The 70,441-nt window shown below is 49.0% G+C and overlaps 2 protein-coding genes and 1 long non-coding RNA gene across 5 annotated transcripts; 1 reads left to right on the plus strand and 2 right to left on the minus strand.

The window, feature by feature from the left end:
• Positions 1 to 10,574: 10,574 nt before the first annotated feature.
• Positions 10,575 to 33,759, minus strand: SAMM50 (SAMM50 sorting and assembly machinery component). Its single transcript, XM_084749776.1, has 15 exons — positions 33,601 to 33,759; positions 29,878 to 29,988; positions 28,717 to 28,818; positions 26,742 to 26,829; positions 24,540 to 24,646; positions 23,982 to 24,112; positions 23,683 to 23,770; positions 21,869 to 21,997; positions 21,415 to 21,486; positions 19,815 to 19,901; positions 18,552 to 18,622; positions 16,309 to 16,376; positions 14,313 to 14,459; positions 13,758 to 13,899; positions 10,575 to 10,754 (listed from the first exon to the last, which is right to left on the minus strand). The coding sequence occupies exons 1-15, from the start codon at positions 33,619 to 33,621 to the stop codon at positions 10,709 to 10,711; spliced, it is 1,410 nt and encodes a 469-aa protein (XP_084605902.1). The 5' UTR covers positions 33,622 to 33,759; the 3' UTR covers positions 10,575 to 10,708.
• A 929-nt stretch (positions 33,760 to 34,688) lies between these two features.
• Positions 34,689 to 37,017, plus strand: LOC311579344. Of its 2 annotated transcripts, XR_014773124.1 has the most exons (3): positions 34,689 to 34,739; positions 35,444 to 35,614; positions 36,362 to 37,017. It is a non-coding gene; the product is annotated as an uncharacterized lncRNA (long non-coding RNA). The 2 variants fall into 2 exon arrangements; XR_014773125.1 differs by lacking the exon at positions 34,689 to 34,739 and having other exon boundaries at positions 34,757 to 35,614.
• A 1,764-nt stretch (positions 37,018 to 38,781) lies between these two features.
• PNPLA3 (patatin like domain 3, 1-acylglycerol-3-phosphate O-acyltransferase) lies at positions 38,782 to 57,069 on the minus strand. Of its 2 annotated transcripts, XM_084749783.1 has the most exons (9): positions 56,795 to 57,067; positions 53,862 to 54,094; positions 52,633 to 52,698; positions 51,110 to 51,319; positions 49,348 to 49,408; positions 46,670 to 46,852; positions 44,708 to 44,840; positions 41,111 to 41,215; positions 38,782 to 39,741 (listed from the first exon to the last, which is right to left on the minus strand). In XM_084749783.1, the coding sequence occupies exons 1-9, from the start codon at positions 56,979 to 56,981 to the stop codon at positions 39,651 to 39,653; spliced, it is 1,269 nt and encodes a 422-aa protein (XP_084605909.1). In that variant the 5' UTR covers positions 56,982 to 57,067; the 3' UTR covers positions 38,782 to 39,650. The 2 variants fall into 2 exon arrangements, with proteins under 2 accessions (XP_084605909.1, XP_084605910.1); XM_084749784.1 differs by lacking the exon at positions 52,633 to 52,698 and having other exon boundaries at positions 56,795 to 57,069.
• Positions 57,070 to 70,441: the final 13,372 nt, after the last annotated feature.

A 70,441-nucleotide genomic window follows, 5' to 3' on the forward strand; every position in this document is an offset into this window, starting at 1 on the left:
TCACTGAGGGCTCCAGGCCAGCTGGAGCTGCAGAATGAGACCCTACTGAGAGACAGATAGACAGACAGACAGATATTCTCTCTCTCTCTCTCTCTCTCTCTCTCTCTCTCTCTCTCTCTCTCTCTCACACACACACACACACACACACTCAGAGAGAGAGAGAGAGAGAAAGAAGAGAGAGACACACGGAGAGATAAGAGCTTGCTGTGGAGTTCACCGTGACAGCAAGGAAAGTAAGTTTCAACTAAAGAACCTACGTGCTTGTTTGCAAAAGCCTTCCATCTGTATGTGTTCAGACACATTCGGTTTATACACAGTAGCAAGATGGCTCAGCAGGTAAAGGCTGACCCCAGAACCCAGAAAAGTTGGGTTACCCCTTAACCTCTACAGGCTGACTGTAGCCTGTAGCACATGTGCACCCCAATAATAATAATTGTTTAAAGACTTATTTATACGTAAGGGTGTTTTGTCTGCATGCATGGCTGTGTGTCACATGTGTGCCTAATGTCCTCAGAAGAAGGCATCCAGTCCCTGGATGGAGAGTTATGGAGGTTGTGAGCTGCTAATGCGGGTGCTGGAGATCAAACCCAGGTCCTTCGACAGAGCACTGCCGCTGAGCCACCTCTCCAGCCTTTAGCAATATTAAGTGTACCTGTGTTTATCTTGATGGAGGGGTGTGTGGTCTGGGGGGCCCGGCATGCCGAATTCCCCCTGGGTCTGAAAACTCTACGCTTAACCTTGAAACAGTTTGTCTATATGACACAGCTGGTTTGAGCCTTTTTCATCTGCTGATGCAAAAAAGAATGCGAAGAAACACATTTATGGGGAGTAAACAGGCCTGATTTCAAAACCAATTAGGAGGCGTCTTGATTGAGAAAATGAATGCTCAGACAAGCACAGCACGACCACAGCTAAAAGCACAGCCCGACACGGAGGGATGCGGCTTCATTGCTGGTGTCAGCTTCTCCTCCACAGTGACACACACACACACACACACACACACACACACACACACGCTGGACCATCAGCAGAGACCAGAGCGTGGAGCAGCTGTGAGCTTGAATCAGAAGTGTGTGACACAGCTCGACTTGATGCCAGGAATTCTCCCAGTACTGTCAACATTTGTGATTCACAAGGCAATCAGTAAGATGCAAGGTCCGGAAAGACTATTCGAACATCAACGATTTTTGAATATTTATTATCTACAGCGTAACACATGCAGCTAAGTATTTTCTTCAAGGAATACTGCACAGGGTGGCTTTAGAGCAGCAGGCCATGCAAATCTCAGCAGTATCGTCCCCAATTGTGTGGTTAAAGATGACCAAAGTGTGCCACAGCCCAGACCACCTCATGATAGAAGGTTCTAGTTCCTGGTGGCCTGGAGGAAGAATGCCAAGGAAAGAGTGCTTCTCAGAGCTTTATGCTTCAGTGACCATAGGGATGCAAATGCACCAGATCATAAAAGTTGTCTGTGAGGTACAGCTGACCCAAACACCCTGGCACATGGAGGGACAAAGCCGATGTGGCATCCACATCTGTGTATAAGAGGTTCTGACCCATGTATGGCTTGGGGTCTGTTTTTTGTTTGTTTGTTTTGTTTTTCTTTTTTAAAGATTTATTTATTTATTTATTTATTATGTATACAGTCTTCTGCCTGCTTGTACACTTGCACACCAGAAGAGGACACCAGATCTCATTATAGACGGCTGTGAGCTACCATGTGGTTGCTGGGAATTGAAGTCATGACCTTTGGAAGAGTAGCCAGTGCTCTTAATCTCTCTGACCCATCTCTCCAGCCCTTGTTTTGTTTTTTTAATATTAAAAAAACATTATGTGCCAGCACTTGGGTGGCAGAGGCAGGACAGCCAGGGCTGCACAGAGAAACCCTGTCTTAAAAAAACAAGTGTGTGTGTGTTTCCTCGGATATATCTGTACTATGTGCTTGCAGTACTCACTGAAGCCAGAAGAGGGCATCAGATCTCTGGGGACTGGAGCTACAGGTGGTTGTAAGATGTCATGTGGGTGCTAGGAATCAAACTAAGGTCCTCTGGAAAAATAGCTAGTGCTCTTTTTGTGTAGAGGGAACTGGGGGTGGTCAAGACAGGTTTTCTCTGTATAACCCTGGCTGTCTTGGAACTTGCTCTGTATATCAGGCTGGCCTTGAAATCAGAGATCTGCCTGCCTCTGCCTCCCAAGTAAAGGATTAAGGGTGTGTGCTACCACACTCAACCCCAGTGTTCTTAACCATAGAGTTGGGCCCAGTTTTGTTGTTGTTGTTTTGCTGTTTTGCTTTGTTCGAGACAGGGTTTCATTGTGCAACCCTGGCTGCCGTGGAACTCACACCTGCCTCTCCCTCCTGAATGCTAAGATTAAAGGCATGCACCACCACTGCCAGGTGAATTTGTAAAAACAAGAGCAAAAAGGTTGTCACAGAAGGACAAACTGCTCCTATCACATAACAGGAAAGAGAGGTAGAAAGCGGGAGTGGCCTGGGCTGTTGTCCAGTGAGTGTGGACTGCAGTTCTGGAGGTGAGGGCTGGAGAGATGGCTCAGTGGCTAAAAGCACTTGCTGTTCTTCCAGAGGCCCTGAGTTCAGTACCTACCTCTGTGTCAGGTAGTTCACAACTTCCTGTAAATGCAGCCCTAGGGAACCTGACTTCCAGCTCTGGACTCCTGAAGGCACCTGCACACACACGCAGACCCCAAATGGAAGGCTACTGAGTGAACCCCGAGAAGCACCCACTAGTATGTCAGCAAAGAGGGCTGAGGAAGATGGAAGAAAGCACAGTCATCATCCAGGGTCCACATCCTCAGATTCGAACATCACTAGACCAAAAGCCATCTTTTTAATCCAGTCTTGGTGGCATAGCCTATAAATCCTAGATGTCAGAAACAGACAGGTAGGACCTTTCTACACCTCAGATTTTATTAAATAACAATAAATCCCACAGCCACACCAGTAGCAATTTACTAACTAGTCCCAACTTCCCTCGACAGTTGGCCATCAGCAGAGTCTAGTGACGCTGGCTGTGCACACATTACACACTGCACAGTAATGCACGTATGTGACAGAATGACAACAAGGGTTAAAAAAGACCCGGAGAGGGAGCTGCTACTCACACAGGGAGCCTTGAAGCTGGCAGATAAGACACTAAGAACCCAGATGGAGAACTGCTGCCTGTGCTCACAGCTGCTGTGGGGTCACAGGGTCAAGCTGGACTGCAGAAGTTCACGACCATTGAGATGAGGTGAAGGACTGGGTCCAGACAAATGGATGGACGATGAATGGATAGATAAATGGCCCATGGATAATGGATGAATGATGAATGGATCATAAATAGGTGGATGATAGGTGGATAAAGGATGGATGGATGGATGGATGGATGCACCATGGATAAATGGATGGGCGGCAATTGGAGTTAGTGGTATCAACAGATCTTACCATGCTTAACTGAAGCCCCCGGGACAGGTGGGAGCTCCCTGCCTGTCAGTCCCTTAAAACACTGCAGGTGGTGAGAGATGGCAGGCTGGTGGGAAAATCACTATCTCAGTGTTCAGTGTCTTCATTAGGGAAGGCTGGGGATGTAACTGAGTTGACAGTGTTTGTCAAGCATGCATGCATGCAGCCTTGGGTATGACTCTCACCACCACAAAAAACAGGAATGGGTGATATACACCTGTAGTCCCAGCACTCTGGAGGGGGAGGCTGAAGGCTTAAAATCTCAATCTCAAGGCATCCTTAGCTACACAGTGAGTTGGAGACCAGCCTGAGTTGCATGAGACCTTGTCTTACACACGCACGCATGCCTTAAAATAACAAAACAAAAAACACTAAGGAAATTGGAATAGACTGATGTCTTCAGTTAATACTAATGTTCTCAGGATTATAAATATAAACTAACTCTTTTCAGACCTGGGGCTTGGATGCAGGCCTCGTTTATAGCAGGCAAATTCTGTATCCCCAGGGTGCACCCCAACTGCCTCATTAGGAGTGTCTGCAGAGAGGGGAACTGGGTTAAGCAAAGATGTGCACAGGGCCTTTGTGCCACAGGAGTCCCCTCTGCTTTGGAACTAGGGAGGAAGCCCCCTGCACACCCTCCACTGGGCCAGTGTCTGGCCTGTGTGGAAGTGTTAGCAGGCAGAGGGTGGCCAGGCCATTCACGCTCTCCTTCCACATGGCTTCCATTTCCTGCTCCGGAAGAGCTGTAAGAGAGCTTTTGCAGACAGACAGGAAACACGGAGGGCCCTGGCTGAGGACTGTGGAAATTGGCAGGAAGGGTCAACTTCACGGTAGCAGAGCTCTGGTGTGGCTTCAAAATTTGGCTGCTAAAAGTCTCTGTTCTAACATCAGGTGGCAATCACAGTCCCCCTAACCAGGCAGGTGCCATGTTGCAGGTATCCTGCCCCATTTGGTTTCACTTCTTCCCCGTGAGGCAACACATCTATTTTCACTCCCAAGTCTGATATTAAGGCCGCAGCGCCATTTCACTGTGTTCTATTATGTCCAGCCGTCGCTCTGCTGGCTCGGTATTTCAGGGAAACCAGGTTCAGAGCAGTAATTTCTGGCTATGATAATGAGCGGCAGAGATTGCTTTCAGGGCTCTGACTCAATATTCGGGAGGTCACTTTCCAGTCCGCGGTGATGGATGGGTCCAGGCCTGCTATTATCTCCACTAGACGACGCAGACTACTTTAATTGACCAGCCCATCTCCACCGTGACAAACACAGGAAGGCTTCCTCCATTAGGGGCTGATGGATCGAAGGAGGGTGGGGGAGGGGGGGTAGGGAAAAGCTGTAATTTTCTCAGTGGGTCAAATTCATCGAATGTACTTTCTTTTCATAAACGATTGCTATTTATTTTTTCTAGAAGATGATGCAGCAGCTCCTTTTGCCCGCTCATTCTTTGTTCTTAAAAGTTATCTAATGATTTGGCGAGGAATCCTGCAATTTACTTGTCAGGAAAAGTGCCACGTTTGAAGCCACACTCTGGCATCGAGACAAAGTTGCCAGCAATCGCCATCAGCCCCTGCTCCTCTCCAGGGCAGAGCATTGCTCTCCTCTGACCACAGCTTCCACCTGAGGGAGGCAGTGCTGAGGCAAGCCTCCCATGGCTTCTTCTCAATCCGAAATCTGCACTGGAAACATAACATGCCAATGCTTAACTCAAAATTGAGTCTTTGGGGTTTACCGGAGTAGGAAAGGCTTGCCCCCCTCCCTCTCGTGTCTTCCACTCCCACCCCAGATGCCTGCTTCTGCCTCCTGTCAATTCTGTGTCTCTGCAACCTACTGCCGTGGCTTCTGTGCTCCCACTGGGTGCCACCCCACTCCACAGCCCTGTTTCTTGCTATAAACATACCTACTTCTCCCTACTTCACAGGACTGGGAGGTAAGAAGAATGTGTACTCTTTGCTGATATAAAATAATAATAAATAAAAGGCTTTTGGTTTTTTTTTTTTTTTTTTTTTTTTGAGACAAGGTTTCTCTGTGTAGCCTTGGCTGTCCTAGACTCGCTTTGTAGACCAGGCTGGCCTCGAACTCACAGCGATCCGCCTGCCTCTGCCTCCCGAGTGCTGGGATTAAAGGCGTGCGCCACCACGCCCGGCCTAAATAAAAGGCTTTTGCTTTGTCGTGGTGCTGGGAATCAAACTCAGAGCTTCCTACAAGGTAGACAAGAAGGGGTTTCTTAGTCCATTCTTCTACTGAGGGACACTAAGGCTGTTTCCATGTTCTGGCTATTATGAATAAAGCAGCTATGAACATGGTTGAGCATATGTCCCTGTCTTGTGGTAGGGCATTTTCTGGGTATGTTCCAAGGAGTGGGATAGCTGGGTCTTGAGGAAGCCCTATTCCCATTTTTCTGAGAAAGTGCCAGATAGCTTTTCAAAGTGGTTGTACTAGTTTGCATTCCCACCAGCAATGAAGGAGTGTTCCTCTCTCTCCACATCCTCGCCAACATGTGGTGTCACTTGAGTTTTTGATCTTAGCCATTCTGATGGGTGTAAGATGGAATCTCAGTGTCGTTTTGATTTGCATTTCTCTGATGACCAACAAGGAATACTACTCAGCTATTCAAAACAAGGAATTCCCGAAATTTGCGGACAAATGCATTGAACTAGAAATTATCATAATGAGTGGGTCCACCCAGAAGCAAAAAGAGACTAACAGTATATACTCACTGATATCAAGACACTAGTCCAAGGGATACGTCCCATGAAAAACTTTACTTACCAGGAAAGTGGGTCAGAGGAGAGGACATCCTATTGAGACTTTAGGTGAGAGTAGCATGGAAGAATGGGGAAATAGAAGGATCCACAGGGTCCTGGAAACCTACAAGAACTTTATGACAGGTGGATCTGGGTCCTGGGGTCCTCCTCAAACTAAGGCACCAGCCAAGGAGAATATAGGCAGTAAACTTTGAACCCCTACCCAGACCTAACCGACGAACAGGATATTCTCCAGCGTTGAGTGGAGAGTGAGATCTGACTCTCACAGGAACTCTGGTGCCCCTTTTCTGATCACGTCCCCTGGATGGGGAGGCCTGGCAGCACTCAGAGGAGGGATAGCAAGTTACCAAGAAGAGACTTGATATTCTAAGAGCATATATAGGGGGAGGAGGTCTCCCTCAATCACAGACATAGGGGAGGGGAGAAGAGGGTAAGTGGGAGGGAGGGAGGAATAGGAGGAAACAAGGGAAGGGCTAACAATCTAGATGTAATATGAATAAATTAATAAAAAATGAAAAAAAAAAAGAAAAGAAGGGGTTGTTTCTTTTGCTTTTTTATTTTATTTTTTGAGACAAAGAGTCTCACTACGGAGGGCAGGGTGGCCTTGAACTCACAGAGATCCCCCTGCCTCTATCTATGCCTCCCAAGTGCTGGGATTAAAGGTTTGTGCTTCTGCACTGGGCTGGAAAAGGCGACATCTAATTCACAGTTTAGCTCTTGGCAAGACTCCTGTGTTTTGAACACTCTTGACAATTACTCTACTGCAAATAAGCGGTCTACCTAGCACCCAGCATCCCTTGCTGACAGGACCCCCACAGCCTTGGAGCTGTAACTGCAGTACTTGGGATCTGGGCAGGCAAGGGGATCAAGTTCAGCCTGGTCTTCATGGTGAGATTCTTTCTCAAATACAAAATGTAAAACACTTTGTGATACCTGAACTCTCTCAGGGGGCCCAGGACATTGAAACTTTTGAGGCATTTCCCAGACATTTCTGGTCTGGCAGGGAGGGGGTGGCCTGAGGCAAGTGACTGGTAGTTATAAGTCACTCAAGAGAGGAGACCCTGGCCCAAATCCTCCTGCACACAGGTCAGTGGAACCCCTCCCCTCACCAGTACCCTAAGTCTCTGCCCTCTTGCGCCTGTGTTTCGGGGAAGCTGAGCCTCACTGGCTCTTCCAAGGAAGTGTAGCCAGCACTGGGGTTATGGGACCTGGGGATCTGGCCGACATTTCCTTGAAAACGGGAACAGTGAGCATCAAGGAAAGTGGATGACTGCGTTTGGTGCCACCAGAAACGTGAGCTTTCAGGTGAAACTGGGTTGGGGCATTTGTACCTATCACACGGATTTGTAGGCCCCCAGTTCCCCCAGAGCTTCATGACATGATTGTACTAGTGGCATCTTTTTCTTTTGGGCAAGTGTGACAGGTCAGTGTGGAAAGATTGGGATCACTCAGGAACCTCTGTTCCCCCAATGACCATTGTGCTTGGGAGACCGGAGTCTCAAGAAGGGCTTTCTGTGGAGAACAGAAATCAGATCAGGCAAGCTCAGGGCTGAAAGCTTAGAGTGAAGGCCTTGGCCCAGACACTGGGGGGGGATGGGCACCATCACCACAGGCTCTTACCTCAGCATCAAGAGAAGGTTTGGGACACAGATGACTGAGCCAGCACACTCCAAGCAAGGCATTCAGTGTCCTTGTGGGAACAGGCAAGCTGGCTCTGAGACCGATCCCTTACAGAGTGGAGCAAAGGTTAATTAAACACATCTCAAGCGCTGTCCCCCGCCTAGATCCTTCCGCATGCTGAGGAGAAATGAAGCATTAAGCTGAAAAGAATCTGGGCCAAGGCCGACTCAGGAGCTGCCTGGGCCTCCTTAGCTTTCTAGCTGAGCTCCGAAAGCCTTTTGAGGCTCTGGCAGCCGGCTCTGTCTGTACTCCACACCCCTCTGAGAAAGGACAGAATTCACCTTTCTACCCTAGGCCTCTGGCTTTCACCTTGGCCCACCTCCCTTCACCCAAGAGCAGCCTGCAGGGTAGTCTGCAAATCAAACAGGTCGGGCCACAGCTGAAGGCAGCCAGGCCGCTTTCATTAAGGAGCCAGAGGCAGCTCCTGCGGCAGCCCAGTCTTGATTAAAACCAGACTCTCAGAAGAGCTTTTCCTGAGTTCTCAAAGGTCACAGGGTCTGCGAATCTGTGTCAGTTTCTGCAGCTCCCAATTCATATTTGGAAGATATCAGGGTCCTAAGTGGTTTCCTTCTTTTGCTAAAATCATCAGTAAGAAACTGCGAGCTGACAACATTTCCAAGCACGGAAAGGAACAACTTTATTCTCAGCAAACACCAGCTCCCACTGAAAGTGGTAAGGGAAGGAAAGTTCTCAGAGGCCTAGGAGCCTGGCACGGGTGCGAGTGTCTGAGTGCAGGCTGATCCCCAAGCCCCAAAGTCATTTAGTAAAGATATAAACAAAAGGCCACAGGGAGGACAGTAGTTTATGTGAAATGAGACCATGGCGATGGAGGAGGCAGCAGACACCTGGAGCTGAGGTCCCAGGCACATCCTGTTTTCAAAGACTTCAGAGGCAGCTTTAACTCCAAAATACATACACTGATTTTGCTTTTGGTCTGTCAAGACAGGGTTTCTCTGTGTAGTTCTGACTGTCCTGGAACTCGCTCCATAGACCAGGCTGGCCTCAAACTTCACACAGATCTGCCTCTGTGTGAACTCACAGAACACTGTGCTGGTACCAAAGGCATGCACCACTGCCCGGCTTCACTAATTAATTATATGAATTTTTTAATGCTAAGAACATCCCCAAGGGGCTGCAGTGGTTAAGCACACTGGCTGCTTTTGCAGAGGAACTGGGTTCACTTCCCAGCATCCACAGGGTGGCCCACAAACATTTTTAATTCCAATTCTGGGGGATTCAACACCCTCTTTCTGACCTACACAGGCACAAGGCACTCATGTGATACACAGATATACATGAAGGCAAAAATACCCATACACATTAAATAAATTGTATAAATAAACAGAAAAGTGTCCCCCAAATAAGACTTACAGAGACCTTAACCAGAGTAGACAGATACTTATGTCCCAACCTTGAACTCAGCACATAGCTGGCCAACATACCCTTGGGCTCTGCCTCCCAGCTTTCAGCCAGTGACAGTGACAACACTCAGGAGCTGCTAGGGATGCGCCTCACTCTGGAGTGCTTGCCCAGCAGGCACAAAACTCTGGCCTCAGCCCCCAGCGTTGGATAAATCCATTGTGGTGGAACACACCTGTAATACCATCACTTGGGGGAGGCAGGAGGACCAGAAGTCATCCTTGGCTATACAGTAAAACTCACGAAAACTCTGGCTATCCTAAACACGTCCAGAGTCTAAACATTATCCCTAAATCAGTACAACTATTTAGTCTGTTTTTTGAGATGGGGCCTTATGTAGAGCAAGCTGGCCTTGAACTCATGGTGATCCTCTTGCCTTGGGTTCCTGAGTGCTGGAATCACAGATGTGCTGGAGCCTTTGCCTTGTAACGTCTAGGTAATGCACAGCCTGGGCCAGCTGTGTGCAGTCGGTGTGTATACGCTGTGGCATTACCTGGAGGTGGTGTGCACACAGGTGATCCCAGCACTCGAGGGGCTGGGGACCCCTGAAGTTCAAGGCCAGCCTGGGCTACAGTGAGACCCTGTCTCCCATCCCTAACAACTCCTGTAACATTTTATATGACAGCCCTGACTGTCCAAGCAGAGGAAGGGGTGGCTTCCAACTAAACTCCCCTTTTAAGACTAGGGAATAACAACAAAGTGAAGCCAGCGCAGACTGAGTGTGCTCATCAGCTGGCCTTGGGGGCCCAATGCCATCAAGAATCCTTACAAGAGAGCAGAGGCACACGTCAGGCCTGCTGGCTTTGAAGAGGGAACATGGGCGTCTTTAGAAGTCAGTCCTGCCCAGCGGCTCTTGGTCCCACGGACCCTCTGGACATCTCAGCTTCCTGCTAGGGGATGGCAGTGCAGCCTGAGTCACAGGCATGACAAGCAGGAGCAGCCATGGTCATCAGCAGGCAGTGTATTTCCCTTCTGCCTCGGTATCCTAGCATCACACCAGCACTGGGAGGCCATGCTGCTCTGAGGTGGCCTCCTGTAATAGCAGGGCCAGTGTCCTCTGGGGCCACCCCACAGCTCAACACTATTTCTCAACAGAGGACTCTAGGAGTCTATGAGGAAAAAGCACTTGGGGGAGGTCACCTGAAAGCCCTTAGGCCCAGGACCCTAAGGCCAGACTGTCAGGTCCTCAGGAAAAGCAGGTGTCCAAAAAGACGCATGGCCTGAAAAACAGACCACATCCAGGACATAGCTGAGTGTTTAAAATTTATTGACGTGATTTCCCATAAGGATTACGGGCCAGAAGCACTCAACTGTGTCATCGCCTAATAGGCACGTGGCCTGGGAGACTCCTGTTGCTCATCCAAGCTGCCCCTGGGTACTCAAGTTACAGGAACCGAATCCCAGCTCCAAACTGGACACCATCACAAATCCTAAAAAGAGAGAGAGAGGTCAAACACAGGCTCCTTACATCACCGAGAGGCCCTGCTAGCCCCCACAGCCCTGCCTAGGCTACAAGAATCAGCCTTTGGAGAGAGGAGAAAAGACAGAGAGACAGAGCCTATGGTCCTCTGTTGCTCCACCCCACACGCTTGGTGTCAGGACAGGAAGGAGCAGAAGAGGAGGCCCACATGTTGGGGCTGGCCCAGAATAATAACCCAGCAAGCCAGCCTCAGAGAGCCCAGCCATCAGCCAGACCTGTTCCTGATCTAGGAAGGAAGACACATGGGTCAGCACAGGTGTGCTCTCTGGCGAGGTCAGCTCGGGGGTGTCCTGTGTGGACTTTCTCTGGCCAGGACAGGATGCAGACACCAAACACCCAGTTCTGTATACTAGAGAACAGGTTCCTGAGGGCTGAGCCACACTGAAATGTCACAGCAATCACACTTACTCCCTTGCTGAGGAGCCTCCTAACTGGAGGAAAGTTGCGCCCCTGGAAGTTGAGAATCCAAGCCCAAGCTACACTGTGTACCTGTGCCCTCAGCTGTGGGCCCAGCTACTACTAGAACCGTAAACAAATCAAAGGGTGTTCATGCTGTGACACACACACCACAGGGCAATGCCCATAACAGGTACTCAAGGTGGCACGCAGAGCCGCAAGGTCAGGGATCACCAGTCCTCTGCAGACCCTGTTGGCCTCCTCAGCCTCCACCTCTAGGCTGCCTTCCTGCCCCATGGTGGCAGTGCTCACCCTCATACCAGCCCCAGCAGGGGTCATCAAGAAAGCCCACTGCTACCCACTGTTAACCTTTCCCAAAGCTCTCCATTCTGGGTGGTGTGCTAGGTGTGGGGAATAGCACTCACAGGCCCTGGACAGGAGCCCCTGGCAGACCTGGGGGCGGACATCAGTGTACCTGGAGGGACACTGACATACTGACAGCCATTCCACCGAGTCTTCTGCAAGCCCACATACTCTGTCCACCATACTACACCCTTTCCAAGAGAGAGCACACCTGTGGGGACCCTTCGTGTCTTCTTCCCCAGATCAGGAACAGGTCTGGCTGATGCCCTCCCCACCCTGTGTCCTCTCAGAAAGTCCAGCAAGGTCCCATCTTGGAGCCTCTTGCCCTCCCCAGCTGCAATGGTAGGGTCCTTCCGGCGGCATCACTGGGTCTCCAGAGACCTAGCCTGAGGAGTTGTGGTATGACAGAACACTCAGGTCCCAGAGAAGCCAGCACCGTAAATCACTCAGTATGGAAGTCAGCACACTTCCAACGGTCTCTCTTTTGTAAAGGCCACAATTGCCAATTACAGAGCACCTGGCTTAAACCTGGGGGCGGGGCTACAAATGTCCACCTGCCAACTGCCTAATTTTAGAAACAAGGTAAACTGAGGTCATTTCCCCCAAATGTTATCCAATTGCACTCTTACTAACAAAGATGCAAGCCAAGGCACACTGGGGAAGGGTATTCCTATGTTCAAGACTGACCCCACAAACACCTGCTCCCTGACCCCCCCCCCCAACCCTCCCAATGGCCAAGAGCTGCAGAACCTGGGCCAGGGCCTTCCCCCACTTCAGCACAGGCAGACAGCTTCTTTCTAAAAGCTATATTCTCAATCTCTGAAACATGCTTCTCAGGTTTAACTAAGAGAAAGGCTGACAGGTCCTGAGCTGTAAAGAACACAAGTTAAAGGGCCAATTAGCAAGCTGCTCAAAAGCAAAGCAACTGCTTGGTGCACAATGCCACCCTGTGGCTCCTGTCAGTATTACAGAGGCATGGGCCACACTAGCTGAAGTGCTTAGAACTGGAGAAGGCCCCACCACACTCCCAGAACAGGTGAACCAGGCCCAGCACAGACTGAGAAGCAGCTTCTGGGTTCTCACAATGCTTCCTGGGGACATGGGCCGCTCAAGCAGTTGGTCACAGCTCCGCTCCAGCTCCACCTGCACACAGAAGGCTGCACAGAGCTAATACCCAGGCTAAAGGCTCAGGCAGGGGCTGAGAAGCTACCCACTGCGCGCCAAGGACCTAGGAACATAAGCCCGTCTGCCACACTGCACTCTCTGAAATCATCGACTGTGACACATCACACTGCAGGCAGTAGCATGGTGTGGACAGAGGACACCACTAAGAGACAAGAAGAGCAGGCCAGTACACCAGCGGCCCAGGGAGTAGCAAACAGCACACCCAGACCACAGAACAGCAGAGCGGAAACATTTACCCTGGATGCTTTGAACACTGCCTTTATCACCTTTTATTCTAGGAAACCAGACCCAGAGTGGCTAAGTAATATTCCAGGCCCTACAACAAGGCAAGGTGGTATCTAGCCATGTGATCTAGCTTGGGTAAAGTCACAAGGGTGGGGCTGTGAGGGGATATGAGCCTGTGTGACACACCCAAGTGCTTGTACTGCCTCTCTGAGTCTGCTTGTCTAAAAGGTGGCCCTGTGCAAGCCAGGCACAGTGCCCTAGCAGCAGCTTCCCTCCAGCGTGTCTTGATTTTTGATGCCCAGAGCCTTGTCACTTAAGCTCCTGTCTAGAATAATCCCTGTGTCTCCAGACACTTGCATGGTGCCTACAAGGTAACGTAAGAGATGGGCTATCTTCTACAATCCTGAATGGCTCTTGGCCATATTCACTGGTATAACACGGCCACTGCTGTGTCCATGGGTGGAGCCCTTCAGCCCAGAGTGAGGCTGTGGCCTGCCCAGGCCCATGGTGGATGCTCTCTTCACCGCATTACACTACCAACAAGCAGGCCAATCCTCCCCACTGGTTAACTCCTCAGAGTGGCATGGGCCCCACCGTCCTGGAGCAGCAGTGTCCAGGGAAGAGGTGGCCATCTCCCTTTACCCTTCCAGCTAAAAGCAGCAGAGGGCCCCCACATTTTCATTCTCAAATCTCTCTTCAAGTCCCGAACCTAAAACTCACTGAAGTGACCAGCCAAGAGCAAACTGCAACAGAAGCACCACAGAGCTGACAATGCCCCACACACCTGTCGCCCCGCTGCACGCCCATAGGAATGCAGTAGTTCAGCTCCAACCGAGCGATGTTGCCAAGCCGGAGGACGATGCCTGCACCATAGGACCAGCGGATACATTCAGCCAGCTTCCGGATGTGGGCTCTGGGGCCCTCACCTGAAACAGCAAAGCTAGTGAGCAGAGATGTGTGGCTCCCTCGCGGGCAGAGCCCCTTACAGCTGGGTCTAGCTGGTGGAGACAGGTATAGGGCTGGGTGTCTGCATCCCACTCTCCCAGACCCAGCCGAGCATCTCAGCTCTCTGGATCTAGGTATCCTGTCCCCTCTACCTAGAAAGGTCTTCTAACAGAGCAGTGTAGCCCCATGACACACCCCAGAGAGCGCCCAAGGCTCCCAAACTGCTCAGCTGGACATGTGCCCTTTGAGCATGCTCTGGACAGAGTCCTGCTGAGCTCTGGGCCCTAATGACACCCGTAAGTATGTGAACCTTGTCTGGAGAATAAACAGCAGCCTCCCCATTAGAGGACGGCATCGTCAGGGATGGAAACACGCATGGCCGGGGCAGACTCACCATAGTTGAGGTTGCACAGGTTGCCCGCATTGAGGAAAAAGTGTGTTCTGAAAAGCTCTCCGAAGCCACCCTGGCCTGGCCGGAAGGGCAGTGGGGTGTAGAGGTGCAGGCCCCCGGCCCAGTATGCCTCCCCGCCCAGGTAGTCTCCTAAGGAAGGAAGACAGACTCTGCTGACTCAGTCAGCGCTGTGGCTCCTGCGTTGAGTTCTGGTCCACAAGCCCAGCTGCCCCCCTTTTCAGGGTCCTTCCACACTGACACGGCTGAGGAGCCAGGGTACCGCAAAAGAACGAGGCTGCCTGCCATATGTCCTGCCTGCAGTGCCAGGAGTGAAAGACCAACCTGCCCTCCTCCTGGAGGGGCCACACTGAGCCTCCCTGTCTTTCACCACCACTGCTCTATCTGGCGTGTTGGGACAGTGTCCGAGCACAGTCTGTTGTGGCGGCCAGAGCTCATGCCTTTGCCCCAAAACTCCTAGTTTCAACAATAAGGAGCAGACCTGGAGAAAAGCTCCTTTTTGGAGTCAGTCACTGTCTAAAGTTACCCAGGAGAGGAAAACTGCTAGAGTGACTTCTTTATCCTAGCGCCACAGCCCACACAAACTTCTACTACAGCCAGGGAAGCATCTGGCCTCTGTGGGCCCTGGAGCCGAAGCCTTGGTAAGTTCTCCCCATTTGTGTGCCTCAGCCTTGTCACTGTCCTCCCCTTCTCTTGCCACTCTCCAGGCTTCTGAGCTGTCTGTGTTCCTCACTTCTGGGGCTCCTGCTGCTGTGGCAGGAAAGCTTCAGTTCTGGTGTTGGTGGCCAGCAGGGAGGGGTGTCTGGGAGTTCAGTGTGTGGAGCCGCGGGCAGTGCTAGGTCTGTGAGACCAGCTGACCAGCCCTCTCTAACATGGCCATGAGACTAACAGTGTATTCCAATTGCATGCTGTTGTCATGTGTCTATTTTGAAAATGTGTATGAGGGCTGGAAAAATAGCTCACCTGTTAAAGGCTAGGCTCACAACCAAAAATAAAAAGATGTGTATGACAGCCAGGCCATGGTGGCGCACACCTTTAATCCCAGCAGTCAGGAAGCAGAGGATTTTTGTGAGTTCGAGACTAGCCTGGTCTAGTGAGTTCCAGGGCAGCCAGAGCACAGTGACACTTTGTCTCTAAACACCTGGGAGGGGAAGTATGTCTTTGTCAGCCTGTTTGTCTCAGTACCACATGAGTGCAGTACCTGAAAAGACCAGAAGAGGGCAGCAGACTCCCAGAACTGGAGTTACACATGGTTCTGAGTCCCAGGGGTGGGTGCTAGAAACCCAGGTCCTCTGGAAGAACAGACCTCCTAACTGCTGAGCTGTCTCTCCGGACCCATATGTGTCATTTTTGCATCTAAAACAAAACCGGGCCTAATTCAATTTACCTCTACAATGCCTGAAAGTACCTGAGAAGTAAATCTGTGGTGCTTCATTTCTTTATTGTTTGTTTGAACTCACTGACTGCTAAAGTTATACTTGGCATACCTGATGTGAAACAAACATGCACGTGAGTAAAAGCACATGTTTTCAGGATAGCGTCTGAACTTGGAATTACAGTAGTAGTGAATACAGCTACTGTCTGTTTAAAACAAACAAAGAAATCTCACGAAGATCACACTAGACAGTCACAGATCTACATTGCTTCTACCTGGTTAAGTAACACATCATCCCGCAAACCTTCAGTCTCTGGGAGCAAGGCACGGGGGATGAGGCCGCTGAGTCTTCAGAGAGGGCTGTGTCCTAGGGCTCAGGGCTACTTGGATTGCTGGGTTTTGAGCAAAGGTTGCCTGTGAGGAACAGGAGCTGGCACGGCTGCTGGAAATGCTACTATTCTTATACTCAACAAATGGGACACTACAGCCACAGGAAGTCCTGATGCTTGCACCGCAAGCCACTACTCCCACTGCCTCGGCCCCCTTGCAAATAGCAGCCCACAGAGAAGGAAAGCACTGCGTGTCTCCAAGTCTAAGCTCACTGACCTTCGCTCTGGGGTCCAATGCTGTGCATGCTAAATCCTCGGACGCTTGTGGGGCCTCCCAGGTAAAACCTGTAGCAAAGTGACAGGTGTCATGTCATTAGGTGAAAATCCACAAGGCCCACAGCAAGTGAGACAGAAGCAGGGTCACAGCTGGCTCTGTATAACACTGTCTCCACACAGCAGAACATTAGGAGAGGGTGGGAAAGACACGAGTGAGCATGGATCATTTATCAAAATCTACCTGAAACCCAATAGCAGCTCATTCTGAAAATATGAGCAATAAGACCCAAAAAAGACAGTTGGGGAAGGTGAATGAGAAGGACCAACCCTTAAAAAGGGTCGGCAGCTGTCTAAGAGACCCGCATGGAGTTCCTGCCCAACCAGACATCCTACAGCCTCCACAGCTACAACGGGTGGAGAAGGCAGGGCCCATGTCAAACATCGGTATAGCATACCAAAAGAAGGGCCAGATACCAGAAGGAACAGCCCACATAGTGTTGCTCTGGTTTTCTACAGTGACTCCTACTGCACTCTAACTGCTGAGGGTAGAACCAGGGCCTCCCCAAACTTAGTCAAGTTCTTTATTGCCTGCGTTGCCTGCAATGCCTTTTAGCTGGGGGAGGGTGCTCTAATTTTTTAGGTGTATCTACATCTACCTATCTATATAGATATGTTTTAGAAAAGGTCTTACTGGCTGGCCTCAAACTCAGAGATGTACCTGCCTCCCCCAAGTGCTGAGATAAAAAGCGTGCAACATTACACCTAGCTAGGTTTAATCTGCAGTGCTCAACCATGTGCAAAGCTGTTCCGTGCCCTGGGAAGAACAGTCCAAGAGACTGGACAGTGCATGGGGAGCAGGGCACTAGTGTGTCTGCCCCATAGACGGCTCTCTGATGTGTCCATATGAACTGGGGAGCTCAGAGTCCACACATGCTTTTACTGTCTCACTGCTAAGCAAAGCTTTCCCAAACTGTCTGCTGACATTAATAATGCAGGCAACTGGCAAGCTCTGGTCTTGGGTGCTTATTAAAGATTTATGTATTTTTATTTTATGTGTATGGGTGTTTTGCCAGTATGTCTGCCTGTGGCCCATGTGTATGGCTGGTGCCGGAGGAGACCGGAAGAGGGCTTTTGATGCCCTGAAATGAAGTTACAGATGTTGTGATCTCCTATGTGGGTGCTAGACAGATCCCTGGAACCCACATGAAGATAGACACATAATGTACAACTGCAGTCCCAGCACTCCTACGGCAAGATGGGGGAGGGACAGAGTCACTGGACATTCAGGCCAGCCAGGCTGGGGTTTGCAGCACAGCAGCAAAATCAAGAGACCCTGAATCAGAACAAGGTGGAAGGTGAGAGCCAACTCTTCCAACTCCACACATGTGCACGGCATACGTGAAGCTGCACATGCATGCACGCACCCAGGACCCACACTCGCATGCAGACACAAAAATTTTACTTATAAAGACTTTCTCATGACTCACTCACTGAACAATCACTGTGAACTCTTCATAACACTTAGCAAATGAAAACACAAGTTGTATATAAAATGCAGCGTCTTCACTGCTCACTCTCTGTCTATGCACACACAAACACACTCCTCACTGAGCAAAAGGAGCTGGACCATGGTTAGGTAGGCTTCTCCTCCTAAGACTAAGCATCCTTCTTCCTCCCTTTCCTTCTTTTTTTTGGTTTTCCGAGACAGGGTTTCTCTGTGTAGCTGTAGCTATCCTGGAACTTGCTCTGTAAACCAGGCTCACAGAGATCTGCCTGCCTCTGCCTCCCTGAGTGCTGGTAATAAAGGTGTGCACCATCATGCCTGGCTGAGAAAAGGTTTAATACAAAAAGTGAGCCGAGGCCAAATGCAGTAGCCCACGCCTGTAATCCCAGCACTTGGGAGGCAGAGGCAGGCAGATCTCTGTGAGTTCAAGGCCAGCCTGGTCTACAAAGAGAGTCCAGGACAGGACAGCCAAGGATACACACAGAATCTCTGTCTCACACACACACACACACACACACACACACACACACACACACTCACACACACACACACACACACACACAGAGCAGATATGAAGTATTAATACTGAATACTTTAAAATCTGTCTCCATATAAAAATCAAGAACAATTTGAAAATTGCTGTAGTCTGTTAAAAAACAACAACAACAACAAAAAACCAACCAAAACAACAAGAAAACCAAAGTCCCAGAGAAAGGTAGAGGAGCCTCTGCCACACTGACCTGTCAGCAATGCTGGATGGCTTGTCACCAATGGGCACCAACATTCCACCCCAGAGAGACGTGGAAAAAACCTGTGCGAAGGCAAATAATGTTTCTTTCCATTCTGTGAGTACCAGCAAGAAGCTGGCTCTCCTCTGAATGCCCTTGGCATGCAGAATAGAGCAACAGTGGGGCCAGGGGAGGGCAGGGGCTGCTGTGAAGGTGAAGAACTCAGAGGCCACTTTAAATTCCAACAGAGTCACACAGAAGAGCAGCAGGGGCTGAGCTTGTCTTCCAGCCAGGACCCTGGATATGAGACCTTGCATCTGCTTGGACCTCCAAATGTGAGGGACTGAGGCACTCAGGTGAAGGTTCCATATAGGCTGATGGTCTATATGGGCACTCCTGTAGTCCCCCAGTCCAGAGACGTGTCTAGCTCCTCCACAGGGGCAGCACCACCCAGTTAGGGGGCTCAGTGACATCCTCATCAGAGGATGTCAACCCCCAGGCCTACTGAACACCACTGCCAAGCTGGAGGCCCTCAGGTGTCAGACTGGCCGAGCCCCTGCTCATCCTGGGTCCTTTGCCTACCAGTCCTTGTGAACCCTACAACTGCTCAGATGGTCTTTTTCTAGATGCTTCAGTGGGAAGAGCTATAGAGTGAAAGAGTATGCAGAGCCACAAGCACACAGGACAGTGCCCACATAGCAATGATGGGACAGAATCTCCCAACGTCATCATCTGCTGGCACACTCATGTGCCCATCTGTCTGTATGGCATTCTAGAAGCCACACTACACTTCACTACAGTCTACTTTGTGGTAGACTTTGGAAGGTCATGAGAAGGGCTCCAGTCTAAGGAAGGCTGGCCAGGCTACTCAGCAGGCTATCATTCCTGGGACATTTTCAACCTAACTGGGAAATGACTCTGTCAGGAAGCAGTGAAAATGAAGGTGCTCCTGGCACCTCTCTAGAGCACAAACCCACAGGAAAGCTGCAGGTAAAGTGTGCATCCAGGGGAGCTGCTGGGGGATGGGAGGGAAGGGAGTTCAGGGGACTCAGAGGATGGCTGTACACCACAGGCCCGAGCAGCAGAGCCCAAGCAGAGCCTGGAGGAGAGGAAAGGATGGTGGAGCTCTGTAGTAGCTAAGAGTGAGAGCCCGGTGCAGCCCAGTGGGCCACACATGCTGACTTAAGCCCTGTGGGTTAAAGCATCCCAGGACTGGGCTAGCACCAGTGCTCCAGGCTCAAGGTCCCACAGGCACAGTGCAGGCCGCAAACTCACCGAATCCAACGCGAGCGGCTTATTCAGCTGAAGCTCAAAGTCTTCCTTGATGAAGCTCACATCCCCTCCAGTGTAGCCTGCCAGCTCCTGAGGAAAGAAGGCACAGGTCGGAGGGACACAGGGGCTACTAAGGCCTACCTATGCAATGACACCAAGCTTGGCTATTTGTGCCTTTCAGGGGGCCCTGGCCTGCTCGGCATCTAGAAAGAGTGAGCCATTTTCATGACAGGACCATTTTACATAGACACCTCCCCACCAGTTGCTCCCCTGAAAATAAACTCTGGGCATTCCAGGGTCCTATCTGTACCATGAGTACCAAGAGCAGCAGGGTGAGACTGGGTGGACCACCCCAGCTACAATGTGTCACCCAATCCTGCAAGGCAGCTGACCACACTACCTTTAAGGCACAACACTACTCCCGATAGGCACTGGCCCCAGCACTGCCTTCAATTGGCCTGTGCATGACAGTGCTGCCTACAGCGGTTCCTTCAACTCTGTGCCTGGCTATTATGTGACACCACCAGCTGCCACGTTAATCACTGTGACCTTGGACGAAGACACAAGTGTTGGAGGTTGGTCTGATGTATTTTGATGCTAATTACTGCTTGCTATCTTTGTGCCCCAAGTATTGTTACATAACCTTGCCTAAAAACTTATTCCTATTTGACCAATAAAAAACTGACACACCTGGGAAGGCAAATGGGATAGGTATGGCTAAGGTTCATGGGCTTTTGAAGACAGACAGAATCTTGCGGGGAGGAGAGAGGGGACAGAAGAAGGAGGAGGAAACTTGCTATGGGACAGGAAAAGAGCCATGTGGGCCCAGAGGAGGAATTCTGAAGTTCCTCATAGAAAGAGATGGAGAAGAACATTAGCCAATATTTTGGGATTATGGATGGGAGGCAGCCCAAATAGAAACTATTAGAAGCAAATGAAAAGGGATGGAGCCTGGGAGGATAGCTAATAGTTATAGTCAATAGAGGACAGCTTAGGATGTAATATCCATCTTGCCCTGGGTAAAGGCTTATTCTAAAATACATCAGGTGTCTGTTTTTGCTGGTTGCTAGTGGGTTAGAAAATACCTCTGTAATAAGTAGCCTAATAATAAATATTTATAAGGCCATACTTCTCAATTAACCACAACACACAAGACAAACTTGGAAGGAACAAGGGCAGACTTGAGGCCAGGAACCCTAAGAGTGGAGTCAATGGGTGGGAGAGATGGCTCAGAGGTTAAGAGCACTGTCTGTTCTTCCAAAGGTCCTGAGTTCAATTCCCAGCAACCACATGGTGGCTCACAACCATCTGTAATGAGATATCTGGTGCCCTCTTCTGGCCTGCAGGCAGAATACTGTATTTAAAAAAACAAACAAACTTTTAAAAAAGGAAAGAAACAAAGAGTGGAGCCAAAAGCCCTGGCAGGCAATTCTATAGTGGTTTTTCCTATCTGTGGTGCTGGGACAGACCCCAGGGCTGTCCCTAGGCAGGCTGATCAGACAAGTGCTCTACTGAGTCCCACAGCCAGCCTTGGATAACTTTGCCAACCACAAGCAGAACTTCCTGTTAAGCCTGTGCACACGTCACTGGCTCCCCAACCTACCTGGTTGACTTTAAGCAGGGCCCCTCTTCTTGGCAAGATAGATGAGTTCCGAGAGTCAATGACCATGGCGTGCTGAAAGACATGAGTGCGGGCATTTTTACTTGAAGCAGCTCCAAGGACAACAAAACCTGCTGTGCACTAAGGACTGGGTTGTGCAGAGCACACCCACAGTGCTTCACCTTTCCTGCCCTCCCAGGACGGCTCAAAGTTCCGAGATGGTGTGCCTAGAGTCCCCAGGGAGTGTCCCACGCGGACTGACCAGCTTTGTTCCCTCAGCGAGCCCAGCACCCACCCTGAGTCACTCACTGCATTTCTTTTCATTTGTTTCCACTGAGGCAGTGGACATGGAGCTGGAGGCCACTGTCCCAGCCACCCAGTCTCAGGGGCACCTCAGCCAGCCCCACATCAGCCGAGACTATCAGTACACGTCTCCACCCAGACAGCCAAGTCCTACCGAGAGAGACGACTTCAATGAGTGGCCACTTTCCTTCCGCACAGCGAATGATGCTGTCCTTGAGAGGCAGCCCAGCTCCCGCCATACTCCCTCCCACTTGAGGGTGTGACTGGTCTTCCATATGGGAAACTGTAAAGGCAGAGAAGAAGTCTTGTTCTGCACTGCTCACACTGGAACAAGCTGCTGCAAACCATCTTGTGGCCTGAGGCATCACTGAGCTACACACTTGATCATTTCTCAGCACCAGGGACAGATCAGGCCCTTGCTGGCAAGCGACCTTCCCCAGCCACAGCCCAACCCCAGGATAAACTGATTTAAATGAGAGAAAAGAGGAGAGGAGAACAGATGGAGGATGATGGGGAGGGCTGTAACTGAGCTACAGCAGTGCTGCTCTGAGCTGCAGAAGGAACAGGGCCACACCCAAACTCTGGGAGCGACTCTGTCAACAGCAGGTGTCACTCTCATCACAGTAAAACACACACAGACACACACACACACACAGACACACACACACACACACACACACACACACACACACACACACACACACACACACACACACGGCAGGCCCAGGGGCCTGTTGCTTGGATGGCATCAGTCCCAGAAGAATGAGGAGACCAAGCCAGAGGAAACAGACAAAGCCAGGTCCAGGGAAGCCACTCCCTGCCTCTCAGCAGGTCTGCCCCACAGCCTGCCCCAGGCTGTAGCTCAGAATGGCCCCATTCTCTCTCAATGTTGTGTCAGGGAACCTTGGGAACAGCTGTGGCTTGCTTCACTTGCAAGGACACCAGGTGCCAAGCTCCCCAGAGAGTATCCTAGCAAGCTCTGCAGCCCACAGGCCTGGGGGGAAACACAAGGCCACTGAGGATGAGGAGGCACCAACTAAAGGCCAGTCCATGGCCTTGATGTACAAGAGTGTGGCCAAAAAGTGCCTACCTCAGCACACAAGGCACTCTGCAGGCCTAAGGAGCCCATAGAAAGTCAGAAAGCAGAAGCCAGGCTTGGCGGTCACACCCTACAAGGGCCTCAAAACTCCCACTTTCCCCAGATACCTGCAGGAAGTGATGCTTCCCAATTGACTTCCTTCCTTGAACACAGGGCAGCTCTTAGCGAGCAAGTCACTTACTCAGGAAGACACACTACTGTCTCCACAGTAACTGTCAGGACACACAGGGCCAGATGGTGTCCCCACAGTGCCCAGTTACATTCAGAAGTCCTGAGACACAGCAAGCTCTGTCCAGGCTTGTCTTTCAACACAGCTGCCTCAGAGGCTGTAAGGCCCATGTCCCTCCCCAGCCCACTAGTGCCTTCCCCACACCATTCTACACTCCAGCTCCTCCTGCATCTACTGTTCCAGGTGAAATAAGGTGCTCTGACTCTTTCAGGGTGTGCTCTTTAGGAAGCTTTGGAAAGGCTGGGAGGTGGTGGTGCATGCCTGTAATTCCAGCACTTGGAGGCAGAGGCAGGTGGATCTCTGAGTTCAAGGCCAGCCTGGTCTACAGAATGAGATCCAGAAAGGCCAGAGCTACACAGAGAAACCCTGTCTCGAAGAACAAACAAAAAAGCTTAGAAAAAAATAAGAGGGGATACCAAGGAGAAGGCCCTGGGTCTTCAGTCAACAGTCAGGAGCACCAACGGCATGTGAGCACTCTGGACACCAGCCAGCTTCGTCCCTAACTACCTGTGTTAGCTAGGGAGAAAGCATCTACCTAGAAGGCTACCAAGGGGTGAAAGTGCACACTTGCCCAGCCATTTCCCTCTCCAGAGTCAATGGGCTCACTGTCCCCACCCCGCACATGGCCCGGTGTACTCACACTGTACTCGGCAGACACTCCTCTGTCGGTCTCCCGAAGTGAACTCCACGGAAACTGCCCAGTAACTTTATATAAGTTTACAGAGAAACTAGGAGGCAACAGGACAGAGCTTTAACAGCAAGTCTGTGCACGGGGCTTGCACACAGCTAAACATCAGGCCCAATTAGACTACACAGGGGCTCATCTCAGGATAGCGACCTCAGTGGAGGGGCCAGCTGCCAGGTGTCACTTCACACCAACCCATCTACTTTAACTTTTAGACCAGGCCACTGAGGTCAAGGACATGTTTAACTTCCTACTTTCTCTCGAAGTTTCCAGGCTGTGGCTTGAAGAAGGACAGGCCGTAGGAAGTTTCTTTGGTTCCGTAAGAAAACTGAAAAGTCACTTTTTCTGCACGTCCTAGAAGGTTGGGGAGTTTAAGGCCGAGTACCTAAAGGAGGGAAAAGGATGAAGCTGGTACTAGACCAGTGTAAACAAGGCTCAAGCACACACAGCCTTTGTTTCTTACAAGGCACCCTTGCCAAGCACACAGCATCCCACACAGGCTGACCAGGTGAAAGACAGCCACACTGAGCACAGGAAGCTGGAAGGCAGAAGTCTCCCACCCCACTCCCAGCCTCCCCCACCAGGGCATAAAGGTACCTACACAAAACCATTAAGGTGCTCATCTGTCCTAGTACTAAGGTACTGTTGCTACATACGACCTCAAGTTCATGCTGACCAGCTCTACAGAGGCTGAAGGAAAACTACCTAAGACCAGGTCATAAGCCTGCAGGTTCTGCAGCAATTCCCTGTTCTCCAACAGGCACATCTCCAAAGCTTCTACTCAGAGCTCTGAACAGCGGCGGAAGTCCTACCATACTGCCTTCGTTGTTCCCAACCATGGTGTTGTAGCTGCCTGTCAGCCTCCTTAGCTCTGTCACTTCGAAGGTGACATCTAACCCATTTGGCAGTGCATCTTCTCCTAAAGAAAAAAATAAAAAAAGAGTCAGCATGGCTCAGTGGGTAAAGGCACTTCCACTACGCCTGCCAATCTGGGTTTAATTCCCAGCATCCACTGACTCTTGCAAGTTGTCCTCTGACTGCTACATACATGCTCACACATACACATACCTGCACACATACAAACCAAAACACACCTCTACATCTAAAACCCAGTTCTGCTCTGTGCTGGATACAGCCACAGCTGAGAATGGGCCCTCCCTCAGGAAAATGTTCTGCGGCCCATCCAACCAACATCGAAGTACGGGACTCATCTGACAGTAAAGATTTTAGTAACTTAAGAGAAATGAGCAACACAGTGAAGAGTCCTCCATCCAGCAGGCATAAGCAGTGTCTGAGCTAGAGGTCTCTACCTCACAACCCACCAAGGCTGGGGGTGCTCTCTGCAGAGTGAGGTCAAAGCCTGCAGGGCTGTGGTCTCAGAGGAGAGGGCAGCCCTGGTCTTCCACCCAGGGAACCTGCTAGACACTCGTGCAGCCAGGAATAGAGATGTCCACATGGTTTCCACAGGCTGGGATAGGAGGCATAGGGAGAGAGTTGGCACTGGTCTGTTTATTTATTATCTATCCATCCATCCATCCATCCATCCATGAATCAAGGTCTCTCAATGCAGTACTGGCTGGCCTGGAGCTCCTCATGTAGACTGGCCTGGCCTTGGTGCTGGTCTGACTTATTTATTTATTTGTTTGTTTATGCACCCACCCACCCATCCATCTATGAAGCAAGGTCTCTCAATGCAGTCCTGGTTGGCCTGGAGCTCACCATGTACCCATGTAGGCCTTGGCACTGCTGGCTGGCTAGCTTGTTTGTTTGCTTGCTTATTTAGTTATTAGACAGGGTGTTTATTTGTTTGTATGTTTATAAGACAAGGGCTTTTAATACAGTCCTGTCTGTCTGTCTGTCTGTCTGTCTATCTATCTATCTATCTATCTATCTATCTATCTATGAGACAGGCTCTCTCAATCTATCTATCTATCTATCTATCTATCTATGAGACAGGCTCTCTCAATCTATCTATCTATCTATCTATCTATCTATCTATCTATCTATCTATGAGACAGGCTCTCTCAATGTAGTCCTGGCTGGCCTGGAACTTACCATGTAGACTGGCCTGGCCTTAAATTCACAGAGAACTCCCAGTCTCTGCTTCCTGAATGCTGGGATTGAAGGTGTGGCCCACCACACAAACCCTCTACTTTTCAACCCTTGCTACTCTGACATATGTCCCCACTATTAACACCTCACATTCACAAGGTTCATTTGTCACAACTGTCAAACCCACATGCATAATTACTATTATCTCAAGCCCATAATTCCCAGCAGGGTCAGTGACACGTATGTAGTGTGACATGCACAATGACAGGTTTACATTGCCCTAAGTCAGCCTCTGCTGTCGGGTAATTCTATGGTGCAAGCAGGGTAAGGGCTGAGGTCATAGCCAGAGGAGAGCTGACCAGTGCAAGGTCATGTCCAACAGGGACGGAAAGAGCTGAAGCCAACACCAACATATGGCACTGAAGTAGCCCTGGGGAGGTGTCAGGCCTGTGTGCTTGAACCTCATCATTCACTGCAGGGACAGAGACAAGTTACCTGAAAGGCTCCATTTCATAAGTGAAATGTACCTGAACAGTCGCCATGCCCCCAAGGGCTCCCACCTCCCATCTGCCTCATCTCTGGGTCCTGAGCTTTACTACAAACTAGATCACCGGCCCTGCCCACTCCTCTGCAGTGATGAAAGCCCACAGGTGTAGCTTTGGAGATGGTGAATTAACTTGGGAGGCAGAGGCAGGCAGACCGCTGTGAGTTCAAGGCCAGCCTAGTCTACAAAATGGGTCCAGGATAGCCAAGGAAGGCTACACAGAGAAACCCTGTCTCTCAAACCCAAAACCAAAAAACAAAAATCCAAAAACAAAAATTAAAAAAAAAAAAAAAAAAAAGAAGATGGTGAACTAACTCTGAGACCTGCCTGAGAAACCTTGGGTGCTCTCTGCATCTAACCACATGGTTGCTTTTGTGACCCTGGAGGCTACAGAAGGACACACCCCCATGGCACCTACCATGACATGTGTCGATCAAAACATCCACTTGCCTAAAAATTCCTAGGCGAAGCAGTTTTTCTCGGGCTTCATGAGATCTCCGCATTACCTGGGGGAGGGGCAAACAACAGAGAATGAGTTCTCCTAAGACATGGGAGCACTGAGAGCATGTGACCCCTGAGAGTGAGTATCTGAGGTACAGGTAGCAGGAAATGTCTGTGGAATTCCATGAGGAACAGTGTAGTGGGCAGGAGCACATGTGGGGCTCAGCAGAGAGGAATGGGCTACAGAGCCTGGGGTCCCCTGAACACTGAGGTGAAACCACAGCATGTGAGAGCAACACTCTAGGGATGGACACAGGGAAAAGAAGCTCCAACAGAGCTGCAAGGTGAGCCTGGTTGAGATGGAAAGCAGTCAGCACAGGGAGCACCCAGACACAGGAGCAGCTGGCACAGGGAGCACCCAGACACAGGAAGCAGCTGGCACAGGGAGCACCCAGACACGGGAAGCAGCTGGCACAGGGAGCACCCAGACACGGGAAGCAGCCAGCACAGGGAGTATACAGGACACAGGAAGGAGCCAGCACAGGGTGCACTCAGACATGGGAAAGGCCAAGGATGAAGAGGAAGAAAAGACAACAAACAGGAAAAACACTGGTGATAAAGTGACACAAAGAGTTCCTGTGAACTCTGCTGCGAACCCAAAGGAAAACATGTGCTTCACCATCAGTACGTAGCACGTGCCTGTAATCTCAGTACTCAGAGGCTAAGGCTGGAGGAGCTAAAGATGGAGGCCAGCCTGGGCTACACAGTGAGACGCTATCTAGACAAACAAACAAACAAAAAGAAAAACTAAACAAAACAGGAGAGAGATGAATGGCAAAAACAATAAAAATAAAGGATTTGGGGGCCGTTGAGATGGCTTAGTGAGTTATGGTAGTCGCGACCAAGACTGAGTTCGATCCCAGGGACATATATACAAACTGGAATAATGAAACAGCACTCTGTTCTAATGGATGGCAAGACCTGGGAAAGTGTGGCTCTTAGCTCCGGGGAGGAGACCTTCCCGATCTCACTGTAGGGGTGTGGAATGGTGGATCTCCTTGGAGACGAGTATGCTAACCCAGGAAGTGACAGACCACGCGACCTTTGACCTAGTAACCCTACTTGTACCATGCACATTGTGAGACAAGAGTAAGATGCTGAATGCACAGCCATCCATGAGAGCCAAACACTTAGTTCATGTCTATCAACAGAGACACAGCAGTCACACAAAGTGTTTGCAGGGGGCTTCTTAGGCATGGAGTAAAAGACAGGACAGCCCTCACAGTGACAAAAAAGAATGTCAGCTCCCAGCCACCTGGGTTCACCACAGTAGATGACACGCTTGAAAGGACATGGAGGAGTCTGAGCTAGCCTCTGGGCGTGGCCAAGCAGTGGCAAGGAAGCTCATACATTCATGACAAATGCTCTCCACCTGTGACAGTTTACACCTCTTTATGGAATTGTCCTGGAACATAACCTTCAGCTTTAAAACCCACAAACTAGATTGTTGTTTTGCCAACACTGCTCAAGGTCAGCAAGAGGTGGCCAAGAGGAGCCATTTGACCTGGTCACAAGGATATCACTAATGACCTCTGCTAGGCTGGTCAGTGTGGTTCAAGGGCAGGACAGGAGGAAGCCACAGGCAACATCCTACTACAGCACAGGAAAGTATGTGACCAACAGAGCAAGGGTCTGGGATATGGAGTGGGTATCCAGACAATCCCAGGGTGCTTGGCAGGCTCCAGGGACTGCTCTGATGCTGAGAGTCAGGGAAAGTGCAGGACAGGCAGGGAGAGCAGACAAAAGGACAGACTCTTCCTTCCTCAGGATGAGCAGAGGTAAGGACAGGTGAAGGTTTGTGTGAGCTTGGGTCCCTCTGTGGTGAGGCTGGGGGTCAGGCTGTGGGTAGGCTCAGATTCTTCAGAAATTACAGGCAAAGAGAACAAACTTACCTCAATGAGGTTTCTAGCCTTAAAAACATCTCCAATTTCACAAATGATGATGTCATCCTTAGTCCGTCCAAGTCCATCAAAATGAACATGCTGAACCACTACCTAAATGTGACAAGGGAACAGAGGTCACCATCCCCAGGATAGGAAGCAGCTTGGGACTATAGCTGGAGCAGAGTCTAAGGCAAAGGTCAAGGTCTTTTCAAGTGCAGGAACCTGGACTTCTCACTCCTGACTCCATTCTTTTTTAACTTCGATATGTATGGTATCTGCTGACAGATATGTCTGCACAGCACATGAGTGCCTGGTGCCTACAAGGCCGGAAGGCAGCATCAGAGTCCCTGGAACTGCAGTTACAGATGGTTGACCAGCCACGTGGATGCTGCATATCCAAGTCCTCTGGAAGAGCAGCACTCCTAACCTCTAAGCCATCTCTCTTGCCCTGTATTCTTATTTTAAGAGTTACCCTTTGAAGGTCTGTACTGCTCATGTATGAACTCTGGCCTCTCTAGCCAGACAACCCAAGATCACGTGGGTCTCACAGTATGGCCCAACCTTCTGAACAGATATGGAATGAAGATCCTTCAGAGAGGTCACAGGCAGGTCAAGAATGACCACTGACTCTTCTGGGAGAAAGGGGTGTGTGTGTGTGTGTGTGTGTGTGTGTGTGTGTGTGTGTGTGTGTGTAGAGAGAGAGAGAGAGAGAGAGAGAGAGAGAGAGAGAGAGAGAGAGAAAGAGACTTAAACATAATTGGACTCTTTGAAAACCTTTAACATTTTTTCTTACTGTGTGGACCTGCATGCATGTATTTATACATGTGTGCGATGGCTAGGGGGGCCTGAAGAGACTGTCAGATCTTCTAGATGCTAGACTCTAGAGATACAGATGGTTTTAAGTCACCGTATGGGCAATGGGAACCAAACCTAGGCCATCTGCAAGGGCAGCAGTGCTCCCTTACCCACTGGCCATCTCTCCAACCATGAAAAACGTTCCTGTTTTACTTTCAGTAGAAACAGAACACCTGAGGAACAAGGAGCACCTGTCCTGAAGTCAAGGCTCTCTACTTGCAACTGGTGACGTGCTATCTCCTTTACTTCTCTGTAGGGCTTAACGAGAGAACATTCCAGAAACAACCACAGCAAGATGTTCCGCAGAATACTCACATCTTTGTTTTCCAGAATTTCCTGTTTCGCTTCAGGTTCAACTTCTACAAACTCGGCTTCTTCCCCTAGTCCTCCAAAGTCAGGGCCACTGGATGGGAGAGGCTCCAGGCTCTGCAAGGGATGGAGGAACCGGAAATAATTGAACTTCAGATGAAAACGAGCCTCCACCTTAAGGCTTCAGGTGGTGTCACAAAAAAAATCCAGCACAGCTGCTCCCTTGGGTTGGGGTGGAGAGTTGGGGACAGGGTAGAAACAGAAGGAAGGCAGGTGTAAGCCAATGGGCAGATGCGAGCCTAGGGGGCAGTCTTATGAACCATGCTCACTAGGTAGTTAGTAAGTAAAACAAAGATTTGAAAACAAACAAACATGCCCCATGCAGCCAAGCCTCCCTTTGAAAGTCCTACCGAGCCTGCCCCTTCTTCCCAGTGACAATATGAACCATCACCACCTCAAAACACCACAAAGCCAGCCATAGTGGCACAGGGCTATAATCCTAGCACCAGGAGGCTGAGGCAGAAGACATTCTACCACTAAATAAATAATCACAAGAACAACTTCTTAATACACTTTGTGGGGGCTGGGTGAGTATGGGTGGGAAGACTGGAAAACAAAATTACACATATATGACATACACAAAATACAGGGCTTTATCTGTGAGTGCATGGAACTTATAATCTGTTCCTAAGAATGAACGCGCTAAGTCACTGGGACACGTAACAGCAGAGCTGTCCAGGAATCCCTGAAGTGGACTCAGAGTGGCAATTCAGAGGACTGTCAACAACAGGCTGGCAGTGTCTGGCAACTTCCTGCAGTCAAGTCCCTCTACAGTGCACACAGGTGTTGGGCCCCCATTTTCCTCTCCTGGGGTACTTACAGGCACTCTGCCACATCCACCCTGTACACAGGCTCTGTGTCAGGGTCAGGAGGCCAAGAGAATTGTGACCCTTCCCACAACTGCCCTAAACACTGCTCCTCAGAGGACCTGTGTGGAGACAAACCTAGACTCCACTCCAGTGTGAGTACCTTCCTCATGAGGCCATGGTGGCTCCCTGAACAGTCTGAAGTCCAGCTGAAATATCTTCTGTCTGTGGGGGAGGTGAGGCACTAAGACAGGAATGCAGGCCTTGAACTTACTATAATTCTCCTGCCTCTGCCTCCTGAGTGCTGGAATTACAGGCATGAGCCACCATGCCACACTAAATATCACCTCTGAGCCATTCTCTCTCGTTGTGTGTGTGTGTGTGTGTGTGTGTGTGTGTGTGTGTAGGGTCAGAATCAGGGTCTCACATACCCAGGGACAGCCTCAAATATATAGCCAAGAATAGTCTTGAACTACTGGCCCTCCTACTCTCAACTCCTAAGTTTCTGAGATTTCACCCACCATGCCTGGGTCCAAAGGGACACCTCTTAAAAGTTAAAAAGTTGTGACCTCAGAAAGGTTTTGTTGTTGTTGTTTGTTTTGTTTTGTTTTGTTTGTACTCAATTCCTATTTACCTCTAAGCTTCTGTGGTGAATGAGAAAGGGGGGGCGGGAGACAAGCAGGTGTATGCCTATAGCCCCAGCGCTCAGGCAGATGTAGGGCTGCGAGGTCCACGCCAACCTGGGGTACTTACCAAGGATGACAAAGAATACAGCACTTCATGTCACTATCCACTGGGTTTTGTTGCTAGTATTTTTTTTTTTAAACTAAGTCATTATTAACTTCTCCTAAGTATAGAAGGAGCTGGGCATGTGGGTCTATTCTTAATCCAACAGCTGACAAACTCGCCTTGCTTGGGCAGAGTTTTCTGTCCATTACTCTAAAAAGAATCCAATACAGTTCCCTGAATGTTAAAGCATGAACAAAGTTCATCAGAGACCATAGCCCCCACAGTCTGGAGAGCAGGTGTCAGGACACGACACCCCGCTGTGGCTCACACTTCCGCCAAAGCATGGTGTCCTCCAGGACCTGTTTGCTAATGGAGAGTCACTCAGCACATACAGAATGTTTGATTTTGTTTTTAAGACAGGGTCTCACTCTGTACCCTTGGCTGGCCTAAAACTCACTAAGTAGACAGGGCCGGGCTTGAACTCACAACAGATCCAACTGCCTCTGTCTCCTGAGCGCTGAGATTAAGGGCGTGCACTATGCCTGGCAAATGGATCTATATTCCCAGCTACTCCGAAGGATGAAGGATTGCAAACTCAAGACCAAATCTAGGGTACAGAGTGAGCTCAAGGCTGGCCCTGATACAGCTCGGAGAACGCCTGGCTGGAGGGTACCTGTGGTGCTCAGGGGGAGTTTGCCTAATAGTTTTCTGCAGTACTCAGGAGGGTGCTGGAAAACCTAACCTAAACTGAGTTCTAAGAGATGTGGCTGTTTTGCTAGGTAAAGTTAGGTGTGGGAATGAGCCAGGGCACCAGCACAGTTCAAAGAGCGTGTCACAAGGGCAATGGTGTGTGAAACAGCTCCGTGAGAGTGGAGTGCCCAAGGCCAGGCTGAGATGCTCGGGCTAAGTGCTGTTGGAAATAAAGGAGCAGCAGAAGAAAATGAGTTCCAGGGCAAAAGGTGCTGATGCTGCACACACTGCCAGGTGCTGGGTCCAGGACTCCTTAAGGATTGATTTTTTTAGGACATTCTGAGGCAGACAACTCATTCTCTGGCCTTTGGGAACAATTACAAAAATGAAAGAGTTCGGCAATAAGTACCCAACTACTTACTCAATAATACTAACATAGGCTGTTAGTTGGGACTAAGGTACTGCACTGAGGCCAAAAGACCGACCAAATAAATAAAAATACTGGAGTTGGTCATGAAGAAGTTCTGTGTCTCTAAACAGAAACTAACTTGTTCATCAGACCTTAGGAGACATGGGAAGAGAACAGGCAAAAACCTCAAAAAGGCACAGTCAAGGCACAGGCGGGAACTGAACCAAGCATAGTGACACATGCCTGTTATAAGCCCCACCCTCAGAAGCTGAGGCGGGACTGCTAATGTGAGGACAGCCGAAGCTACAAAACCAAAGGCGAAAAGAGACACGGAAGGAAGAAATGCTGAGACAGAGCGAATCTACGGTTTGCTCTGCCCACTCATGGGAAGGGGGGCACATTCTGTCGTATGGACCAAGAAGCCGCCCAATGCCTGGTGGTAAGTAAAAGCCAATCCCGGGATTCCACACGGTCTAAGGAGAACACTGACTCCAGCACGTTGTCTTCTGACCTCTACATGGGCACACATGGGCACGGGCACACGCACACACACGCACACTTTTAAGCAAGAGCAATAGGTTGGAGACAGAGGCTCAGCAGGTAAAGTACCTGCTGCTCTTGCAGAGGACCAGAGTGATTCCTGGCACCCACAAGGAGGTTCACAGCCTTCTGTAACTACAATTTCAGAGGCTCTATCGCCCCCTTCTGGCCTCCACAGCTCTAAACACAAAGTGCATACACACGTTTGAACACTCACGCACGTAGTAATAATAATAATTGAAAAGTTTGAAGCATGACTGTTAGCTTGTTTGTATCTTGTCTTCCGACAGACCCTTCTTCCCCGCCGCGTCCCTGTCGAGGCCAGTGCTGTCAAGTCACCCGGGACAATTCCGCTGAGTGACCTTGCAGGCAAGTCACCACCGTCCTCAGGACCGCGACAGAGGCAGGCCCCAATCAGCTCCCGCACCCTCCCGGCTGCCCTTGCTCCAAGCACAGACGCTCGTGTCCCGCCCGGTCTTCCCGAGAGCCTCTCACCCGGGCGTGCACTGTCCCCATGGCTCCCTCTCCGGCTGCTGCCCCGCGGAGGTGCCCGCACCCACCCCAGCTCAGCTACAAACACAGAGGCGCGGCTACAAGTCACTGAAGCGGTACACCGAGCGCCGCCATGTTGTACCGCCTAGATCCCGCCCCCTGGCCCGAGGGCCTCCGCTGATTGGTCTGTATGAGATAGTGACCCGGATGTTCACAAGAACGCCGGGAAGCCTTGTGCAAGCCTGGAGCGTGCAGAGACGCCCGGTATAAGGCTGCTGTGTGCAGAACCAGTCCGTGCAAGGCAACGGATCCACGGCCTTTGTTCCATGCTGTCTTACACAGGTCTATTCATTGGAGCCACAGTTTCACTTCTAAAGTGTGACCAGAAGGGTGCAGGCATGAGAGAAAATGTGTGTCTTGGGTCAATACCGTTAACACCTTCGCCGGGATTAAGGAAAGAGAAAGAAAAGAAAAGAAAAGAAAAGAAAAGAAAAGAAAGAAAGAAAGAAAGAAAGAAAGAAAGAAAGAAAGAAAGAAAGAAAAGTATGTGTGTGGGGATGGGGCGGGGTTCGTCTTTCGAGACAGTTCAGTAGGGAAAGGCACTTACCACCAAATTTGACAGCCTGAATTCAGTCCTCCAAAATTACTTGGTGAAAGGAACAAACAGACTCCTAGAAGTTGCCCTCTTATCTCCACACAAATACACAGTTAAAATAAAATAGTAAAGAATTGCCTTCGCAGACTCCTCAGAAACATGTGTGGCTTTTCTTTTCTTTCTTTTCTTTTTTTTTTTCTTTTTTCTTTCTTTTTTTTTTTTTTTTGTACTTGATGCTCTTTTATTTATTTATTTTTATACTTTATTTCTATGGAAGAGTGTCAGATCTTGGAGTTACAGGCAGTTGTGACCTGCCGTGTGGGTGCCGGGAATTTAACTCAGGTCCTCTGAAAGAACTGTCAGTGCTCTTAGCCGCTGAGCCATCTCTATAGCCCCCATGTATGTTGGTTTTGGGGGTTTTGTTTTGTTTTGTTTTTCAGGATTTCTCTGTTTAATAGCCCTGGCTGTCCTGTCTCTTTGTAGACCAGGCTGACCTAGAATTCACAGAGATGCACCTGTCTCTGCTTCCTGAGTCCCGGGATTAAAGGTATGCACCACCACGCCCGGCGGGTTTTGGAATGGGTTTTTGTTGTTTTTGTTTTGTTTTGTAGCTCTGGGTGCCTTGGAACTTGCTCTGTAGACCAGGCTGACGTGAAACTCCCAGAGATCCACCTGCCTCTGCCTCCTCAGTGCTGGGATTAAAGTCCTTTGCCACCACTGCCTTTTCAGATTTCTATTTCTTGAGCTTTCAGATGAGGGCAGCCACACAGCTGTGTGCTTGTCTTTTTGTGGCAGAAACAGTTACTCTGTTTCAAAGGACCCATGTAATGTCACTCAGCTATGAACTGCAGTTTACTGGGGGAGGGGAGACAAGGTGGGGTTCCTCTGACCGGCAGTCAGCCTGACACCACTGCTCCTGACTGCTGAAGCAAGCGTAGCTTCCTTTTCCATCCCTCCTCCTCCAGGAGACCACTGCCCTGTTTTCTGTTTAAGTAGCATTCCTCTGGCATCCAAGCCTTCAGAGTTCATGTTCTTCCCGCACCGATAGAGACAGAACCTTTGAGCATCCTTGTAGTCAGCCCTGTTTCTGACAGTCCCTCCCTCCCTTAACCTACCCACTGGTTTCCCAGTACCAAATCAGCACTGCAAAGATGGGGCCCATGTTTTCAGACCCTTGTGAACCTGGGACCATGCAAGGACTAAAGTAATTGCAGAGTTCCTGTATTCAACTGCTTTCTTTCCCAACGACAGACTTCCAATCTGTAAGAGGGCTGGGTTAGGCCAGCCTGGTCTACACAGAGAGTTCCAGGAGATCCAGGGCTACACACAAAGAGACCCTGACTCAAGAAAACAAACAAAAACCTCTAAGGACCCAAAGTCATTCTTCTGTCACTTATAAACAATGTCCCTTAATTCCACCAGGTGAGAATAAAACCACTATCACACTTTTTGAGCCAGATTTTAAGCAAGCTTCATTAAATACCGGCCAAGTTAGTGCACATTAGCTAGGTCCATACCCAGGGTTCCCAGACTATGGCACCAAATTGTTTATAAAGCAAACCCCATGAGTCTATGTGTGTTGGAGGATGGTCTGATGTATTTTGATGCTAATTACTGCTTGCTGTGTCTGTGACCCACCTTTTGACCAATCAAAAGCCATCACCTAGGCAGAGCAAATGAGATAGGTGTGGCTAAGGTTCCCAAGCTGGGAGGAAAAGAGAGAATCCTGGAAAGAAAAAGGGACCTAAGGAAAGGAGAGCCAAGGAGCCAGGGAGAGGAGAGGAAGGCCGCCATGGGTTAGATGGAAGAGAAGCTCGTGGCCGGTGTGGATGGAGGAATCAGCCCCGATGAAGAACATTAGCAAGTATTTGAGATTATGGATGGGCGGTAGCTTGATAGAAATTATTAGAAACAGATGGCATGGGTTTGGGGCAGGGATCCCATGCCTGTCCCACTATGGGAAATAGTTTAGAGGATTGATAGCTGCCCTGCCCCAGCTTAACTAAGGCTATTTTAAATACAACAGGTCTCTGTGTCTTGAATGATTGCTAGCGGGCTAGAAAATACTATCATAATAATAATAATAATTAGAGGACAAATGATAAGCATTATTAGGCTGTATTGGTAATTTCATAACAACATATGTCCTCCTTGCCTTCGTCCAATCAGGGACAAGCATACATCCTGACACGCTTCCTGCCTACATCACCTGCATGTGATCAACACATCCTGTGAGTGGGGCAACCAAGCTTGTTTGCAGAAGTGAAAACACATGGCTTGTTATCTTACGTGGACAACAGACAACAACATTCCAAGAAGTCATCTGCCCTTGAGCAAGTGGGGCTTACAGGTTAGGGACATTTTTATTTTACAGATCTCTTAAGCACACTAATTTAAACTTAAAATATAACTTTAGCCGTATAAGATTCTAGATGGCCTGCACTCAGCAGTGTCATTATTAGCTAACGGAAATAGTGTTTCATTATTAGCTAAGGAAATGGAGTTTTTAGCTGAGCAAATATAAAACTACTGGTGGCCTGGACTCAGCTCCCATGACAATAGCTTTGTAAGCTGAGCAAGCTGCAGGCTGATAATGAGAACAACTCTGCCCCTGGAAATTACTGCCCTTATCTCACCCTACTTAGAATTTACCACCCTAGATCCCCTATTGTTAGCCTAGCACTCTTTAACTAACCATTGTCACTGAGTTTTACTTTTTGTAATATTTAAACCCTGGGTGTCTGTAGGACGGGGTCTTTCCATCTCCCTGGAGTTCGGTAGACCCTGGCGCATCAGAATAATAAATTCCTTTGCTTTTGCATCGACTCTGGACTCTGTCTCTCACTTGGGCTTCCAGGGATAAACTCAGAAGACCTGAGTTTAACAGCCTCTCACATGTTCTTCCCTTGTTAGAGTATTAAAAGGCAGCTGTAGAGAGAGAGAGAGCCTTGGTCTGACCTTAGGTGGGATGGTGTTTATTCATGATGAGGGAGAATTTTGTCACCCACATATGCAGGTGACCAAAATAACTACAGGGAAAGATGGGATACAGGCCCTTATAGAGGTAGAAATGACCTAGTTGCAAGGGAAGCTGGGAAGTGTAGTCCTTCCCTGGGAAACTATCACTCCCTTACCCCCTCATTGTCCTTACATTGGGGTTGGGGGGGAGCGGGGGAGGGGGGAAGAAGCCATGAACACTCTGCCCATGATCTAAGCTTTGGGTCAGGTTATCCCTCTGTGGTGGATGATGCCCTTCCTAGCTGTGCCACCTAGGAGTGCTCATATAGTCTTCAAGGCTGTCCACACTACCATCACCTGTGCCTAAGGGAGTCACACCCACCTAGCCCTTTGTCACCATTGTTTGCTCCCCATTTTCCCTTAGTGTGTTCTGGAGACCACACCATTGACCTTCTCCAGTGGTTACTTAAAATTGACACTCCAGGCTAGTGTGACGATGTGTGGGAACTTGGTACTGGGAAGGCTGAGGCAGAAGAATGGAGAGTTCCAGGTGAGCCTGGGATGGTCACAACCCAATCATTTATTTTGCAATGTGGAGGACATGTAGCCTGCATGCCTACAGGAAAGGGTACAAATCTATAGAGGGAGCTGTCCCCCAGACCCTTTTGGTTGTAGGAAAAGAGAGTTGGAAAAGACAGAGTACATTCCTAAAAAATCATATTTATTGTTTCCACACACACACATTTATTATGAACCCTTTCCCATTAACAGTTGTAGGTATTTTCGGTGTATCCATTCAATCCTTCTGTAATTTGAATGTTCATTTGCATAGACACACCCACATTTGTTTTTATACAAGTGAACCAGCTTGCTGCATGCTTACCACTCAAGATGTTGCTCCCTGCTGGAACTGTCTCACACCTGGTGTTCCTGAGAGTGGAGGGCTCTAAACCAGGAGGGGCTTTATGTGATATGGGGCAGGAATGTTATTCTCCACTGATGAGCAAGTCCTAGAAAGGAACAGCTCAAAGCAGAGGTCTCCTCTGCTATTTTCTGTTTGCTTGTTTGTTGGGGTTTTTTTTTTGTTGTTGTTGTTTTGTTTTGTTTTTGAGGCATAGTTATCATTTGACAACTCCTTAAGTATTCAAGGATGACCTTGAACTTCTTGATCCTCCTGCCTCTACTGCTAGAGTTTGCCTGTTGAGATTACAGGCATATGTGGCTACCTGTCACACTACAGTTTATATAGTGCAGAGACTGAACTTGGGGGATTCACGCATGCTAGAGAAGCACACTAGCGACTGAGCTATGTTGTCACTCTTGGTTTGTTTGGTTTCTACGAGGCGGTCTTTCTTCTGGGTATCTCAGATGCTTTGCCTCTGGAACCACCTTCTGCCTCCAGAGCCCTCGCCTATCCAATCAGGATCCACCCTGCTGAGATCAGGTGCACCAGGCTGGGATTATCCCTGGAGAAGTGCTTGTGGGCCCCACAGGAGGCTATTCCTTTACCGACAATGCCTAGGAGTATGCACAGGCCCTTGCTTCTTTTGTTCATTTATGTTCTAATCTAAGGTGCAAATCACACCCGCAGCTGTATACATACACCTGAGAAAGCATCTGTATACATACACCTGAGAAACGTGGGTGCTTATCCCCCTTAAGGCTGATGGTGTAGAAGGAAAAGGAACACAGCGGCGCTGGTCGATGACAGTACAAAGATTTAGAGACAGTGGAGAAAGCAAGGCAAGTTCAAGTTGAGGGGGAGGAGGCAGAGGGCCACTGTGTTTCCTACCTGTGTAGTTTTGCCCGCATGCACAAGAGATTTTATTTTAGGGTTGATTCTATTCACAGCTGTTCTGACCATACATATAGCTCACTACGTATCCCCTGGTGTGTTTATACAGAATTCTTCATCAACTGTTTTAGTAAGAGCCAAAGGTTGTCCTTGAATGTAATAAGTTATTTTATACTACCACTGGACTGGCAGACGCTTTTCAAGGACAGCGCACTCCAGCCCGTCCTTACCAGTTTGCCCAGTTCAGATTCCCGACTTCAAACACTGCTGCCCTTGACATTCCCAACCATTCCCACGCCTCCAGAAAGTGGACTCTCCTCTCTAGGTTAGCTCTCAAGCACCAGACTCCACCCAGAACAGAAGTAGCTTTCTAAACACCAAATTGTCGTCTTTGGTTTTCTATAAACTATTAATTTAGCCTGTGATCCTGGGGTCACAGCACAGCACCAAGTGGCAGCTGCACGGATGGAGGCTCCCCTACTGGAGAGGAACTTCCTAGCAGCTTCCAAAAGTAACAAGACCCCACCCACCGGAAAACAGAGAGAATAGCACCACCCACCCACCCACCCACCATCCAGACACTGTTGCTCCAGTTGAAGATCACGCTGGGCTTGGGGTGGAAGGCAGGGTGGCTCAGCGATGGCCTCTCTGGGACCATCCACAGGGAGAATGTCCAAGTTCACAGGAACCAGGGAGACCACCAATTTACAAACCAGCGGAGTTGCATTGGGGCTTGTGTAGAGATGGGTGGTGGCCACACTGGGGTGTTCCGTGGTGACTCATGGGTGCTTGGGATCTGAAATGGAAAGAAAGAGGTAAGAGTGGGTCTTCCAGCCAGACATGGTGGCACACACCTTTAATCCTAGTACTTGGGAGGCAGAGGCAGGCGGACCTCTGTGAGTTCGAGGCCAGCCTGGTCTACAAAGTGAGTCCAGGACAGCCAAGGCTACCCAGAGAAACCCTGTCTCGAAAAACCAAAAGTAAAAACAAAACAAAAAAAAAAAACAAAGAGTGGGTCTTCCTTTGGGTCTTCAGTACAGTGAGACTGTGACTGTAAGATGCAGGCTTGCTCAGGTCTCCTCTCACAGACACTCCTCACACAGGCCCTTCCTGGGACACTGTGAATCCTGGCTTGCTAGGGCACAATATTTCACCTGAGAAGTGAGTCTACATCAAAGCGATGTCACATCCTGTTCCCCACCCCACTTCCCTGCCTCCTGCCTGGGAGTCAGAGAGCTGTAGACTCTTGCTGTGAACCTCCCATCAGCCTCAAAAGGGCTAGGAAGAGGTTCCGTCTTCTGCCATATGGGCTCAATTTCTCTTCAAAGACCCCACCATGTTCCTGTATCTGGTGCTGGGGCCTGAACTTCCTGGAAGCCCCCACTATGCTGCTGCCCCTCTGTCTATGTCCATCCATGGCATTAATAACTCTTCTAGTAAACCCCCTACTCTCTAGGGATCTATTACAGTGTCCTCTTGAATACCCACCTCTCCCAAAACCTAACAGGTGCCAGGCATTGACCTCACCATCACATACCGGGCCACTGCAGAGGTGCAGCCCAGAGCCACATCTTCCTCCTGCCTTCAGTGCTGAGGTGACAGTCCCCATCCCCTAAATCTATGGCCTTCTTCCCCTACCTGAACACCCTTGGGGGACATTCAAAGCTTCCCCCGCCCAGAAGCCCTCAACTGGACCATGGGTCTTCTCACAGAAACATGTTCCTTGATACCTGCTGAGTCAGACTGTTAGCATCCTGGTAGGCCTGCTAGCCTGCTGCCTGCCTCTAGGGTCCTAGCAACCTCTGATGTCATCACCTGTTGTTACTTCCAGGCATGGGCCACCATATCCTGTGCTATGGGCTTTTCTCCTTCTCCTTCTTCTTCTTCTTCTTCTTCTTCTTCTTCTTCTTCTTCTTCTTCTTCTTCTTCTTCTTCTTCTCCTTCTCCTCCTCCTCCTCCTCCTCCTCCTCCTCCTCCTCCTCCTCCTCCTTCTTCTTCTTCTTCTTCTTCTTCTTCTTCTTCTTCTTCTTCATTTTTCAACACAAGGTTTCTCTGTGTAGCCTTGGCTGTCCTGGACTCACTTATAGACCAGGCTGGCTTTGACATCACAGCAATGCTCCTGCCTCTGCCCATCTAGCCCACATACCCTGGGCCAAAGTATTTACCTGGTAGACGGAAGCAGACACATCGTCATTCGGGCATAAACCTGGGATGTGGCCTGTTGTAGCCACTGAATATCATCAGGGATGTCAGGAACCCACGTCACCAACCTGTGGGAAGGAAGCCAGGGAAACTGTGAATATGTACTCCACATACAAACACACACACACACACACACACACACACACACACACACACACACACACAAACTCATGTACACATGGGTTCATTGTATCAGCCTAAAGATAGACCGGGGGAAAAAGCCAATAAAAAGCAGCCATCTCAGCTGGGCATGGTGGTGCACGCCTTTAATCCCAGTACTCAGGAGGCAGAGGCAGGTGGATCTCTGTGAGTTCAGGGCCAGCCTGGTCTACAAATCAAGTGTTAGACAGCCAGGGCTGTCACACAGAGAAACCCTGTGTCAAAAAACATTTAAAAAAAAAAAAAAAAAAGAAAGAAAGAAAAAGAAAAAAGAAAAAGAAAAAGAAAGAAAGAAAGAAAGAAAGAAAGAAAAAACAAAAACCAAAAAACAGAAAGCAGTCCTCTCTCAACAGTGACCTTCATCCAAGTCAGCTGCCAGTGTCACCTCAATCTGATAAGCTCCCTAAAGCAGATTTGGGATCTCATCACAACAGAGAACCTTTGAAAACCGCTAAAGGAAACCAGGCCACCACTTAGGGCTCCAGAAAGCTGCTGGAAATGAATGGGGAAAGGCCTCAACTTGGGGTCAGTCTACCCAGTCTCTCAAGGGTTGATGGTAAGTGCTGTCTGAGGCCTAGGCTTTCCATGGAGGTCAGCTGGTGCATGGCCACTATGAACTCGCTGGTAGCACCACAGGGTCCAAAAGCATCTGAGGCTCTGACAAAAAGGCAGGTTCCCCAGAGCAGGAGACTGACTCCAGAGGGGAGGGGGGACACTGGATCAGTAAAGCTACCCAGGAATTCTGAGGGAGAAACAAGGGGTGTTGGGCTGGTGCAGCATGGTAACATAGAAAGGCAGGGGAGGAGCAGGAGAGTCTAGCATGTCCTGTATGGAGGTGTGCAAGCAGACCCACACAAGTTGTAGGCTTGCCAAGGGGCAGAGAGGAAAGAAGCAGGGAGGCAGGCCCAGGCTTTTGTTGTTTTGGAGGATTGTTGTTGTTGTTGTTGCTGCTGTTTTTGTTTTTGCTTCAGCTTCCTAAGCAGATTTGGGATGTCATCACAACAGAGACCTTTGAAAACTGCTAAAGGAAACCAGGCCACTTAGAGCAGCTGCAAGTACACACACACACACACACACACACACACACTCACACAAAACCAATGTGTACAGACATTAACTACATATAAAAATTCCCTCAACATAAGACACACACTCCCACATACACAGACATGCCGCCTCCAACACCCCTCCCCCTCCCCAACACACACAGCAACACTCATGTGAAAAAGAACAGGAAGAACAGACCAGCCAGAGCTCAGACTTGAACTCATGCTGGTATAGTTAGAATCCAGAGAATGAGACTGGGAGGTAAATTTGAGACTTCAGATCAGAGCCAAAAAGTCAAAAGTTTGAATCATGTAAAAAAAAAAAAAAAGAGAAGGTTCCCTGACAGGGGCTGATGATGCATACCTTTAATCCCAGAGGCAGAGGCAAGGGGATCTCTATGAGTTCAAAGCCAGCCTGGTCTACAGATTGAGTTCTAGGACAGTCAGAGCAATGCAGAGAAACCTTGTCTCAATAAAACAGAACAAAAAACAACAACACAAACTAAAACCCAAAAAACAAAACAAAACAAAAGCCAATTGTGGTGGTGCATGCCTTTAATTCCAGCACTCTGGGAGGCAGAGGCAGGCAGATCTCCGTGAGTACAAAGCAAGTCCAGGACAGCCAAGGAGAAACAGCCATGGAAAAGAAAGTATACAGACATAATTACAGAAGGTCCTGTCCTCAACCACAGGAGAGATGGGGACCTTTGGCTGAGAAAGTGACAGCCCATGGACTGACGACGAAGCAGAGGACGGGCAGAAAGGCCTAGAACCACTCAGCCACAGGAAAGGAGAAAGAGTGGGAAGTGGGTAATCTCACAGGGCTGGCTGTTCCCTCAGGCCTTGAGCAGCTGCCCAGCAGTCAGGTGCAGAAAACAGGTGAGGCTCAGGGGAGGCCGGCAGGAGGACTCTGCTTCCTTAGGGAATTGGGAAGGCCGTGCTTCAGAAAAACAAGGAGAGTGCCAAGAAACAGAGACAGGGTCCAAGGGAATGGAAGGGCAGGTCTGGGTGCTGTCCCTGGGGCGCCAGCCCAGATGAGACAGCATGAGGACACAGCCAGAGGATACCTTTCTCTCCCTCCTTCTCTCTCTCTCTCCCTCTTTCTCTCTCCTTTCCTCCCTCCCTCTCTCCTCCCATCTCTCCCTCTCTTCCTTTCTTTCTCCTCTCCTCCCTCATGGTAGCACTAACCATCCTAAGGATCCACTCCACCACTGAGCTACCTCCCAGCCACATCTTTCTTAAGAGACAGGGTCTCTAAACATACCCCAATCTGCCCTTAACCAACTCTGTGGTCCAGGATGGTTTTGATCTCCTGATCCTCCTGTGTCAGCCTCTATCCAGAGTGCTGGGACCATAGATGTGGACCACCACACCCAGTAGGTGTGTGCTCTGAAACATTCTGAGCATGGTTGTGATGCTAGAAACATTTCTGAGATTCTCTCTCTCTCTCTCTCTCTCTCTCTCTCTCTCTCTCTCTCTCTCTCTCTCTCTCTCTCTCTTTCTCTCTCTCTCTAACCTGTTGGCACTCGCTTTTAACTAAGTCGATGTAAATACCCAGAATTCCAAAGCTGCAACCACAAAACCAAACCCTCAGACATCTCCCAACAAGGGAAGGCAACCTGAAAAGAAGCCACTGCTGACAATTGGACACGTGAGCCCAGCCCACAGCCAGGACCTCGCAGGGCCCCAGGCAGTCTCCTTAGCCATTTCCTCAAACCTACACCGAAGCACTGAGACATGCAGTCATTTAGTCCAGGGCACTGAGACACGCAGTCATTTAGTCCAGGGCACTGAGACACGCAGTCATTTAGTCCAGGGCCACACAGCTGTGGAAGGAGTGCAGCCAGCTGTCGAACCAGGACAGTCTGATGACTGAGCTGAGCTACTACTGCCCTGCTGTGCCTTTTGAGAGGAAGCCCCATCCCCAGGTTCCAGGACCACTCCCACTCTGTCTCCTAACTGCCCACTCTGACTCATATCATCCAAGCATGGCCAGAGGGACTGGGCTTCTCGGCTCGCTTGTGATTCTAAAGACAGGCCCCAGGGACAACAAGGACCTGCTTCTAGCCCCGGCCCTCTTATTCACCAGTTTGCTGGCCATACAGTTGTGGTTTCTATCTCTCCCTGCCTCAGTTTCCCGAGGGGATCGTGAACAGCTGCACCAGGTGCTCGTTGAGGCAACTGATAGCTCTCTGCATCTCCAGGTGGCTTCAGAGCTCACACCGTATTGCAGATACCCATGGCTCAAAGAAGGAGGCTTCTCTTAGGGGCTCCATCGTGTGACACGTACAGCCAGCCTGGGCTGAAGCCACTAGCAGCTCACACTGAACTGTCACACCATGGCTCGACGCTCACCTGTGGACTGCAGCGATGGCCGACTCCACGGGTAGAGTACAGGGCAGCATGACGTATGACAGGATCCTGATGGGCAGGAGGTTGCAGACTTTGCTCAGGTAGCCCCCCCTGTCCTTAATTGCTTCACTCAAAGCTGGGGGATGAAAAAAAAAAGGTGATTTGAAACTACATGTCTATATGGTTCCTGAGAATACCAAGATTCAAGACCCTCTGTCTGGGGCTCAGACAGGCTTTGAAATAAAGGAAACCTGGAGCCAAAGGACTGGCAGCAGCTCAGCTGGGACACACTGGGGTTTGTGAGCTGCTCCTCTCACAGCAAGGGTAATACAGAGGTCAAAGTCAAGCCAGGGGTGGTGGTTAAGGCCTCTAGTCCCAGTACTGGGATGCTGACACTGGGGATTTTTAGTTTGAGGCCAGTGTGGGTTACACAGTGACATCATCTCAGAGAGAAAAGGACACAAAAGAAAGATTCCCATCTCTTTTCCTCTATCCCTTCCTCCTCCCTCTCCCCTCCCCACCCCCACCTCACTCTGCTGGCATGTGTTTAAGCCTATGGCTTGCTCATGTTTCCAGATGGGTCTGAGGGAGCACACCGCTTCCCTGCTCCCCCCCACCCCCACCCCATGGCAGCACCTCCACCTCTGAGTTGGCTCTTCCTTTCTGGAGCTTTACCTTTTATCACCCCCCCCCACGACCTCCCACCTTCCCCTCACCGCCCCTTGATCTGACACCTCCTGTTGAACAGCTACTGTCTGGAGTGCAGACCCTGGGTTCCATGCACAGCTGAGTCTCTCATGGGTTAGCCTGTCTGACTTGGCAGATCGGACCACTGTCACAAACCGTGGCTACATAGCAACTTCTATAAACAAGGGGCACCGAATCCTCAGAGATTTGGGTGCTGGGGGCCAAGTGTTGCGGAGCCAGCAGCTGCTGGTGTCTGGTGTGGCCCAGGTCACAGATAGTACCTCTGTAGCCGAAAGAACTAGAAGATATCTATTAATCCTATTTGCTTGTTTGTTTGTTTGTTTCTCAATACAGGGTTTCCTATGCAGCTCCAGTTGTCGTGGAACTAATTCTGTAGACCATGCTCCAGGCTGGCCTTGAACTCAGAAATCTGCCTGCCTCTCCCTTCCCCTGCTGGTTTAAAGACAAACACCACCATTCCCCAGCTGAATTGGCCCTCTCACAGCAGCTATCTCATGTAAAAGGCTCTGCCCTCAGGAGTTGTTCCAATGCTTACTCCTAACGCCATCCCCTTGGGGGCTTGGACGTCAGTGTGTTTAGAATTATTCTTGCTCTCGAGATAGGGTTTTACATAGTCCAGGCTGACTCAGAATTCACTATGTAGCCAAAGCTTGCCTTGAAATTCCTGTCTTCACCCCTTAAAGACAACACCACATTCTGCTTGCCGTCAGCACAGGAATTTTGAGAGACACAAACAGAACACATCATTGTCTACCTCGGGGCCAGTGACATAAAATACATCACAAGGCGCTATAAAAATCTGGGGCTGAAGAAGGAGGGAGCTAAGGAGAGAACACAGGTGGACAAGTCGACAACAGTGACCTCCAAGGCATTCTGAATGTATGAGGCTGGACCCCAAGTCCTCCCTCATATCCGCGGCCCTTGACAGAGTGGAGGATGTAGGGAGGCAGCTTGGCAGGATGGGCCTGGGCCTGGCAGCTGGGCTGGAGCCTGTGTGGGTAACCCTGGGCTCGCATGCATCAGCTTTCCTCCTGATCATGACCTCTAAGGATAAGGAAGGGCAGGGCAGGAGGTACAGGGATGGGTGGCAGTGGCCAGCTTGTGCAATAGAGGGAGATATCCCTATGGCCTGTGCCTGCAAGCCCAGAAGCTTCCTGTGAGAAAAGTGCCATCTTTTCTTCTTCTAAACAGCAGGTGGCCCAGTCCCTTATACAGACCAGCACACCCTGGTCTCATCCTAGCCCAGTACAGCAGTACCTGTGTTGAGTTTGGGGGACAGGGTCTCCCGGATATTCTCATCCCAGGGTACAGCTGTAAGGCACAGGCTGACTGGCAGCTTGTCCCCCAAGAGGCTGCTGTTTTCTAAGCAGGGTATTGGGCCTTCAGGCTCCATCTCCTCTGTAGACAGACTCAGGCTGGGCTGGGGCCCATTACAGATGCCTGCAAAGAACACAGAGATACCCATGAGGAAAGATGGTTGGCAGTCGTCATCCAGCCAGCCTCACTCAGCCCCATATGGTGAGCCAACACAGCAACTTCATGCCTGCTATAATCCCATGCAGGGCACGGCTTAAGGTGGCCATATCAGAACAGAGAGAAGTGCAGTGTGCAGCCAGGAAGACGGGAAGGTGGTTCCTGCCTGGCTCACTCGCTTACTCTCTGGCTCTGTGCGATGCTGTCTGCGACTGTTCATAAGCTTCAAAGTAAAATACTCTGGCGAACAAAGAACTCCTCTTCCACAGGCTGAGCACAAATTCCAGGCCCTGGACAACAGCACGGTGGCAATTCCCCAGCTACCAGAATCATCATTTCTCCTTGTGTGCTGGTTTAACTAGGTATGCTCCCCATAGACTTGTGTGTGTGACCACTTGGCCCTTAGAGAATGGTACTATTACGAGGGGTGGCCTTCTGACAGGAAGCATGTAACTGGAGAGGCCGGCTTTGAGGTCACATATGCTCAAGCTACACCCAGTGGTGCACAGTCCCTCCTTGCTGTCTACAGAACCAGATGCAGAACCCTCAGCAGCTCCATCTCCAGCTCCATGTCTGCCTGTGGCCGCCACGTTTCCCCACCATGGCGATAATGGACGAAACCTGTGAAGTAAATGTTGTCCTTTATAAGAGTTGCAATGTTCATGGTGTCTCTTCACAGCAATAGAAAACTGACTGAGACAAAAGTCAGGGGAGGAAACTCAAGCACTGACCCTCATTCAAAGTCACAGAGCCACTGATGGCAGAGCCATGTCTGGTGTCCAAGATGAAACCCTTCCACCACAGCTGCCAAGTACTAAGAGGCAGGCAGAGACGTGTCCAGTCCGGGACTGTCTCCTTCCTCTCAAGTGCTCTTTGCTTCTTTCCTTTGAGTCAACGTCTCACTATATAGCTCAGGCTGGCCTTGAACTTGAACCCCTCCTGCCTCAGGCCCCTGAGCCCTGGGACTCTCTGGTCCTTCCCACCAGCTTAACTGAGAAGCAACAGTGTGAAGGGTTTTTTGTTTGTTTGTTTTGTTTGAAATAGATCAAGCAATGATGATTGCTATCCCAAGATGAAGTAGCACTGTGAATAAGGTACCCCACCCCTCCCAGCTCCCGAGTCTGTGCATACCTGTGTATGAGTGTGTTTTATGTATGTATACCTGTGTGTGATTATGGGCATTGGTTTCCCCTCACTACACTGCAACTCTCCTCTGACTTGCCCCATTCTTGCTTTAGGAGCCCTCAGTGGCTCCTTGTTGCTGCAGGTACAAACCCCTCCCAAGTCCACATCATCATCATCATCTTCTTCTTCTTCTTCTTCTTCTTCTTCTTCTTCTTCTTCTTCTTCTTCTTCTTCTTCTTCTTCCTCCTCCTCCTCCTCCTCCTCCTCCTCCTCCTCCTCCTTCTTCTTCTTCTTTTTGGTTTTTCAAGACAGGGTTTCTCTGTATAGCCTTGACTGTCCTGGAATCGCTTTGTAGACCAGGCTGGCCTTGAACTCAGAGCAATCTGCCTGCCTCTGCCTCCCGAGTGCTGCCCATGTCCTCTTCTCGGTCCATCTTTGGCCACTCCAGCTACACAGGCCTTCCTTTACCATCTCTGTGACTCACAGACCTTGACCCTTACGCTCCAGCCCTGCTACTCATCCAGGGCCCACATTCTCCAGGACATCCTTCACAGGTCAGCCTGCGGCCTGGATCTGCCCATCTCTTTGTCACCACCCTTCTGCTCGAGCAGCCCTTTCACCATGGGCGGTGGTGGCGCCCGCTTTTAATCCAAGCACTCGGGAGGCAGAGGCAGGCAGATCGCTGAGTTCCAGGCCAACCTGGTCTACAATGGGAGTCCAGGACAGCCAAGGCTACACAGAAAAACCTTGTCTCAAAAAAACCAAAAAACAAAAAGAAAAAAAAAAGAAAGAAAGAAGTGCCTTCATTCCTTACCTCGTGATCATTGGTCATGTGTATAAACTGTGACAGTCATGATGTCAAACCACAGCCCAATTTGGTGACCCAGGTGAGCCTAGATGACTCAAGGGCAGGCACCTGATGGGAAGAAGTCTCATCCCATGGGTGGAACCCACATTTGTCTGGGAAGCAGGTTCTGATGGCCTCACCAGGAAACTGCCCCTAAATCTTGTCAAACTTCAGCCCATTATGCTAAAGGATCAAAACAAACAAACAACAAACAAACCAAACCAAAAACCCCAAAAGAGAAAGAAACAGGCTGCCTGCAGCGGAGGGGCCCCACAGTGCAATCAGGTACCCAGGTTCAAATACAACTCTGCCTCAGGACAGCTGTCCAGGATCTACCGGCCTCTCCTCCCCAGCCTGCATCCCATCTATAAAGTGGGCAAAGTTTTTCTATGCCATAGGGCTGAGAAGTGGGTAGAGTGAGGCTCTGGGAAGGCCATGAGACTGGGTCACAGAACTGAGGGACTCTGCAATAACCCACAGCCAGACCTACCGTTCTCTGCCAGGAACCGGAAGGCGTCCAGGTACCCTTGAAAGCACAGCTCTCCCATCCTCTGTAAGCAAATCAGGCAGGTGAACCACAGGGGCTGTGACTGCCATACCCTCTGAGGACCTAGGACATCCAGGGCTTGGAGGCCCCCTGAGAGGGTGCGCTATTCTCTGCTTCCCCGACTCTCACTCAGCTCCAATGCCCTTTCCACAGAGACTGTGCTAGCAGGAGCCCTGCCCCAGGCCTGGGCCTGCAGCTAACTAAGCCTGATCACTCTAAGCAACTTGGTACTACCCTAACTGTCCCTGGGGAGGGGCGTCACCACTGAGGTCTTGCCTCATAATCCACCAGTGAGGGTTGGGGGATTGTGTCCTTGCCTGGCATGTTGTAAAGTTCTGGCTTCCACACTCAGCACAAAAAAAAAAAAAAAAAAAAAAAAAAAAAAAGGGTCCGGGGCAGTGCTCCTGTTTCATGTATGTGCGAGTCCATGTGTCTAATGGAAGTTAGAGGATGATTTACAGGCGTTGGCTCTTTCTCTTGTCATGTATGTTCTCAGGAATGAACTCAGTCCTCATGTTTGGCAGCAACCATCTTTACACACTGACCTATCTAGAGGGCTCACATTTTTTGTTTGTTTGTTTGTTTTTGTTTTTGAGACAGGGTCTCTCTCTGTAGTCCTAGCTTTGTTAGCTTAAACTAACAAAGATCTACTTGCTTCTGCCTTCTGAGAGCTGGGATTAAAGGGGTGCATCACCATGCTTTGTGTGTGTATGTGTTAAGATTGATATTTTTTAAATTTTTTATATAGGTATTTTCTTTGGGAGAGGATAGTGTGTGTGTGTGTGTGTGTGTGTGTGTGTGTGTGTGTGTGTGTGTGTGTGTGTGTGTGTGTTCTTTTGAGACAGTGTTTCTCTGGGTAGCCTTAGCTGTCCTGGAGCTCACTATGTAGACCAGTCTAGCCTTGAACTCACAGAGATTGGCTGGCCTCCTGAGTGCTGGTATCAAAGGCATTTACCACCACCACCCAGCTTTCTTTCTTGTTTGTTTTTGTTTTTGTTTTTGTTTTTCAGGACAAGGATTCTCTGTGTAGTCCTGGCTGTCCTAGAACTCACTTTGTAGACCAAGCTGGCCTCAAACTCAGAGATCCATCTTCCTCTGCTTTCAGAGTGCTGGGATTAAAGGCCTGTGCCAAAGTGCCCATCTCTAGCTCACTTTTTAAAAATATTTTAAAAGACTCATTTATTTATGTACATGAGTGATCTATCTGCATATACACTTGCAGGCCAGAAGAGGGCATCAGATTCCATTATAGATGGTTGTGAGCTACCATGTGGTTGCTGGGAATTGAACTCAGGACCCTTGGAAGAGTGAACAGTGCTCTTAACCACTGCTGAGCCATCTCACCAGCCCGTGGGATCCTGTACTTTAAATGTGGAGAAAGCGAACTGGGCTGCAGCACACACCCTACTTCCTGATTGTGGATGCCAGGTGGCCAACTAGTATAGGCTCCTGCCTCATCACTTCCCTGCCACGAGAGACTGTGCCTTGAACTGTGATCCCAACAACAGGAATGAAACTTGGACACCATCCCCCACCCCTGACTTCTTGGGACCCCAATCCTGACCTCTGGGAGATGCCCACCCAGCTCTAGTACAGCTTTCTGAGTCACCATCATGGCATGATCTATTCCTGTCTGCTCATGGAGGGACTAACTGGAGTCCTGCTATCTGGGAGGCAGACAGGGGCACCCTAGCTCGCAGCTCACCTCCACATCAGGTGGGAACAATGCTCTGGAAATAAGATGGAGGTTCCCAGTGCAGAGGCGGAGACTGAGGTTGGTGATATTGACATGGAAGAAGTTGGTGGACTTGACTTTGGGGCAAATGTCATGCTCGCCATAGAAAGGGGACACTGTGATGGTGGTTTTGGCATCTAGCACAGGGATGTTGTCGCTCACTCCTCCATCCACGTACCGCTGGAAGGAAGAGGAAAGAGATGGTGCTGTGTTTAAGTGTTTGCCAGACATTGCAGCTTCTATGGTGGCCTGGGAACCACTCTTCCAGCAACTTCTCACTGGCTTTGGATGTTGCTTTGTATTTTTGCATAGGATGCATAGGATACCCACCATTCAAATATGCCAGGCAAAGAGGCTCATGGACATGAGAGTCCGCCCTACTTGTCAAGGCTTAAGGCCAGGTGGCCACCCATAAGTTAGTCCTTATCATGTGCATAAAGGGGCCATATAAACTGAGGGTGCTATATATAATGGGGACAATGTGTGAGATGAACCCTGCTCCTAAGGGGACGACACATGGCTACAGGTTGAAAACCAGACTCTCTTTGGGAGATCTAGGACAATGTTTTCCCGTAACACTTTTCTTTTGGGGGAAAGGGCCTTACAGGCTGGCTTTGAATGCATGATCCTCCTGCCTCAGTCTCCTGAATGCTGGGATTACTTGTGGAAATGACCATGTCCATGACAGAGTCTTATGTAGCTAAGGCTGGCTTTGAACTCGTGACCTTCCTGCCTTTAGGAGAAGCCAGGAATGCATTCCGGGAACTCAGAGGACATTACCACAATGTTCTTGGGTCTCTCCCACTTAGTTCTGGGAAGACCACATGCCCACATTATGTCACAAGGAGACTAGGGACTAGTAACAAGATCCAAGATATGCTTAATGGCTAGGGTTCCAGGTAACCCAGTCCTGCACTGTGCCCACAAACAACACACCTGTGACATACACTCAGGCAAACACACCTATTAAGAAGTTAAAAAAAAAAACAACAACAACAAAAGAAAATATAGAGGTGGCACTTGCCTTTTAGCCCCAGTACTTAGGAGGCAGATGTAAGCAGATCTCTGTGAGGTCAAGGCCAATATGGTCTACACAGAGAACTCCAACCAAAGTTACATAACAAGACCTTACCTAAGGGTTAAAGAAACAAGTATACAGCTAGCCTATATCCCCACTACCTTACAAGAATAATTTAATTCCTAAGCATCTCACACTTTAATTAGGCCACCAGGAGGCTCCCTGGGGTGCTCAAGAGGAGATTAAGGGAACCAGGCCAGTATAGCCAACAGACAGCAGGCAGGAGGTGGAGGAAACTCCTGGGGGTGTGAGTCTGTTGATCAATCCTCTGGGAATGCCTGGTGTGGATTCTGTCCTCTACACTGAAGATGGCAGCTCTGCAGTCAGACACAGTCATGGGTGCCGGGGGCCCAGCTCACAACAAAGGAGGCCTCAGACACTGAGCTACACAGGGAGCCCTGATATACACACTTACCTCACCTCTGAAGGAAGGAGGGATTAGGCCAGAGAAGAGGGGGATGAAACAGGAGCACACTAGGGCCTGTGGAGGAAAAAAAAAAAAAGGAGTGCGACAGTCACAGGCCCAGCCCTTCTATATGCCCCTCTACACTTCCCCATGTGACCAGCACAAGCGGAATACTCTCTGCACACAGTAGGATTTTTGTTTGTTTGTTTGTTTGGTTGGCTGGTTGGTTTGATTTTTCCAAGAGAGGGTTCCTCTGTGTAGTCCTGGCTGTCCTGGAACTCAATCTGTAGACCAGGCTAGCCTTGAACTCTCAGAGATCTGCCTGCCTCGTGTTTCTCCAATGACAGTAAGAGTTTTCAACATCTGGATGAATGAATGACACTCACACTTGTATTGTGTCTTAGCAACAATGCTAGCTCTTTAACTATACTATTTTCACACTTTAGTCTTCTGTCATTGATCCAGGCGGACCACACTGTTGACTCCATGGCATAAGGGGCTAGAACCATGCATCTCACCCAGAGGCTACAGGAAGCACAGACCTGGGCCCTCCTTCAGGGTTCTCTTACAGCTAGTTAGAGGCCATACATGCACAGTGGTCCCCCAGAACACACTTTGAGAACCACTGTTCTGTCCACTGAGAACAGAGAGGTGTTGGCAGTTCAGAAGCAACTAGAAATTCAAATGGAGAACCAGATTGATTGCAGGGCTGCTGGGCACTTGTACAGCGTCATAGAGACTCATATTCAGTCAAATGCAACTATTGATTTCAGAACTATAAAAAGCATATATTGTATTATACAAAAGGCCAAATTTGGTGTTTAGATTTGGCAAAAATTGTCTTCTTTGTGCTGGGTCTGGAGACTAGAGACAAACAAGAATCATCCTACCCTGGAGAAGCTTCATTCAAAAGGCCAACCTACTGGGAACATGCCTAAGCTGAGGTGTGGGGCACACCCAGGACCGGTTCTCTGAGTCGTAAAGGAGGAAGAAACACTTGTGTGAGGGTGTGGCTGAATGGTAAAGCAGTTGCCTGGTGTGACCAAGGCCCTATCTTCCACGACAGCACTGGAAAATTTAAAAGAATTAAAGAGTCCTGGCACAGTAGGGTTTCCAGGATCTATAGACCAAGTCACCTGGGTATACAGCATCTTCATAGCCCCAGTCCAGTGTGACAACAACAGCCCTGTACCACTCTTTCATTTGACCACACCCACCCACAGGGGCAAAGTGCTTACATCCACCACTTCATCTTTGGACTGGAAGTCAGACACCAGCACATTCTCTCCATCTGACACCCTGGTGAGCGAGATGTAAACCCTGCCGGAAATGATCTGGTGGACATTGTCTGGGAGGACATCCTGGAGCCCGTCTCGGATGCACTTGTTGAGGTTGAAGAATGGGTGGAAGGTGCCGATGTTGCGGCTCCTGGCTTTCCGCACGAGGTCCATGAGGATCTCCAATATCTGGTCTGGGGAAAGAGGACACACAGAGTAGGGCACCACATTGGAGACAGACCAGAAACCACACAGAACTTTTGAACTGTGGCTGGTCCCAATTAAGACACCATAAAACCCACCTTGTATCTTGGTCATGACTGGGGGTACATTCAAGGTGGCTATGGGTGACACCCTACATTTCAAAGGTTTACTGGGTGACATTATCTCATTAACAGTGGTTTACAGTCATTAGGAAGTGCTAATATTCTGGGAACAGCTCAAAGAATCAATGTTACCCTTGTCTAATTTTATTCAATGGAGCAACTAAGAAATACAAAATGGTCTGTCTGGTGTGGGGTGTGTATTTCTCGGATGGTGCTGGCTAGGCCTTCTTGTGGCCCATGCCCATAAGCTCTCTCACTTTCATGTCCATAAAGCCACAAGCCGCCAACCTTGGCACAAACGCACTCAGCATTAGAAGGTATAAGAAATAATGCAGGCCTGGACCTAAGTATAAACCTGAAGCCCACCCCTTACTCAGGAAAGTGCTATATACTTCAGATTTCCTTTATATTTAAAAAAAAAAAGATTACTTATATGCATACATGTGTATGAGCTTATGTGCACCACAGGTGTGCAAGAACCCACAGAGGCCATAAGAGAGTGTCACACTCCCAGGACCTAGAATTACAGGTGGCTGTAAATTGCTAAGTGTGTGCCGGGAACTGAACTTGTGTCCTCTGCAAGAGCGGTAAATATGCAGTCTTAACCAGCCACGGGCTGGCCCTTTTCAAGGTGAGTAAAATTTACTCACCTTCGAAGACAGAAAGGATTGAGTAAAGTAACATCTATAAAATGCTCAACCCAGAAAAGGTTGTCTAAGTGGCTAGTCTCCACGCAAGCCCCTATAGCCACAGTTCCCAGATTACACATGTGTAATCTGTCCTCACTCTCTAGACCAGGCCCCTTTGGCCAGTCCACTGTGCCCTGGCACTTATGACCACCTCTTCCAGCCCAAAACAACACAAAACCTGCCTCCACAAAGACAGACATATCCCAGCCTGTCCTGATCCAACATCAACCCTGCCTTCCAGCAAACCCTTCCCCATTGCTGGGCCTAACTTGAGGATGAACTTACACACTGCTGGCAGATTCGCCTACCTCCTCTGCTAAGCCTGGCCAAACACTCAGATGCCCCAAAGCCTTGGACAATGCACCTCAGCAGCTCCCATCAGAGATAACCTACAGTTCTATCCTCTCTGTGACCTGAAGGGCAGCCCCAGGCTGCCCCTGCCTTCTGTGCAGTTACCAAACACCCTTTAATACAGTTCCTCATATTGTGGTGATATCCCAGCCATAACAGTATTTTAATTGCTATTTCATAACTTTAATTCTGCTGTTATGAATCGGAATGTCTTAGGCAACTCCCGTGAAAGGGTCCTGAGACTCCAATAGAGGTCATGACGCATAGGTTGAGAAGGGCTGCTGTATATGCATGTGTGTTACAGATATCTGGGGTTAATGCATTTAATCACCTATCCATATTGGGGCTCAGAGCCCTCCGTGTAAGAACTGCCTTTAGTGCTGAAGCCATAGTGCAGAAGGCTCTCCAATGGCCATTGGCCTGGTCTAGTCTTCCCAGGAGTCACTCTGCCCTTTGCTCCTTTCTACCTCCCTCACTGAGGAAGACAGCCGAGCAGGCAGGCAGCCCAATTTGCTTGCCTTCTAATCCCTGAATCTCATCAGCTCAGGGTCTGCTCACTGATCCTATCCAATGGCAGAGCTCTCAGCTCGTCAGCATGGGCTTCCCCAGGCTTGCCAAAGTCACTCCCCGTGGGCTGTGGCCAGCAGAACAAAGAGTAAAGTGTTAAAGAGGCCAAGATCAATGAGTGTTGATCGGGGCATTATCATGCTGCCTGAGGACCTTTGGGTGTCAACAGCTGCTCCCTTGGGCACTTAGCCAAGCCCTGCCCACAATCTCAAAAGCACCCAGCTACCGACACTGGGGAGGGCACCACCACATCCTAGTAGTTTAGCAGGTTAAAGAAGTAAACGTGCTTCTTCTTGCTCATAGATGCATAGGCAAGTGTTTAATTAAGCCAAGATTCAAATGCCCAGGATGTCACCGCCAGTGACATGGATCTGGGAAGCGCAGCTGGCGCAGGCCAGTGAAGACAAGAGAGGGTGGAACTGGACCTGTCTGGGAATCCATTCCAATATCTAGGGAGTGTTCCAAAGACTTTCCTAACCCACGTACCCCGGCACCAGCGGCCACTTCTCAAGGCTACTGAAGGGTTGGACTTCACCAAGGTGTCAAGTCTGGGTACCTCCTGCCGCTCCTGGCGGCACCCACAATAGGACACTAGCCAGAGCAACACAGGACCAACCTACCGCGGCTCAGAGAGGAGAGGACCCCGCGAGCCCGCGTCGCTCCCTGCTGCTTCCTGATGACCCAACTGGCAGGACCAGGATGGAGGGCAATTTTCAAACCAGGGCGCCAGAGTGGGCCAGTAAAAAGATGCTCAAGAGTCTCAGGTACAGAGGGCGAGTCCGCTCCCGCCCGCCCTCGGAAATCCCAGGCCAGGTGACAGGCCCTGGGTCTCCAGCTGGGTTCCCCCGGCACCCGGAAGGGGGAGAGCAAGGTTCCTTCGGGTACCTGGGAAAGTGATACCGATTCCCCAGATGGAGCACCCCTCCCGCACGCGGGGCCTGGCTGGTGGCCATGAACGCACCGAGAGGGATACTGCAAAGGAAGGTGACTGCGTGCAGTGCACCGGCCGAGCATCCGAAGAAAGTGCGCGCTTCGCGGAGGAGGTGAGGGGCGCGCTCGCTCAAACACAGCGTAGCCCCCACGTGGTAGAAGCCAAGGAAGCCGCAGCCTGCGAACGACAGGCTCCAGCGGCGCTTTGGGTCGTACATGGCTCCCGGCGCTTGGATCCGGGCGGCGCTGCACCTCTGCTAGGTTCCCGGGTGTGCTGCTCTGACTCAGGGAGTATCAGCGGTTTAGGCAGTCCTCGGGTGACGTCAGACTAGGCTCCGCCCTGCTCAGACCATGCAAATAAGCCAGTGGAAGGCCCAATGAGTGGACTTCTGCGGGTTCCTTTCATGCCCCGCCCTAGTAGGCTTTCCCAAATCCTAGGCTTGGTGCTTGCTGAGCAGAAGTGCGCCTTTCCTTTCCTTTCAGATCACGGATGTTATGCTGGTGGCACACTCTCCTTTTCTTTATTACCCACAGAGATACCACTACCAGAACAAGAACATATTGTCTTTCCTGATTTTCTTGTAGGCTTTCTGTTTTAGCAGTTATTTATTTTGCTTTCTGTACGTTTTCAATTCATGGAGAGAGGTAGATTTTTCTTTCTTTTTTAAAAAAGGGCCGGACGTGGTGGCGCACGTCTTTAATCCCAGCACTCGGGAGGCAGAGGCAGGCGGATCGCTGTGACTTCGAGGCCAGCCTGGTCTACAAAGTGAGTCCAGAACAGCCGAGGCTACACAGAGAGACTCTGTCTCGAAAAACCAAAAAAAAAAAAAAAAAAAAGGATTAAAGGGATTTTTTTTCTCATGTGTATGAGGTTTTTGTTTTGTTTTGTTTTGTGGTTTTTTGTTTGTTTGGTTTGGTTTGGGTTTTGGTTTTTGAGACAGGTCTTTCTGTGTATCCTTGGCTGTTCTGGACTCGCTTTGTATACCAGGCTGCCCTCGAACTCATAGCGATCCGCCTGTCTTGGCCTCCTGAGTGCTGGGATTAAAGGCATGTGCCACCACACCCGGCTTTGTGTATGAGTATTTTGGCTGCATGTATGTCAGGCCAGAAGAGGACGTTAGATCCCGTGGGACTAGAGTTTCAGACGGTTGTGAGCCATCTCATGGGTGCTTGGACTAGAACTCTGGTCCTCTGTAATATTATTTGTACGCTCAGCCACTGAGCCATCTCTCCAGGCCCTTGTTTAATTTTACAGTACTAGGAAGTAAACCAGGAGCTTCCTGTGTGTTAGGCAAATGCTGTACCACCGAGCCCTACTCTCAGCCTCTGTTTCATTTGACACATTGTCTCCTTCGGTTACTTGGTCGGCTTTGAACTGGGTCTTTAGTCCAGCCTGGACTTCAGCCTCTGACCCTCTTGCCTCAGCCTCCTAAGTAACTAGGATTATAGGGTGGTACCACCAAAGTGCCACTTATAAATAAAAAAGTGATTGGCAGGTGCCAGTAAGGGTGGGAGTTAGACAGTTCTGGTGCTGTCTGTGCCTGTGCAGGCTTTTGCCACAAAGTATCTTTGACCAGATGGCTTAGGTCCTAAAACTGTCTATTATTTTATGTATAGTGATACAATTTTTACACTAGAATAGAATGTTTCTTATTTAATGTTTTTAATCTTTTTATGAATATGTATGTATTGGCTTCAAGCTACCTGTGCACCACACTTATGCCTTGTGCCCATGGCATTTAGGATTCTATGTGTTCAGTGATTAGTGGTGTCTAATTCCTACTGCACTAATGGTTACTGGGATTCAAAAGTTATCCCCATGCAGTAGCTGCCCCCAAAGGAAGAACACAGGCTGGATTCTTCTGCATTGCAAAAAATTGTTCTTGGCACTTTAATACCCAGAGAGTTGAATTCCCATTGCTATTTTGGAGGGGAAGACCTATGATAGAGTTGAAACTAGAAAAAAAAATAGTTTTACATCCTTTTTCATGACTCATGTGTCCTTTTGTCCATATCCCTCTCTCGGTCTTCTTTCTAAATTTTAGAAAAAGGCAAGGGCCTGTTCAATACACGTTGCCTTCTTGCCTGTCCTCACGTGGAGAGAGACCACCTAGCTCTCTTCCTTACAAGTCATTTAACCACCCAGAGCTCTAGCCTGCCTCCTAGTGCTCTGGAGAAAACACAGGTGTGTGAGGTCCACCGTGAGGCTAAGTATGGAGAGCAGACTGCACAGTGCTAGGATTCTCTTCTCCCTCATCCCAGGTTCTGTGTCTGCCTCACACTCAGGCTCCTCGGCTGGCCCTAGAATAATCATGACCCAGTACTCTGTTGGCAGTGCACTGGGCAGGTGACATCTCCTGTGCTGAGCTCCCCATTCTGGTCTCAGGGAGTTTCTCCATATGGCACCATCTGTTCCCGCAAAAGAGCAAGTGACAGCTCTGCCCGTGGTAAGAGTGAAGGACTCACTAGCATTGCAAACATGGCACTGCCAGGTTTTGCCCTCTCCCTTGCTTAACTGTTAGATTACATTCCTAAAGCTGGAAAAAAAAAAAAAAAGGCTGGCCATTCCCTTATGCCTGACTGAAACTCCCAAGATCCAGCTACCAAAACACCAAGATCCAGCTATTAAAATTCATTACTTAGCTACGCTGGCTAACATGTCCAATCAGGACTTACCCACTTATCTTAATACAAACGTCCCCCCTTTCTCCTTAAAAAAAACCACTCCTGCAGAAATTCCTCCTGCTCTCTTTGTCAGATCCAGAGGCAGGTGCCCTCTTCTCCCACCCCAGGGGTAACAAATATCCTTTGTGCTGAGAATTTGGTGTCTGTGTGTATTCTGTGCCAACTCTGAGGCCCCTTCAAAGAGGACCTGTGGCTGTGTCCTCTTTGTGTGTGTGTGTGTCCAAGCTTGAATAACAAAACTTTCTTTCACAAGAGTGTTCTTTCCCATCCATCTTCCCACAGCTCTGCTGTTCCACTCAAAATACTCTGTGAGATGGACTGACAGAAACTGGGCACGAAGGCTGGGCCAGTCTTTTCTGTGTAGCAGTGTATATTGCCTTTGAGTCCATGTGGTAATTACAAAAAGTACAATTCAGTCACTATAAAAACTAGATGCCTAGGAAACATAAGTTACAGTAGGTTTTATTTTGATAAAATAATTTCAGGTTTTAATATTTAGTTATGTTAAATAATTTAGGTTTGAAACGTCACTATTTAGGGGCTATAGAGATGGTTCAGCTATTAAGAGCACCTATTGCTCTAGCAGGGGACAGGGGTTCGGTTCCCACATGACAGCTCACAGCCGTTTCTAATTTCAGTTCTAAGGAATCCAGTGCCCTCTTTTGGCTTCCCTGGGCTCCTTTATGCACATGATGAGCATATATATATATATACACACACACACATACATACTCAGGCAGACTCACACAAACATAGAAGCAAAAAATAAGCATATCTTTTTAAAAATAAGAGTTTGAGTTGTGTAATGAAAGGCTTAAGAAAACAAACAAACAAAAAACAAAACAAACAAACAAAACCCAAGGCTGGAGAGACAGCTCAGCGGTTAAAAGCACTGTCTGTTCTTCCAGAGGTCCTGAGTTCAAGTCCCAGCAACCACATGTGGCTCACAACCAGCTGTAATGGGATCTGATACTATTTTCTGACATGCACTGTACATGCAAATAGAGCACTCACTTACATAAAATAAAAAATCTTAGAAAAGAAAAGGGAAATTCCAACAACATTATTTTCATGTAATCTTTCAGTGGACTATGATGGCCAACCTTGCCAGTCAACTTGACTCCTAGGAATCATTCCTCTGGCTGTGTCTGTGAGGAGTTTCCCTTTACCTAAGGAGGAAAGTAACTGAGCACCAGCATTCAGCTCGCTCTCTCTCTGTCCTGGTGTGTTCGATTCAAGAACCTGATTCCCCTTCTTTTTTGTTTTTGTTTTTTCAAGACAGGGTTTCTTTGTTTAGCATGGACTGCCCTGGACTATCTTTGTAGACCAGGCTGGCCTCAAACTCACAGCAACCTACCTGCCTCTGCCTCCCAAGTGCTGGGATTAAAGGTGTGCACCATCACTGTCCGACAAATAGTCACCTTTTTATTTAAAGGTTTGGGAAAGCGTTTGGTTCTTAGTCCTGTGTTTGTGTATGGGGGTTTGGGCCGGTGAGCACAGTGTACTTGGAGGCCTTCAGAGGGCTTTGGGTCCCCCGTGGGGTTGGGGGAGCAGGCAGCTTTTAAAGAGCAGTAAGAGCTCTGAAGAGCTCTGATTTTTCTCATGCCCTAGTTACTTTATTTCTCAATTGAGAGTAGTAATCATATCTACTCCTTTATATCACAGGTTCAGTGTGGTCCTGATAGAGATGTAGACAAGGAATGACTCAGTGAAGCTGTTGTGTGGTGTCCCCCAGAGAAACCTGCCGATCCTCAGGTCTAAGCTAAAGGCCGTGTTGATCAGGTAGGCCTTGACTCTCCTGGGTCTTCAGGATCCCAGTGCAGCCCAGACCATTGTCAGAGTGAACTTTGAGGCACAGAAGCCGTGTATGTTAGGATGAAAAACTGCAGGTAGCAAGAACGTTTAGCCAGGTGAGCTACAGAAGCCAACAAGCAGGGTCAGTCCATTAGGAGACTTTCCCTGGACAGTAGACTCTGAGAGATTAGGTCTCTGTTTCAGATTTGGCTCTTGCTGCTGTCTCCTTGCTGAGTTCCACAGCTTGAGTAGTACTTCCATCATGGAGTCGGTTGTGCTAAGCACTGGGGCCTGTTACAAGGCTAGTTATCCTGCTTGTCACCTCCCATTCAAATCACGCTGTAGTGAAGACATTTAAAAAATCTCTTTTAGGAATCCGGAAGAACATACACCAGAATCCTTTTTTCAAAACCAGATCTCATTTGGTTGCTCTGGCCTACCTGGAACTCACTATTGTAAACAGGTGGCTTTGACTCACAATCTGATGTTCAGCCTCTGGCTCTGTGTGTGCTGGGACTAAAGGCTTCTCTACACCACAGAGTTACCAAGGGGTGGCTGTTTCCTTCAGATCTCATGTTTACTGAAACAGCACCCACTCTCTCACACAGCAACACACAGGATGAAAACAAACAACACACACATGTGAAAAACAACAACAAGATACACTATCTGAAACTGCTTTCCCCACCCTCAACAACTTGGATCTATAAATTTTACTAATCTATGAGTGAGACTAAACGTCTAAAACTGAGCTTTGGTAAAGTCACTTTAAAAGTAAGAAATGAGGCAGGGGGTGGTGGCGCACGCCTTTAATCCCAGCACTCAGGAGGCAGAGGCAGGTGGATCACTGTGAGTTCAAGGCCAGCCTGGTCTACAAAGCAAGTCCAGGACAGCCAAGGCTACACAGAGAGATCCTATCTCAGAAAAAAAAGAAAGAAAGAAAGAAAGAAAGAAAGAAAGAAAGAAATGAAACCGCTGAATTTTTGTTTTTGTTTTTGTTGTTTATTTATTTGTTTGTTTGTTTCCCTGACACAGGGTTTCTCTATGTAACAGCCCTGGCTGTCCTGGACTCAGTCTGTAGACCAAGCTGGCCTGAAACTCCAAGATCTGCCTGTCTCTGCCTCCTGAGTGCTGGGATTAAAGTCATAAACCAGCACAACCTGCCTGCTGAGTTTTGTTTTGTTTGTTTGTTTGTTTAATTGAAAAGCCAGCTTGATTTCAGAGAGAGTTCTCCCTTCTGCCTCTCAAGTGCTGAGAGCAAAAGGCCAGAATGTCTGACCCAAGTTTTATTCTTTTTTGTTTTTTGTTTTTTAAAGATTTACTTACTTTATTCATTGCATATGAGTGCTTTATCTGCAGAAGAGGGCATTAGATCACATTATAGATACTTGAGAGCTACCGTCTGGTTGCTGGGAATTGAACTCAGGACCTCTGGAAGAGCAGGCAGTGCTCTTAACCACTGGGCCATCTCTCCAACACCCAATTTTTTTTTCTGAAGGAGCTTTCTGTTGTATTTTGTAGGTTTGTTTTGGATCTTGAGCCAGGGTTTCTCTGTGTACCCTGGCTGTCCTGGAACTCACTCTGTTGACTAGGCTGGCTTTCATCTCAGAGATCTGCCTGTGTTACCCTCCCAGTGATGGGATTAAAGGCATGTGCCAACACCACACTTTAAAAAAAAAAAACTCGACATATTTATAAATCACTTTTCTGCCTGATCCCAGCCCCTCCTTCTTGTCCTCCTAATCCCACCTTTATGCCCCCCTCCCCCATGCTTTTCACTGCTTCTTGGAGAAGAGGAGGCCACCAAGGGGTCCCAACCCACCCTAGCACCTCAAGGCTCAACAGGACTAAATGTATCCTCTCCTACAGAGGCCTGACAAGGCAGCCCAGCTAGGGGAAAGGGATCCAAAGGAAGGCAACAGAGTCAGAGGCAGCCCCTGCTCTAATTGTTAGGGCACCCACATGTTGACCAAGCTGTACACATGCTACAAACGAGTAGGGAGTCTATGCGCAGCCCATGTGTGGTCTTTGATTGGTGGTTCACTCTCTCTGAGCCCCCAAGGGCTCAACTTAGTTGACTCTGTCTACCTGTTGTATTCTCCCATCCTGCCTCAGATTAAAGTTTTAAGAAAACAGAATCATCTCATAGGCTTAAACCTTACAAGTAATATTTTATTTCCATAAAAAGGAGACAAATTCTACAAAAGAGTGAACATTTTACACAAGTTTAGTGCTCGTGAGAAACAATTGTATCTTGATGTGTAAAGCATAAACAATGTGGAATAGGAGTCACGTGAGCACTTTCCATGAGTCCAGTGCAAAAGTCACTCTGTGAACTGAAGCCAAAAGGGAACACACATCCAGTGAGTGCTGGAACAGCTGAGTCTGCATCGGGGGAGACTGAGCAGGGAAGAGCAATCCAGCAGATCAAGGGAGGGCTGGGGAAAAGCAAAGAAGCATCCTTCCTACCTTCAGGGCTGGGACCCATCTTCTGCTACTGTGGTGTCTGTCAGTTCTCCCGGAGAGCAGCTTGAACCATGCAGAAGGACCAAGCCATGGGCAGGTCTGCATCCAGTCAAGAGAAAACACAAAAGATCCTGGCGGCTTAGCCACCCCAGTGGTTACTTGGGTTGGAGAAAACTCACACTGACACATACTAACAGGAATCCACTAAGGCAAATGATGGCACAGGGAAGGGTGTAGGTCTTTTGGTTTTGGGTTTTTTTCAGATGAAGTAGGACATTTGAGAATGTGTCTTCTGTCTTTCAAAGGCAAATATTTTTTTTCCTTTCCTTTCTTTCTTTCTTTTTGGTTTTTCCAGAGAGACAGGGTTTCTCTGTGTAGCCTCGGCTGTCCAAGACTCACTTTGTAGACCAGGCTGGTCTCGAACTCACAAAGATCCGCTTGCCTCTGCCTTTGAGTGCTGGGATTAAAGGCCAGTGCCACCTTGCATGGACCCAAGGCAGATTTTTAACTTCAAAGGTGAGCTCTACTATCCCCACTGTCCTTGAAGTCTTTCTCTTCTCCCATCCATAGGGTGCAGCACAAAGCAATGTATGCTCATTGGTAAGGTTGCTGGGAGTCTCCAAGAGCTCTGTAAATCCCACAGGGCAGCCAGGTAAGCAAGCGTCCAAGGTGCTGTGTGGGGCCAGAGGGCCAAGGCTTCCTAGAAGAGGCGCCTCCTGGCCTTGCAGGGAGGGTGTGAAAGTCTCTGAGGAGTCTGAAGGGGCTGTGCTTGGGGATCAGGAGGAGATGCAGGGAGAGGCTGCAGTGGAGAGCTGGGGAGAGGCACCAGCATGCTGCTTTTGAGGTTCCAGTTGGAGGGGGAAGCATATCTCTCTGCACTAGCAGAGGCTGAAGGATGCCTGGAATCTGCCGCTTGGCCCGGAATCGGAGGGCTAGACGCCCCGGAATAGGAGAGAAGGAGCCCAGGCACCAGGCCAGCTGGAGCATTCAGCCATGGCATGAGGAAACCGGGAGGAAACCTACTTGAGGGTCCTCATGTGGGTTAGAGGCGTTTTCCAAGCACTCACGGTGTGATCCAGAGGCACTGACGGATCCTGGCTGGATGAGGAAGAGGTGGTCCTGGGGCATGTCCACGAGAGCGGGCCCCTGCGGTCTGGCGGGCAAGAAGCCTGGCTGTCCAAGATGGATGGAGGCCTGGAGGCCCTCTGGGACCAGCATCATAGTGTGTCCTTGCAGCGACACTTGCAGGACAGAGGTGGGCTCAGGCTCGAGCACCAGGTCGAAGCTGTCCAGGTGTAGTTGAACATTGCAACCGTCAGCCACGACCATCACCGAGATAAGCTCTTCGCTGGCGTGCTGCCCTGGGGCTTCTGGGTCTGGCTGTGCCAGGGGCTCAGGGCGCCCGGGCTCCTGGAGAGGAGGGCGCTCGGCAGGGCAGGGTCCTGGTGGCTGAGGTACCCTGCAGGACACGGTGTCTTCGGTGGCGCTGGGGCTGCGGGGACACACTCTCCCCATGTTGGTGGTTCTGAGGGACTGGCACAAGGTGCGATGGAGGGGACAGACCTGTGCGCTGTACTTCTTTGTTCAGGACAGCTGTTGTCTGCTTTCAGCAAGAGAATCTGTGAGCTTTCTGACACAGAGCAGATATGGTCCGGATGACGGCTTGATCTGGTGTCAGAGTGGATCTGACCTCATTATATAGCCTGGCTTCCAAGGAACTTCCGGTCAGGCAGTAGGGCCTAATGAGGGTGTGTCTGTGGGTGGGTGAGTGTGTGTGAGTGTGTGTGGTAAAAGTGTTGGGCGCTTTGTGGGTGGAGATAAGGAAATGGTCCTTGGATGTTCTTCTAGTTTTTTCTCTTTGTTTGTTTGGTTCCTGATTTTTTTGTTTTTGTGACTGGGTTTCTCAGTGTAGTCCTGGCTGTCTTGGACTTGCTTTGTTTACCAGACTGGCCTGAACTACATCAATCTCGCTGCCTCTGTCTTCCAAGTGCTAGGATTAAAGGCATGCGCCTTTTCTTTGGTTGTTGTTGTTTTTTTTTTCTCATAGTTTGTTGCTGTTGTTGTTTTATTTGGGATGTTTTTGTTGTTGTTGTTGTTTGTTTGTTTGTTTTTGTTTTGAGACAGGGTTTCTCTGGGCAGCTCTAGCTGTCCTGGATTCACTGTGTAGACCAGGCTGGCTTCGAGCTCACATCAATCCCCCTGCCTCTGCCTCCCAAGTGCTGGGATTAAAGGCAAGCACCACCATGCCCAGCTGTTCTTCTACTTCTCATTGCCTTTATTTTTGGCATCACACACACACACACACACACACACACACACACACACACACACCATTTTATTCCACCTTCTACCGCATTCTTATAAACTCTTTCCCTCCCCCAACCAGAAATTCTCTTCATGAGCAAAAGTAAATGGAGAAAATGGAGATTCACAGAGTGAAACTCCAGTTGTTCCTTAGAGGACAAGCCCTTCAGGCTCCCCAGCATCCCTTAGTCCCTGCTTTATCTTTGTAGCCCAGGGACTGGGATTACTCTCACCCAGAGGCTCCTCACTGTATAATCCTGACATTTTGATTCTCTCTCTCCTGTCTGTGTGTGCATGCTCTTTCTTTCTCCCTCCACGTTTTCTGCCTCCCTGTCTGCATGGAGACTTCCCTGGCCACGTTCCTTGGTACATGTGAACCCACCCAAGAGCTGCTCCTAATAAACTTGCCTTTATGAATTGACTCATTTTGTTTACAGAAGAATAACTAACTGAGCCTGAGACTCAGAGGAGTCCTGCCCTCCCCACCTTCCCCCCCCACACACAAGGCCCCAAGGCCAGGCCAAGCCAGCCACATGGGGCTGTATTCGGCTGGTGTGGCAAGGGATCATATCTGGAGACCTAGTCTACGTGGTCTGGCTGGAATGCAGACTTGCCGCAAACCTTTAATCCCTCTGCCTGGATTACAGACACGCCCTTCACACACACCTTTAATCCCAATCAGTGAAGATAAAGCTAATCTGTAGAAGGAAGCATCCATTTTTGAAAGTCCTATCTAATTGAGAGGCAGACCAAGTGATGAATCAGAGAAATATTTAACAGACCAGGATATGCCCAATGCCCATGAGAACAGGGAGGAAGGAGAGGTGACTTAAAAGGGAGCAGACAGAGAGAGAGATAGGAGGCAGCGTTACAGGGATGGATGTGCAGAGACCGGTTGCAGAGAGAGAGAACAAGCTGTTGTAACCTGCTTATAATCTATAGCCCCTCTCTCAAGACCTACGTTAGCCCCTAGCATAACTGTGGCTCCTCTGTTAACATGTGCTGTCGCCTTTAGCATATCAGAAGTGATTTTGCCTCCAAGTCTCCATTCTGATCATAAGGTGAAGTTCAGGTTCTAAGGCCCTACAGGCCTGAGACCAGGATAGGCCAATACTTCCTGCTTAGAAATAAAAAAAAAAAGATGATAGATAAATGCATGCTCTCCTTGAGTTAAAGATAAATGTATGTTCTATTAGAGTTATGACCCCACTATCCTGCTATGTTCCCTTCTCTTGGAACTGTAGGGAACTGGAAAGTCCCCAAGCCTATATTCTAGCCAATGGGCTTAAAATGCTTGGTACATGGATCCTCACCTAACTACCTGGATACATTGTGCTTGGAACAAAATTAGGTTTAGCTAGTCAAAATGATGTAATGCTGCCCCTCCCACCCCCTCCCATCCTACACTGATTGTTACATGGTTACAGTTTTTCAAAAAAACAAAAACAAAATAAAACAAAACAAAGAACCTGCCTTAGAAAACAACCAGTGTCACAGTCTGGTTCCTGAATCCAATCTGTGGCCCTGCCTGGTCAGTTTTTTGTTCAGCATTCAATAAACTTCCATCAATCTGAATCTGGTGTTCAAGTGGTTAATGTGTGGCTATTTCTGAACCCATAACAAAGCTGTGGTGAACGTTTGACCCAGAGAATGAGAAGGAGTCAGATCAGAACTGAATGCTAGAGTTAGTTTGAGGCCAAGCAGAGCAATTCAGTCAGAAGCTAAGAGAAGCCAATTTGAATCAGTCCGCTTGGAGAACATTAGAGCCAGAACAGCTGAGTTGAAATAGCTAGGCAGGTTTCAGAAAGAACTAGAAAGGGGTGAGTTTATTAAGCAGTAAGTCTCAGAGGTTGAAAACATTCTGGGTTTAGATTAAATTGTGAGGAGGCTAGAAACTTCCAGGACTAGGCCTAGGTTAGCAGAGGAAGGCATTAAGTCTTTGAGATGGCACCTGTATCAGGCAAATTAAAGTTACAATTAGGTGTCAGTGGCCACACATGCCTTTAATCCCAGGACAGTCAGAGCTGTTACACAGAGAAATCCTGTGTTTAAAAAAAAAAAAAAAGCTGGGCCTGTGGCACATGCCTTTAATCCCAGCACTTGTGAGGCACAGGCAGACAGGCAGGTGAATCTCTGTGGGTTCAAGGCCAGCCTGGTCTATAAAGCAAGTCCAGGACAGTCATAGCTGTTACACAGAGAAATCCTGTCTCAAAAAAAAAGCTGGGCCTGTGGCACACGCCATTAATCTGAGCACTTTGGAGACAGAGGCAGGTGGATTGCTGTGAGTTCGAGGCCAGCCTAGTGTACAAAGTGAGTCCAGGACAGCCTAGGCTACACAGAGAAACCCTACTACTTTTACCAGAGGTGAGCAAGATGGTGCATGCCTGTAACCTCAGCACTGGGGGAGACAGAGGCAGGCATATCACTGTGAGTTCTCAGGCCAGACTGTTCTACAAGAGTCCAGGACAGCCAAGGCTATACAAAGAAACCTTGTCTCCAAAAAACCCAAACTAAACAATAACCAAGTTACTTTTACATAGGGAACCCCTTTCCCCTTATGTTTCTCTCCACTTGACACCCTGGACTCTGTGAGTAATCCTTTACCAATTCCTGCCAAGAGGGTCCAGGTGCCTCTTCCAGGACTCAAGATCCGCAGGAGACCCTGCAAAGAGTCTCTGCCATGCAAGGGCAAGTCCATTCTGGAAGAAAGAGAATCTTTGTTCTAGGGAGCCTTAGGATTCATAGAGGTCTGGCTTGAGGCTACACCCTCCCACTGTATAGCTCCCAGGCTTATGGTCAGGTCGCTGCCCACTGAGTCTTAGGGTTATCGGCAAAAGTGAGAATAGACACTGCCGGGTCAATTGCCAGACACCCTGCAGGTGTCTACTGCTTAATTTATCCAATTGGGTTTATCTCAGACCTTGCACGGACAACTTCAGTATGAACTCCCTGAGTCCAGGTTTTTTGGGAACCACACTCTCGCCCCTTCCACTCCTGCACCCCAATGGCTGCTTGAGCCAAACTGATGGTCTGAGCCTCCTAAGGTATGTATGGATCACGTGTCTGTGAATTTAATAACAAATTCTGGAGTCTAATTCTTTAGCCTCTTCTGTTCTCCACATGGCTCTGGCTCTCAGCCCGCCCACGTGGCCCACAGGTCCTTCACCACTCCTGCCCACCTGCGGCTGGCCTGCGCTAAGCTAAGCACACTCTCTGTTCCTCCATGGACTCAGACTTTAGTACAGATTGACACACCTGATTTCCCAATTCTCACTGCCATGGACAAATGATTCCCAAATATCATTTATCTAAACTTGATCTGCTCTATGGTTAGAGTTCTACTTCCCCATTCTTAATCCTTTATCTGTGATTTCTTTGCACTCCTCTCTCTCTCTCTCTCCATATATATATATATATATGTGTGTGTGTGTGTGTGTGTGTGTGTGTGTGTGTGTGTGCGCGCGCGCGCGCCTCTGTGTGTGTCTGTGTGCGTATATATGTATGTATGTATATATATACATATATACACACACTCTTACAATCTATACATCTGCAACAATATTTGGCTTTACACTTATAACAAAATGTTAACTTAAAAGCACATAACTCAGGGTTACTAATTAAAGTCTGTTTAGATAATCTTAAACTATGAGGCATGATTCCATTCTGGGATATAAACAACAAGATGGCTGGTTCCCATCTTAACTATGTGATAGAGAAGTTAGAGTCATAGCTTCCCTGTTATCTTTTTATTTTTAATTAATTAATTTATTATATATACAGTATTCTTCCTGCACACCAGAAGAGGACATCAGATCTCATTACAGATAGTTGTGAGCCACCATGTGATTGCTAGGAATTGAACTCAGGGCCTCTGGAAGAGCAGACAGTGCTTTTAACCTCTGAGCCATCTCTCCAGGCCTTCACTGCCATCTTGATTAAGGGCAGGAACATGGCTAGCCGCCATCTCTGTTATGGGAAAGAGATATGGCTTCACCACCATCTTAACTAAGGACTGTCAATATGCCAATCTATATTAAGCTATAGATTTTTAAAATAATATTTATTTAACTTCTCTGTTTTTTAAGCTTTGCCTGTTTGGATAAACTGAGCCATACAGAAAACTACAATGGCCTATAATGGTGCAGTAGAGTTGCCAGTCTTTATAAACTGTATCTATGATTAAAAGTTTTATTTTGATACTAGAAGACCTTCAATTCTAAATCATAATTATTTTTTAAGGCTGAAATCTAACAGGAATAAGCCTTATTTAGCCTCCTATATATGTTTTCAAGGTTAAGCCTAAGATAGGTACCTAAAAATAAGCAGTTTGTCTATTCAAACACACTATAGATAGATAGATGGTCTTCAGACACCTCAGAGATCTGCTGAATGTGGCATTTAAATGTTTAATTTAAAAAGCTTATTA

The sequence above is a fragment of the Acomys minous genome (genome assembly GCF_964271855.1).
Source record: "Acomys minous genome assembly, chromosome: 12".
Taxonomy (NCBI): Eukaryota; Metazoa; Chordata; class Mammalia; order Rodentia; family Muridae; genus Acomys; species Acomys minous.

Coding starts and splice junctions, on each gene's coding strand:
- SAMM50 (XM_084749776.1), bottom strand. CDS start 33,621: ATGGGGACAGTGCACGCCCGG. Junction 28,819..29,877: donor AAATTCTGGAAAACAAAGAT/GTGAGTATTCTG, acceptor TGTCACATTTAG/GTAGTGGTTCAGCATGTTCA. Junction 26,830..28,716: donor AGGCTAGAAACCTCATTGAG/GTAAGTTTGTTC, acceptor CCCCTCCCCCAG/GTAATGCGGAGATCTCATGA.
- PNPLA3 (XM_084749783.1), bottom strand. CDS start 56,981: ATGTACGACCCAAAGCGCCGCTGGAGCCTGTCGTTCGCAGGCTGCGGC. Junction 51,320..52,632: donor CTCCTTCCTTCAGAGGTGAG/GTAAGTGTGTAT, acceptor TCTTCCTTCCAG/CGGTACGTGGATGGAGGAGT. Junction 46,853..49,347: donor CCGGTTCCTGGCAGAGAACG/GTAGGTCTGGCT, acceptor TGTTCTTTGCAG/GCATCTGTAATGGGCCCCAG.